General features: G+C 39.2%; 1 long non-coding RNA gene across 1 annotated transcript; it reads left to right on the top strand.

Annotated features, from left to right (window-relative positions):
* Positions 1 to 16,534: 16,534 nt before the first annotated feature.
* Positions 16,535 to 53,257, top strand: LOC147001097 (uncharacterized). The gene is made up of 4 exons (XR_015045101.1): positions 16,535 to 16,719; positions 18,115 to 18,198; positions 50,264 to 50,314; positions 53,173 to 53,257. It is a non-coding gene; the product is annotated as an uncharacterized LOC147001097 (long non-coding RNA).
* The last annotated feature ends 18,832 nt before the right edge of the window (positions 53,258 to 72,089 follow it).

Raw genomic sequence — 72,089 nt, 5'->3', positions numbered from 1 at the left:
ATCAGTAATTGTGGCTTCATAGAATGAATTGGGTAGAGGACCTTCTGTTTCTATTTTATGGAATAGTTTTTGAAAAACTGGAATTAGACCTTCTTTGAAGGTCTGATAGACTCTGCACTAAACCCATCTGGTCCTGGGCTTTTTTTGGTTGGGAGACTATTAATGAGTGCTTCTATTTCTATAGGGGATATAGGACTGTTTAGATTATTAATCTGATCCTGATTTGACTTTGGTACCTGATATCTGTCTAGAAATTTGTCCATTTCATCCAGGTTTTTCATTCTTGTTGAGTATAGCCTTTTGTAGAAGGATCTGATGGTGTTTTGGATTTCTTCAGGATCTGTTGTTATGTCTCCCTTTTCATTTCTATTTTGTTAATTAGGATGCTGTCCCTGTGCCCTCTAGTGAGTCTGGCTAAGGGTTTATCTATCTTGTTGATTTTCTCAAGGAACCATTTCCTCATTTGGTTGATTCTTTGAATAGTTCTTCTTGTTTCCACTTGGTTGATTTTGCCCCGGAGTTTGAATATTTTCTGCTGTCTACTCCTCTTGGGTGAATTTGCTTCCTTTTGTTCTAGAGCTTTTAGGTGTGTTGTCAAGCTGCTAATGTGTGCTCTCTCTAGTTTCCTTTTGGAGGCACTCAGAGCTATGAGTTTTCCTCTTAGAAATCCTTTCATTGTGTCCCATAAGTTTGGGCATGTTGTGGCTTCATTTTTATTAAACTCTAAAAAGTCTTTAATTTCTTTCTTTATTCCTTCCTTGAGCAAGGTATCATTTTGAAGAGTGTTGTTCAGTTTCCAAGTGAATGTTGGCTTTCTATTATTTATGTTGTCATTGAAGATCAGCCTTAGTCCATGGTGATTTGATAGGATGCATGGTACAATTTCAATATTTTTGTATCTGTTGAGGCCTGTTTTGTGACCAATTATATGGTCAATTTTGGAGAAGGTACCATGAGGTGCTGAGAAGAAGGTATATCCTTTTGTTTTAGGATAAAATGTAGATATCTGTTAAATCTATTTGTTTCATAACTTCTGTTAGTTTCACTGTGTCCCTGTTTAGTTTCTGTTTCCACAATCTGTCCATTGATGAGAGTGGTGTGTTGAAGTCTCCCACTATTATTATGTGAGGTGCAATGTGTGCTTTGAGCTTTAATAAAGTTTCTTTAATGAATGTGGGTGCCCTTCCATTCAGAATTGAGAGTTACTCTTGGAAGATTTTACCTTTGATGAGTATGAAGTGCACCTCCTCTTCTTTTTTGATAACTTTGGGTTGGAAGTCGATTTTATTCAGTATTAGAATGGCTACTCCAGCTTGTTTCTTCAGACCATTTGCTTGGAAAATTGTTTTCCAGCCTTTCACTCTGAGATAATGTCTGTCTTTTCCCCTGAGATGCGTTTCCTGTAAGCATCAAAATGTTGGGTCCTGTTTGTGTAGCCATTCTGTTAGTGTATGTCTTTTTATTGGGGAATTGAGTCCATTGATATTAAGAGATATTAAGGAAAAGTAATTGTTGCTTCCTATTATTTTTGTTGTGAGAGTTGGCATTCTGTTCTTGTGGCTGTCTTCTTTTAGGTTTGTTGAAGGATTACTTTCTTTCTTTTTCTAGGGCATAGTTTCCGTCCTTGTATTTTTTTTTTCTGTTATTATCCTTTGAAGGGCTGGATTCGAGGAGAGATATTGTGTGAATTTGGTTTTGTCATGGAATACTTTGGTTTCTCCATCTATGGTAATTGAAAGTTTGGCCCGGTATAGTAGCCTGGGCTGGCATTTGTGTTCTCTTAGTGTCTGTATAACATTTTTCCAGGCTCTTCTGGCTTTCATAGTCTCTGGTGAAAAGTCTGGTGTAATTCTGATAGGCCTGCCTTTATATGTTACTTGACCTTTTTCCCTTACCGCTGTTAATATTCTATGTTTATTTAGTGTATTTGTTGTTCTGATTATTATGTGTCATGTGTCCTGGATTTCCTGGATGTTTTGAGTTAGAATCTTTTGCATTTTGCATTTTCTTTGATTGTTGTGCCGATGTTCTCTATGGAATCTTCTGCACCTGAGATTCTCTCTTCCATCTCTCGTATTCTGTTGCTGATGCTCGCATCTATTGTTCCTGATTTCTTTCCTAGGTTTTCTATCTCCAGCGTTGCCTCACTTTGGGTTGTCTTTATTGTGTCTACTTCCCTTTTTAGGTCTTGTATGGGTTTGTTCAATTCCATCACCTCTTTGGTTGTGTTTTCCTGTTTTTCTTTAAGGATTTCTTCTTGTTTGGTTGTGTTTTCCTGTTTTTCTTTAAGGACTTGTACCTCTTTAGCAGTGTTCTCCTGTATTTCTTTCAGTGAGTTATTAAAGTCCTTCTTGATGTCCTCTACCATCTTCATGAGATATGCTTTTAAATCCCGGTCTAGCTTTTCCGGTGTGTGGCGGTATCCAGGACCAGCTGAGGTGGGAGTGCTGGGTTCTGATGATGGTGAGTGGTCTTGGTTTCTGTTAGTAAGATTCTTATTTTTGCCTTTAGCCATCTGGTAATTTCTGGAGTTAGTTGTTATAGTTGTCTCTGCCTAGAGCTTGTTCCTCTCATGATTCTGTTAGCCTTTATCAGCAGACCTGGGAGACTAGTTCACTCCTGAGTTTCAGTGGTCAGAGCACTCTCTTCAGGCAAGCTCTCCTCTTGCAGGGAAGGTGCACAGATATCTTGCGTTCAGACCTGCCTCCTGGCAGAAGATGAAGGCCCGAAACAAGGCTTGTCTCAGAAGCTGTGTTGCTTCTGTAGTTGGCACTCTCACCTATACAGTCTAGTCTCTGAGAGATCCCGGGCCAGGGATGGCTCCCCCAGGTGCTCTGGCAAAGCCCTCCCAGGTGGGCTGGACACTTCTCCTCTGAAAGGGAAGGTCCCTGTATATCTGGAGTCTGAAATGGTGTCTGCCCCAGAAGGTGTGTGGCTTATGCCTGTCCCAGAAGCTGTGAATTTCTGTAGTTCACAATCTTACCTGCGCAGACTAGTCTCTGAGGGATCTGGGAACCAAGATGGCTCCCCCAGGTGCTCCAGCAAAGCCCTCCCAGGCGGGTCGGACACCTCTCCTCTGGCAGGGAAGGTGCCCGGATGTCTCATGGCATGACTCTTAAAGGGGTAGCTAACTGCTTTCTGATTGTATTGGACAGGAAAAAACATATAGCTGGTACTTTATATGTTGTCCAGTTGTTCCTTTGGTCATTGTCCACTTTTACAACTTGAGAATCAATTCTTCTACAGTGTTTGGACTCTTGTCTATTCTCAGCATTGAGTGTGCATCATGTGCTATTAAAAAAAGCACCCTGCTTGTCTAGTACAGTTTTTTTGTGTTCTTGTCTGAATTCATTTGTCAGAGATCACAAGGACTGCTGAGGGGTAGTCAGAGGTATATCTTTGGTATCACACCTATGCTTCTTTTACTACACCAGCAAAATTTGGTTGGTTATAAAAACCAGTGTGAATTTGTATGGTTCTGTCACAGAACAGCAAGAGCACTGGACTTAGTAGGCAGATTCTCAGCTTTACTGTGGTATGTTTCATTTATCAATGAACTAGTGCTTATTTCTAATGTGCCTTTCATGTGTGATGCATCTTTGTTAACATGGTCTGCTATTTCCATCTCTGTAGGAATTAGATGATATCTCAGAGAATGATGAAGAAGGTAGATCTTATAGAAAAGATACCAATATCCCATGGCTTACTAATGGTCACTTCAAACAATGTTCAAAGTAGTTCCTACCCAAGACAGTCAGTTGCTGTTCAGTCTCTTGAAGATGCAGATGGGGTGAGTATCTGAAGCACCTTAGTTTTGAAACAGCCAGCAACTCCTTTCTTAGAACCTACTGGTAATGGAGGCTGAACTCCAGTGAAGCTTCTCTTTGTGTAAAATGAGCATATGAATAAATATACAGAGATATTTACAACCTCCAGAGAATTAGGTATGCTTTATGATGCAAAACTGTTTTCTATGCAGAACTCAAAGACAGCATTAAGGGGAAAAGCATCTGCCTGCTATGGATGCTTTAACATCTTAAACTTAGGTAAAGTCACACACTAAAAAGAGTCCACTATTTGAGGCAAAAATATTTTGTTTTAAATTGCAATTCACATGTGTTCACTATTTAACCTTGTTCCTGTGGATAGCTTAACCTAAAGGTGTAGTACAGGAAAGATAATTACTATCTCTACCATCATAGAATTGCTGTGAAAGCAAATAGAAAATGAGTGTAAAATATTGTGCTCCAGGAAATTGTTTATGTACATATAAAAGAGCATAATTTAATGAGTAACAGTTTGTTTATATGAGCTCAGCAAATAAATATGTCATGGGATACAACCGAATACCTTTTTCATCATCAGTCATTGCTAAGGTTGTAATCAGTCTACAAACTGTTAGCTTTGCTTGTATATATAAATGTATATCAAGTGACTATTAAGTGCTAGGTAGACAAATACTGTCCCATTAAAATGCTAGACACATAAATGCTGAAACAGTAGAAAGTTCACAGAGTCTCAAACTTTATATTTGGGACAACTGTGTCCTGCTCAGTATCAATGTTAGTTGGTTAGTGCTCATTAAATCAACCACAGAGACTGACTGGATTATTTGCTTAAGTATCATTTTTGTTAATATTTTTGTCTCATCTTCATAAAACCCTTATGAGAAAAGTCTGCTATATCCAGAGGAAAGCGACCTTGTTATTTCTCAAGTTCAGAGGAGTCCAGGCAATATCTAAGAACATGACCTTGCTAAGTCCCTATCACTATTAGACCAGATATTGTTTTGGTTGCTGGGCATTTGGATTAGATTCAAACACCCACCATATACCTTTCCTGTAGCTCAAAAAGACATTAGGAAACAGAAATTGAGAAGAGAATTGAGTTTTCAATTTGTTTAACTGGAATACGAACAACTCTAAGCTTCCTTTGCCTTCCCTACAGCAGTGCTATATAGATTCATAGACAAGAAGATAAAAGACAGGAAATCTTTATATGTTAATTTAAACCCTGGGAACAGTGTGAATCTCTTTCTGTGAGGAGGAACCAAGGCAACCTCTTCCTCTAATCGGCACAAGGTTTTAACATTTCTCGGGCTGGTGAGATGGCTCAGTGGGTAAGAGCACCCGACTGCTCTTCCGAAGGTCCAGAGTTCAAATCCCAGCAACCACATGGTGGCTCACAACCATCCGTAACGAGATCTGGCGCCCTCTTCTGGAGTGTCTGAAGACAGCTACAGTGTACTTACATATAATAAATAAATAAATCTTAAAAAAAAAAAAAAAAAAACATTTCTCTTCCATAGCATGGGCATGTTGGAGGAAATTTTAGTTCTTTGGGTCATCGTCTGGATAGTCTGATAGCTCAGATGGCCACTAGTGCCTCTGGCTACCTTGGGTACACTTGTGTTTTAAAAGCAACTCCTTTACCAACTGTCTTAGTTTCTTTTCTTGTTACTGTGATAAAGTACCCTGACAAAGGCATTTCAGAAGGAATTGTTTATTTTAGCTCACAGTTAGAGGTGGGGAAGTCAAGGAAAGAAGAGCTTGAAGTAGCTGGTCATATCATATCCATGATCAGGACACAGGGAAGGATGAATAGCATGCTTGCTTGCATGTTGCTCCATGTCTTACCTTCACTTGCACCAATGGTCCTCAACCATCCTAATTCCGTGACTCTTTAAAACAGTTTGTCATGTTGTGGTGACCCAAGACCATAAAATTATTTTCATTGCTACCTTATAACTGTAATTTTGCTACTTCTACAAATTACAATGTAGTTTTGGAGACAGAAATTTGCCAAAGGGGTCTTGACCAACTGGTTGAGAATTGCTGACCTACATGATCCAGTATTCCAGCCAGGGTATAGTTCCTTCCACAGTGAGTAGATCTTCCCCTCTCAATTAAGAGAACCAAGATAAACTCCTATGGGCATGCTAAGAGAGACATATCCATAGAGTTCATATCATCAAGTTCACAATTAAAGCTACCACACCAAATTCACTACAAAAAATACACAGGCTCTCTGTTTGTTTGTTATGCAATCTTAAACACTAGAGTATGATAGTATCATGTTAGTCTGATTTTGTGATAGATTCTTTAATCATGAGCTCATGTAGTCCAATGAGTGTGGAAGGAAACATTTTCCCTTTCCATCCATCTATGGGGTAATCTAACTCCCGAATCCAATCACAGAGCTTTGATTACACCAGCTTTACAAACTATCTTTTCCTATCTTTTTTTAAAATTTTTAATATTTTTATTACATATTTTCCTCAATTACATTTCCAATGCTATCCCAAAAGTCCCCCATAGCGCCCCCCACTTCCCAACCCACCCATTCCCATTCTTTTGGCCCTGGCATTCCCCTATATTGGGGCATATAAAGTTTGCAAGTCCAATGGGCCTCTCTTTCCAGTGATGGCCAACTAGGCCATCTTTCGATACATATGCAGCTAGAGACAAGAGCTCCGGGGTTCTGGTTAGTACATCATGTTGTTCCAACAATAGGGTTGCAGATCCCTTTAGCTCCTTGGGTACTTTCTCTAGCTTCTCCATTGGAAGCCCTGTGATACATCCAATAGCTGACTGTGAACATCCACTCCTGTGTTTGCTAGGCCCCGGCATCGTCTCACAAGAGACAGCTATATTTGGGTCCTTTCAGCAAAATCTTGCTAGTGTATGCAATGGTGTCAGCGTTTAGAAGCTGATTATGGGATGGATCCCTGGATACGGCAGTCTCTAAATGGTCCATCCTTTCATCACAGCTACGAACTTTGTCTCTGTAACTCCTTCCCTGGGTGTTTTTTTCCCAATTCTAAGAAGGGGCACAGTGTCCACACTTTGGTCTTCATTCTTCTTGAGTTTCATGCGTTTAGCAAATTGTATCTTATATCTTGGGTATCCTAAGTTTTGGGCTAATATCCACTTATCAGTGAATACATATTGTGTGAGTTCTTTTGTGATTGTGTTACTTCACTCAAGATGATGCCCTCCAGGTCAATCCATTTGGATAGGAATTTCATAAATTCATTCTTTTTAATAGCTGAGTAGTACTCCATTGTGTAAATGTACCATAATTTCTGTATCCATTCCTCTGTTGAGGGACATCTGGGTTCTTTCCAGCTTCTGGCTATTATAAATAGGGCTGCTATGAACATAGTGGAGCATGTGTCCTTTTTACCGGTTGGGACATCTTCTGGATATATGCCCAGGAGAGGTATTGCTGGATCCTCCAGTAGTACTATGTCCAATTTTCTGAGGAACCGCCAGAATGATTTCCAGAGTGGTTGTACAAGCTTGCAATCCCACCAACAATGGAGGAGTGTTCCTCTTTCTCCACATCCTCACCAGCATCTGCTGTCACCTGAATTTTTGATCTTAGCCATTCTGACTGGTGTGAGGTGGAATCTCAGGGTTGTTTTGATTTGCAATTCCCTGATGATTAAGGATGTTGAACATTTTTTCAGGTGCTTCTCTGCCATTCGGTATTCCTCAGGTGAGAATTCTTTGTTCAGCTCTGAGCCCCATTTTTAATGGGGTTATTTGACTTTCTGGAGTCCACCTTCTTGAGTTCTTTATATATATTGGATATTAGTCCCTTATCTGATTTAGGATAGGTGAAGATCCTTTCCCAATCTGTTGGTGGTTTTTTTTGTCTTATTGATGGTGTCTTTAGCCTTGCAGAAGCTTTGCAGTTTCATGAGGTCCCACTTGTCAATTCTCGATCTTACAGCACAAGCCATTACTGTTCTATTCAGGAATTTTTCCCCTGTGCCCATATCTTCAAGGCTTTTTTCCACTTTCTCCTCTATAAGTTTCAGTGTCTCTGGTTTTATGTGTAGTTCCTTGATCCACTTAGACTTGACCTTAGTACAAGGAGATAGGAATGGATCGATTCACATTCTTCTACATGTTAACAACCAGTTGTGCCAGCACCATTTGTTGAAAATGCTGTCTTTCTTCCACTGGATGTTTTTAGCTCCCTTGTCGAAGATCAAGTGACTGTAGTTGTGTGGGTTCATTTCTGGGTCTTCAATTCTATTCCATTGGTCTATTTGTCTGTCACTATACCAGTACCATGCAGTTTTTATCACAATTGCTCTGTAGTAAAGCTTTAGGTCCGGCATGGTGATTCCACCAGAGGTTCTTTTATCCTTGAGAAGAGTTTTTGCTATCCTAGGTTTTTTGTTATTCCAGATGAATTTGCAGATTGCACTTTCTAATTCGTTGAAGAATTGATTTGGAATTTTGATGGGGATTGCATTGAATCTGTAGATTGCTTTTGGCAAGATAGCCATTTTTACAATGTTGATCCTGCCAATCCATGAGTATGGGAGATCTTTCCATCTTCTGAGATCTTCTATAATTTCTTTCTTCAGAGACTTGAAGTTTTTATTATACAGATCTTTCACTTCCTTAGTTAGAGTCACGCCAAGATATTTTATATTATTTGTGACTATTGAGAAGGTTGTTGTTTCTCTAATTTCTTTCTCAGCCTGTTTATTCTTTGTGTAGAGAAAGGCCATTGATTTGTTTGAGTTAATTTTATATCCAGCTATTTCACCGAAGCTGTTTATCAGGCTTAGGAGTTCTCTGGTGGAATTTTTAGGGTCACTTATATATACTATCATATCATCTGCAAAAAGTGATATTTTGACTTCATCTTTTCCAATTTGTATCCCTTTGATCTCCTTTTGTTGTCGAATTGTTCTGGCTAGGACTTCAAGTACAATGTTGAATAGGTATGGAGAAAGTGGACAGCCTTGTCTAGTCCCTGATTTTAGAGGGATTGCTTCAAGCTTCTCACCATTTACTTTGATGTTGGCTACTGGTTTGCTGTAGATTGCTTTTATCATGTTTAGGTATGGGCCTTGAATTCCTGATCTTTCTAAGAATTTTATTATGAATGGGTGTTAGATCTTGTCAAATGCTTTTTCCGCATCTAACGAGATGACCATGTGGTTTTTGTCTTTGAGTTTGTTTATATACTGGATTACATTGATGGATTTCCGTATATTGAACCATCCCTGCATCCCTGGGATGAAACCTACTTGGTCAGGATGGATGATTGTTTTGATGTGTTCTTGGATTCGGTTAGCAAGAACTTTATTGAGGATTTTTGCATCAATATTCATAAGGGATATTTGTCTGAAGTTTTCTATCTTTGTTGGGTCTTTTTGAGGTTTAGGTATCAGAGTAATTGTGGCTTCATAGAATGAGTTGGGTAGAGTACCTTCTGTTTCTATTTTGTGGAATAGTTTGTGAAGAACTGGGATTGGATCTTCTTTGAAGGTCTGATAGAACTCTGCACTAAACCCATCTGGTCCTGGGCTTTTTTTAGTTGGGAGACTATTAATGACTGCTTCTATTTCTTTGGGGGATATAGGGCTGTTTAGATCATTAACCTGATCTTGATTCAACTTTGGTACCTGGTATCTGTCTAGGAACTTCTCCATTTCATCCAGGTTCTCCAGTTTTGTTGAGTATAGCCTTTGGTAGAAGGATCTGATGGTGTTTTGGATGTCTTCAGGATCTGTTGTTATGTCTCCTTTTTCATTTCTGATTTTGTTAATTAGGATGCTTTCCCTGTGCCCTCTAGTGAATCTGGCTAAGGGTTTATCTATCTTGTTGATTTTCTCAAACAACCAGCTCCTTGATTGGTTGATTCTTTGAATAGTTCTTCTTGTTTCCACTTGGTTGATTTCGCCCCTGAGTTTGATTATTTCCTGCCATCTACTCCTCTTGGGTGAATTTGCTTCCTTTTGTTCTAGTGCTTTTAGGTATGTTGTCAAGCTGCTAATGTGTGCTCTCTCTAGTTTCCTTTTGGAGGCACTCAGAGCTATGAGTTTTTCTCTTAGAAATGCTTTCATTGCATCCCATAAGTTTGGGTATGTTGTGGCTTCATTTTCATTGAACTCTAAAAAGTCCTTAATTTCTTTCTTTATTCCTTCCTTGACCAAGGTATCATTGAGAAGAGTGTTGTTCAGTTTCCACGTGAATGTTGGCTTTCTATTATTTATTTTGTTATGGAAGATCAGCCTTAGTCCATGGTGATCTGATAGGATGCATGGGACAATTTCAATATTTTTGTATCTGTTGAGGCCTGTTTTGTCACCAATTATGTGGTCAATTTTGGAGAAGGTACCATGAGGTGCTGAGAAGAAGGTATATCCTTTTGTTTTAGGATAGAATGTTCTGTAGATATCTGCCAGATCCATTTGATTCATAATTTCTGTTAGTTTCACTGTGTCCCTGTTTAGTTTCTGTTTCCATGATCTGTCCATTGGTGAAAGTGGTGTGTTGAAGTCTCCCACTATTATTGTATGAGGTGCAATGTGTGCTTTGAGATTTACTAAAGTTTCTTTAATGAATGTGGCTGCCTTTGTATTTGGAGCATAGATATTCAGGATTGATAGTTCCTCTTGGAGGATTTTACCTTTGATGAGTATGAAGTGTCCCTCCCTGTCTTTTTTAATGACTTTGGGTTGGAAGTCAATCTTATCAGATATTAGAATGGCTACTCCAGCTTGTTTCTTCATACCATTTGCTTGGAAAATTGTTTTCCAGCCTTTCATTCTGAGGTAGTGTCTATCTTTTTCTCTGCGATGAGTTTCCTGTAAGCAGCAAAATGTTGGGTCTTGTTTGTGTAGCCAGTTTGTTAGTCTATGTCTTTTTATTGGGGAGTTGAGTCCATTTATATTAAGAGATATTAAGGAAAAGTAATTGTTGTTTCCTGTTATTTTTGTTGTTAAAGTTGGCATTCTGCTCTTGTGGCTGTCTTCTTTTAGGTTTGTTGAGGGATTACCTTCTTGTTGTTTCTAGGGCGTGGTTCCTGTCCTTGTATTGGTTTTTTTCTGTTATTATCCTTTGAAGGGCTGGATTCGTGGAGAGATAATGTGTGAATTTGGTTTTGTCATGGAATACTTTGGTTTCTCCATCTATGTTAATTGAGAGTTTGGCTGGGTATAGTAGCCTGGGCTGGAGTTTGTGTTCTTTTAGTGTCTGTATAACATCCGTCCAGGATCTTCTGGCTTTCATAGTTTCTGGTGAGAAATCTGGTGTAATTCTGATAGGCTTGCCTTTATATGTTACTTGGCCTTTTTCTCTTACTGCTTTTAGTATTCTGTCTTTATTTAGAGCATTTGTTGTTCTGATTATTATGTGTCGGGAGGTATTTCTTTTCTGGTCCAGTCTATTTGGAGTTCTGTAGGCTTCTTGTATGTTCATGGGCATCTCTTTCTTTTGATTTGGGAAGTTTTCTTCTATAATTTTGTTGAAGATGTTTGCTGGTCCTTTGAGTTGAAAATCTTCATTCTCATCCACTCCTATTATCCGTAGGTTTGGTCTTCTCATTGTGTCCTGTATTTCTTGGATGTTTTGAGTTAGGATCTTTTTGCATTTTCCAATTTCCTTGATTGTTGTGCTGATGTTCTCTATGGAATCTTCTGCACCTGAGATTCTCTCTTCCATCTCTTGTATTCTGTTGCTGATGCTCGTATCTATAGTTCCAGATTTCTTTCCTAGGATTTCTATCTCCAGTGTTGCCTCATTTTGGGTTTTCTTTATTGTGTCTACTTCCCTTTTTAGGTCTAGTATGGTTTTGTTCATTTCCATCATCTGTTTGGATGTGTTTTCCTGTTTTTCTGTAAGGACTTCTACCCGTTTGATTATGTTATCCTGTTTTTTTTTAAGGATTTGTAACTCTTTAGCAGTGTTCTCCTGCAATTCTTTAAGGGATTTTTGTGCTTCCTCTTTACTGTCTTCTACCTGTTTACCAGTGTTCCTTTGTATTTCTTTAAGTGTGTTATTAAAGTCCTTTTTGAAGTCCTCTACCATCATCATGAGATATTCTTTTAGATCCGTGTCTAGCTTTTCCGGTGTGTTGGGGTGCCCTTGACTGGGCAAAGTGGGAGTGCTGTGTTCTGATGATGGTGAGTGGTCTTGGTTTCTGTTAGTAAGATTATTACGTTTACCTTTCGCCATCTGGTAATCTCTGGGGTTAGTTGTTGTCGTTGTCACTGTTTAAAGATTGGAGCAGAAGCTGTGTTCCACTCACCAGAAGTCTTAAGATCCTGTGGCGGGTGTTGTGGGTAGTTGGTGAGTGTCAGCCGACCCTGTGCCCTAGCTACCCCGGTGCTTCTGACCGGAAGAGGCTTGTGGCCCTAAGTAGGCCGGATTTCTGCCTCCCCAACCAAAGCAGTCTCAGGTCCCGCGTGATTGGACTGAAGCAGAAGCTGTGTTCCACTCACCAGCAGTCTCAAAATCCTGTGGCGGGGGTCGTGGGTAGCTGGCGGGTGTCAGCTGACCCTGCGCTCTAGCTACTCAGGTACTGGTCCGGCCGGATGAGGCCTGTGGCCCTACTCAGGCAGGTTTCTGCTTCCCTAACTAATGCAGTCTCAGGTCCCGCGCACAATTGGTTTGGAGCAGAAGCTGTGTTCCACTCACCAGAAGTCCTAAGATCCTGTGGCGGGTGTTGTGGGTAGCTGGTGAGTGTCAGCCGACCCTGCGCCCTAGCTACCCCGGTGCTTTTCTGACCGGAAGAGGCTTGTGGCCCTACGTAGGCCGGATTTCTGCCTCCCCAACCAAAGCAGTCTCAGGTCCCGCGTGATTGGACTGGAGCAGAAGCTGTGTTCCACTCACCAGCAGTCTCAAAATCCTGTGGCGGGGGTCATGGGTAGCTGGCGGGTGTCCGCCGACCCTGCACTCTAGTAACCCTGGTGCTGGTCCCTACAAACTTTTACTATCAACTTTTTAGTCCTCACAGCTTAACAAGGCTTTTAAAAGGAAGTCAAATTTAGCATCCTTACTCCCCTCAAACATCCACACACTTAGCAAAGTATGAGTCTCAAATGAAGAAAAAATGCTGAGAATTGCACTGAGTATTTGAAATGGTGTCCAATACATTCACCTGTAGGGTTTGAATTGAAAAACTCCATGTGAGCGGGAAAGCCAATGCATTATGGTTCCAGCTATAGGGATTTCGTTGCAAGAAGTGAGGACCTTTAACAGTCAAGTACTTCAGACTGAGAAGAAAACACAAAAGAAATCTTAGATGTGTTCCTGGGTCAGCAAACATTGTGATTAAAATTGCTACTGTCAAATGGGAGGTTCTTAATGAAAGCATCCTGTCTCCCAGCTCTTCTGATCAAAATCCTTTCATCTTGATGTATTTTCACTGCCACTCTGTCTGTCCCTTGCTCAAGTCTAATAAATACACTCGTCTACCATCACAGTTGCAATCAGCTTCTTTTGTGACAAATGGAGGAGTATCAATCAGAGACTGGCATAGCTTCAAATTCCCCTTCTTAAAAAGTTTCCATTCATGAGCCTTCTTTCTGTACCTCTCAACTATTCACCCACCTGGTAATTAAATCCCTCATCATTTATTGACTCATTAAGAGTATAGTAAATGAAACTAGGTCTGGCTGTGAGCACCTGTAATCCCAGCTTTTGAAAGAGAAGTGGGAGGCAAAGTGAAGGTGGCATTGTTGGGAAGCTGGATGACACAGAGTAGGAGTGATAAAGACACTCCCAGAGTGAAAGACTTCTGGGATCATGACAGAGCTAGGAGAATATTCCAGAGGCAAGAGGGAGCAAGTAAGACCTGGATGGTGAATGAGAAGTGAGGAGGGGATTATTTTACATCACAAAGAGGCAATGTTCTGATGCTGGAAGCTGACATTAGCAAGGGACCCAGGAATAGGTGATGGGAAATGAACAAAAAGCAAGCTAATGAAAAGTGGGAACAAAGGCTTAGTAGCTGGACCTTTGAGATTCTGAAAATACAAGACAAATGGGGCTTGCTGACAGAAGGGCTGTGGTCAAGAAGGAGAAAGAATTGGTAAATATTATTTTCCAGCATTGTTGTTTAAGTGCCAATGAAATTTTAATATTAATGATATCATTTTAAGTGATCATGAGAGAAAGAATTCAGAGCAGATGAGAAGCAGCTCAATCTAATAGAGCTCTTAACAGACAGTAGTATATCAGCCACCTCAAAATATGAGAGGGAAGAACCCAAGCCTTTATAGCGGACAAAAGTCAAAGCATGAAATTGGTGTCTTGTCTCAAAAATCATTGGCAAGATCCATGATGTTTAGGTGCCCATGAAGGTTCTAAAAATTTTGTACTTTCACATCATGTGTAAGACATTAATCCATTTGGAGTATGTATGTGTTTGTATGTGCCTGTGCATGTGAATTGATATAGGAAACATTTTATTCGTTTGCTTATCTATACTCAGGTTTTCCAATGCTGTTTGTCAAAAGACCATCTTTTCCCAGTTGTGAATTCTTCCCACTTTGATAATAATCATATAACAGTAGGTGCTAGAATTTATTCCTTAGATCTCTGATTTGATTATTGGTCTGTCTGTCTTTATGCCAATCTGGTGTACTGTAACATTCACTATATATTTGTGATAGTTTTGCTTAGTTAGGTTCATTTGTGATTCTGTACATATTTTAGGTTTTAGGTTTATCTTTTTCCTTTTAAATTTTCATCATTTTATATAAGTTTCAAAGTAGTAAATTATAATTTTATTTTTTTCTTCATTTTTGTTGGTTATTTTATTTATTTACACTTCAAATGTTATCCCCCTTCCCAGTTTCCCCTTTACAAACTTACATCCTCCCCTTCACTCTGCCTCTATGAGGGTGCTTCCCCACCCACTCATGCATTTATGCCTCAGCACCCTAGCATTCCCCTACTCTCAGTCATCGAGCCTCCACATGACCAAGAGGACTCCTCTCTCAGTGATGCCCAATAAGGGAATCATCTACTACATATCCAGCTGGAACTATGGGTCCCTTCATGTATGCTCTTTGGTTGGTGGCTTATTCCCTAGGAGCTTTGGGGGTTTGGAGCTTTGGTTGATATTGTTGTTCTTCCTATGAGATGGCAAATCCCTTCAGATCCTACTGTGCTTGCCCTAACTTCTCCACTGGGGTCCCTGTGCTTAGTCCAATGTTTGACTGCATACATCCGCATTTGTATTGGTCAGGCTCTGGCAGAGCCTCTCGGGGGACAGCTATACCAGGCTCCTGTCATTAAACACTTCTTGACACCAGCAATAGTGTCTGGGTTTGTTATCTGCAGCAGATGGGATAGATCCCTAGGTGGGGCAGTCTCTGGATGGCCTTTCCTCCCTGCATTTCCTTTTGACAGTAGCAATTCTGGATTAATATTTTTAGATGGGTGGGTGGCCCCAGTGCTCAATAAGGGACCATGCCTACCCACTGGATATGGTCTCTACAGGTTCTGACTCCCCTTTATTGGGTATTTTGGCTAATGTCCTCACTTTTGGGTTCTGGCAACCTCTTGGGTCCCTGGAATCTGGGACATTCTAGTGGCTACCTCCAGATCCCCTCCTCCACTGCTACACACCTCCTTTCAAATTCCTGACCCTTTGAACTTCTTCCCCATCTCCTCCTGTATCTGAACTGGATCCCCTCCCCTTTTACCTCCTACTCCTCTCTTCTTATATCCCCTCCCTCTACTTCATAGAGGCTATTTTCTTCCCCTTTCTGAGTAGGAATGTAGCATCCACATTTTGGTGTGATCTTCTTTCTTCTTGAGTTTAATATGACCTGTGAGTTGTATTGTTCGTATTCCAGCTCCTTATTGGCTAATAACTACTTATCAGTGAGTACATGCCATGTATGTTCTTTTGTGACTGTTCTTTACCTCACTTAGGATGATATTTTCAAGTGCCATTCATTTTCCTGTGAATTTCATGAAGTCACGGTTTTGAATAGCTGAGTATACTCCATTATATAAATGTACCTCGTTTTCTGTATCTTTTCCTCTATTGAGGGACATCTGGATTATTTCCAGCTTCTGGCTACTACAAATAAGGCTACTATGAACATAGTAGAACATGTGTCCTGGTTACACGTTGTGGCATCTTTTAGGTATATGCCTAGGAGAAATATAGCTGGGTTCTCAGGTAGTACTATTTCCAATTTTCTGAGGAATTGTCAGACTGATTTCCAGAGTGGTTGTACCTGCTTGCAATTCCACCAGTAGTGGAGGAGTGTTCTTTCTCCATATCCCCATTGGCATCTGCTGTCACCTGAGTTTTTGATCTTAGCCATTCTGACTGGTATGAGGTGGAATCTCAGGGTTGTTTTGATTTGCATTTCCCTGATGACTAAGGATGTTGAACATTTCTTTAGATGCTTCTTGGCCATTTGAGTTTCCTCAGTTGAGGATTTTCTGTTTAGCTCTGTTCCCCAATTTTCAATAGGGATATTTGGTTCTCTGGAGTCTAACTTCTTGAGTTCTTTCTTTATTTAGGATGTTAACCCTCTATCAAACATAAGATTGGTAAAAATCTTTACCTAATCGGTTGGTTGCTGTTTTGTCCTATTGACAGTATCCTTCACCTTACAGAAGCACTTCAATTTTATGAGGTCCCATTTGTCAATTCTTGAACTTAGAGCATAAGCCATTGGTGTTCTGTTCAAAAATTTTTCTCCTATGCCAATAAGTTCAAGGTTCTTTCCCACTTTCTCTTCCTTTAGATTCAGCATATCTGGTTTTATGCAGAGATCCTTGATCCACTTGCACTTGAGCTTTGTACTGGGAGATAATGGGATAACTTGCATTGTTCTACATTCGGACTGCCACTTAAGCAAGCACCATTTGTTGAAAATGCTGTCATTTTCCCCACTGGATGGTTTTGGATCTTGTGTTAAAGGTAAAGTGACCAAAGGTATGGGTTCATTTCTGAGTCTTCAATTCTACTTCATTAATCTACCTGCCATCTCTGTGCCAATACCAGGCAGTTTTTAACACTATTGCTCTGTAGTATAGCTTGAGGCCAGGGATAATTATTTCCCCCAGAAGTTCTTATATTATTGAAAATGTATTTTGTGCAAATCAAAACAGCCCTGAGATTCCACCTCACTCCAGTCAGAATGGCTAAGATCAAAAATTCAGGTGACAGCAGATGCTGGCAAGGATGTGGAGAAAGAGGAACACTCCTCCATTGTTGGTGGGATTGCAAGCTTGTACAACCACTCTGGAAATCAGTCTGGCGGTTCCTCAGAAAATTGGACATAGTACTACCAGAGGATCCAGCAATACCTCTCCTGGGCATATATCCAGAAGATGTCCCAACCGGTCAGAAGGACACATGCTCCACTATGTTCATAGCAGCCTTATTTATAATAGCCAGAAGCTGGAAAGAACCCAGATGCCCCTCAACAGAGGAATGGATAGAGAAAATGTGGTACATTTACACAATGGAGTACTACTCAGCTATTAAAAAAATGAATTTATGAAATTCCTAGGCAAATGGATGGACCTGGAGGGCATCATCCTGAGTGAGGTAACCCAATCACAAAGGAACTCGCACAATATGTACTCACTGATAAGTGGATATTAACCCAGAAACTTAGGATACCCAAGATATAATATACAATTTGCTAAACACATGAAATTCAAGAAGAACGAAGACCAAAATGTGGACACTTTGCCCCTTCTTAGAAATGGGAACAAAACACCCATGGAAGGAGTTACAGAGACAAAATTTGGAGCTGTGACGAAAGGATGGACCATCTAGTGATTGCCATATGCAGGGATCCATCCCATAATCAGCTTCCAAACGCTGACACCATTGCATACACTAGCAAGATTTTGCTGAAAGGACCCAGATATAGCTGTCTCTTGTGAGACTATGCCGGGGCCTAGCAAACACAGAAGTGGATGATCACAGTCAGCTATTGGATGGATCACACGGCCCCCAATGGAGGAGCTAGAGAAATTACCCAAGGAGCTAAAGGGAACTGCAACCCTATAGGTGGAACAACAATATGAACTAACCAGTACCCCGGAGGTCTTGTCTCTAGCTGCATATGTATCAAAAGATGGCCTAGTTGGCCATCACTGCAAAGAGAGGCCCATTGGACTTGCAAACTTTATATGCCCCAGTACAGGGGAACCCCAGGGCCAAAAAGGGGGAGTGGGTGGGTAGGGGATTGGGGGTGGGTGGGTATGGGGGACTTTTGGGATAGCATTGAAAATGTAAATGAGGAAAATACCTAATAAAAAATAAATTAAAAAAAAGAAAATGTATTTCGATATCCTGTGTTTTTTGTTATTCCAGAAAAATTTGAGAATTGATCTATCTCTGTGAAGAACTGAGTTGGAGTTTTGATGGAGACTGCATTGAATCTGCAGATTGCTTTTGGTAAGACGGCCATTTTTATTATTTTAATCCTGCCAGTCCATGAGCATGTGAGATCTTTCCATCTTCTGAGATCTTCTTCAATTTCTTTCTTCAGAGACTTGAAGTTCTTGTCATACAGATCTTTCACTTGTTTGGTTAGTATCACATCAAGTTATTTCATATTATCTGTGCCTATTGTAAAGGGTGTCATTTCCCTAATTTCTTTATCAGCCCATTTATTCTTTGTGTAGACGAAAGCTACTGATTTGGGTTAATTTTGTATCCACCCACTTTGCTGAAGTTGTTTATCAGCTATAGAAGTGCTCTTGTAGATTGTTTTTTTGTCACTTATGATTCTATCATATCATCCACAAATAGTGATATTTTGACTTTCTCCTTTCCAAGTTGTATCCCTTTGATCTCCATTTGTTGCCTAATAACCCTGGCAAGAACTTCAAGTACTATATTGAATAGGCTGGGGGATAGTGGGCAGCCTTGTCTTGTCACTGATTTTAGTGGGATTGTATCAAGTTTCTCTCCATTAGGTTTGCTGTTGGCTATTGGCTTGATGTCTATTGCTTTTATTATATTTAGATATGGACCTTGAATTTGTGGTCACTCAAATACCTTTAGCATAAAGGGGTGTTGTATTTTGTCAGAGGCTTTTTCAGCATTTAATGAGATGCTCATGTTGGTTTTTTTTTTTTCTTTAGGTTTTTTTATATAGTGGATTACGTTGATGGATTTCCTTATATTGAACCATCTTTGTATCCCTGGGATGAATCCTACTTGATCATGGTGAATGATCATTTTAATGTGTTCTTGGATTCGGTTTGCAACAATTTTATTGAGCATTTTGCATCAATATTCATGAGGAAAATTGGTCTAAAGTTCTCTTTCTTCGTTGGGTCTTTGTGTGGTTTATGTATCAGTGTAACTGTGGCTTCATAGAATGTATTGGCTTCTATTTCTATTTTATGAAATAGTGTGAGAAGTATTAGCATTAGGTCTTTTTTGAAGGTCTGGTAGAATTCTGCATTAAAATCATCTGGTCCAGGGGATTTTTTGGTTGGGATATTTTTAATGGATTGCTTCTGTTAACTTAAGGGTTATGGAACTGTTTAGATGGTTTATCTGATCTTGATTTAGATTTGGTACCTGGTATATGTCTAGAAAGTCATCGATTTCATGTAAATGTTCCAGTTCTGTTGAGTATAAGCCTTTGTAGTAGGATCTGATAATTTTTTGAGTTTCTTCAGTTTCTGTTGTTATGTCTCCATTTTCCTTTCTAATTTTGTTAATTTGGATATTGTCTCTGTGCCCTCTGGTTAGTCTGGCTAAAGGTTTATCTATCTTATTGATCTTCTCAAAGAACCAGCTCCTGGGTTTGTTGATTCTTTTTGTTTCTACTTGGTGGATGCCAGGCCTACAGTTACTTCCTGCTGTCTACTCCACTTGGGTGTATTTGTTTCTTTTTGTTCTAGAGCATTCAGATGTTCTGTCAAGGTGCTAGTGTATGCTATCTCTAGTTTCCTTATGCAAGCACTCAGTGCTATGAGTTTTCCTCTTAGCATTACTTTCATGTGTCCCATAAGTTTGAGTATGTTGTGCCTTCATTTTCATTAAATTATAAAAAGTTTTTAATTTCTTTTTTTGTTCCCTGATCAAGTTATCATTGAGTACATAGTTGTTCAGCTTCCATTTTTATGTGGGCTTACTGTTGTGTTTGTTGTTATTAAAGACCAGATTTAGTCCATGGTAATCTGATATGATCCATAGGATTATTTCAATCTTCTTGTATTGGTTGAGGCTTCTTTTGTGTCCAATTATATGGTCAATTTTGGAGAATGTATCATGAGGTGCTAAGCAGAAGGTATATTCCTTTGTTTTAGAATAAAATATTCTATAGATATCTGTTTAATTCATTTGGGTCATAACTTATGTTAGTTTCACTGTGTCTCTGTTTAGTTTCTGTTTCCATGATCTGTTCATTAGTGAGAGTGGGGTTTTAAGGTCTCCTACCATTATTGTGTGAGATTCATTATGTGCTTTGAGCTTCAGTAATGTTTCTTTTATGAATGTGGGTGCCCTTGCGTTTGGGGGCATGCTCAGAACTGAGAGTTCCTCCTGGTGGATTTTTCCTCTGATGATTATGTAGTGTCCTTCCCTATCTTCTTTTGATATCTTTTGGTTGAAACTCGATTTTATTTGATATTAGAATGGCTACTCCAGCTTGTTTTTTGAGACTATTTGCTTGGAAAAAAGTTTTCTAGCCTTTTACTCTGAGGTAGTGTTTGTTTTTGTCACTGATGTATGTTTCCCGCATACAGCAAAATTCTGGGTCGTGTTTATGTATACAGCCTGTTAGTCTATGTCTTTTTATTGGGGAATGGAGTCCATCGATTTTCAGAGGTATTAAGGACAAATGATAGTTGCTTCCTGTTATATTTGTTGTTAGAGGTGGAATTACACTTGTGTGGTTCTCTTCTTTTGGGTTTGTTGTGGGATTAGTCTCTTGCTTTTTCTTGTGTTTAATTTTCCTCCTTGTGTTGGAGTTTTCCATCTATTATCTTTTGTAGGGCTGGATTCGTGGAAAGATATTGTTTAAATTTGGTTTTGTCACAGAGTATCTTGGTTTCTCCATCTATGGTAATTGAGGGTTTTGCTGGTTATAGTAGCCTGGGCTGGCATTTTTATTCTCTTAGGTTCTGTGTGACATCTTCCCAAGATCTTGTGGCTTTTAGAATCTCTGTTGAGAAGTTTGGTGTAATTCTGATGGGTCTCCCTTTATATGTTACTTGATCTTTTCAGTTACTGATTTCAATAGTCTTTCTTAGTTTTGTGCATTTGGTGTTTTATTATTATGTGACAGGAGGAATTTCTTCTCTGGTCCCATCTGTTTGGTGTTTTGTAGGCTTCTTGAATGTTCATGGGCATCTCTTTCTTTAGGTTAGGGAAGTTTTCTTCTATAATTTTGTTGAAGATGTTTGCTGCCTTTGAGTTGGGAATCCTCACTCTCTTCTATACCTATTTTTCTCAGGTTTGGTCTTTTCATTGTGTTCTGGATTTCTTGATGTTTTGAGTTAGGAGCTTTTTGCTTTTTGTATTTTGACTATTGTGTCAATGTCTTCTATGCCTGAGATTCTCTCTTTTACCTCTTGTATTCTGTTGGTAATGCTTGCATCTGTGACTCCTGATCTCTTTCCTAGGTTTTCCATCTCCAGGGTTGTCTCATTTTGTGTTTTCTTTAATGGTTCTATTTCTAGATCCTAGACTGTTTTTTTCAACTCCTTTACCTGTTTGATTGTATTTTCCTATACATTTCTTTTTTTTTTCATTTCATATTTTCCTTTTATTGGATTTTGTCTTTATTTACATTTCAATTGTTATCCTTTTTTCCAGGTATCCCCTCCAGAAACCCCCTATCCCACCCACCCTCCCCCTGCCTCTATAATGGTTCGACCCCACCCACCCACTCCCACCCTTGCGTTCCCTTACATTGAGGCATCGAAGCCCTCAGGCCCAAGGGCCGTTTTTCTCACTGATGTCCAACAAGGGCATCCTCGGCCACATATGTGGCTGCCATCTTGGATCCCTCTATGTGTACTCTTTGGTTGGTGGTCAAGTCTGTGGGAGCTCTGGGGGGTCTGGCCTGTTGACACTGTTGCTCCCCCAATGGGGCTGCAAACCCCCTCAGCTCCTTCAATCTCTTCTCCAACTCATCATTAGGGACTCTATGCTCAGTCCAATGGTTGGCTGCCAGCATCTGCCTCTGTATTTGTCAGGATCTGGCAGAGGTTCTCAGGAGACAGCCATATTAGGCTTTCGTCAGCAAGCACTTCCCAGCATTCACAATATTATCTGGTTTTGGATACTGTATATGGGATGGATCCCCTGGTGGGGCAGTCTCTGGATGGCCTTTGCCTCAGTCTCTGCTCCACACTTTGTCTCCATATTTCCTCCTGTGAGTATTTTGTTCACCTTCTAAGAGGCACTGAAGCATCCATACTTTGGTCTTCCTTCTTCTTGGCTTCATATGGTCTGTGAATTGTATCTAAGTATTCTGAACTTTTGGGTTAATATGCTCCACTGTGTTTATAGCAGTCATATTTATAATAGAAGCTGGAAACAAACCAGATGTCCCTCAACAGAGGAATGGATACAGAAAATATGGTATATTTACACAAGGAATACTACTCATTATTAAAAACAATGACTTCATGAAATTCACAGGCAAATAGATGGAAGTTGAAAACATCCTGAGTGATGTAACCCAGTCACAAAAGAACACACTCGTAAATGCACTCACTCGTAAATGGATATTAGCCCCAAAGTTTGGAATTTCCTGTATTTCTTTAAGTGATTTTTGTGTTTCCATTTTAAGGGCTTCTACCTATTTACTTGTGTTCCCCAGTATTTCTTTAAGGGAGTTATTTATGTCTTTCTTACAGTCCTCTATTAAATTCATGAGATAAGATTATAGACATGAATCTTGCTTTTCAGGTATGTTGGGGTATCCAGGCCTTGGTGTCATGGGAGAACTGGGTTCTGATGTTTTCAAGTAGCACTGATTTCCGTTGCTTATGGTCTTGACATTGCTTCTTGCCATCTGGTTATCTCTAGTGCTAATTGCCTTTGCTGTCTCAGACTAGAGTCTGTCCCTTCTGTGATACTGGTCATGTTAGAACTCCTTCGACTCTAGCTTTCTCTGTGATACTGTGGCTTTGTGATCCTGAGATCTTGGGTGTGTCAGTGCTCCTGGGAATTAAGCTGCCTCTGGGATCCTGAGATCCTGGTATGTCAGAGCTCCTGGAAGTCAAGCTTTCTCTGGACATTGTAGGAGTGGGTGCCAAGCCATCTGGGGTCTGCTCCAGGCAGAGGTTCAAACTGGAAGACTTATCTTGTTTTTTATTTGAGTCTGGTTCTTACTCTGTAGCCAAGGTTGACCTGGAACCTACTATGTAGCTCAATCTTGTCTCAAATTTGTGTCTACCTTCTTGCCTCAGCCTCCTGAATGTTGAGATTACAGGTGTGGAGCTTTATATTTGGCATAGTTAAATAAAAAAAATATCTCTTCATAAAAATGTCATTAGGATTTTGATAAAGATTTCATATGTTTTTCTATCACCTATGTATATATGTATGTATATATGTATGTATGTATGTATGTATGTATGTATGTATGTATGTATCTATCTATCTATCTATCTATCATCTTTGGGTAGTTTGCAATTTTTAACATATAAAGTCTTCCAATCCATCACCCCAAAATGTCTCTTGGCTTGTTTTTGTCTTAACTTCTTTCAGCATTTTAAAAAATAGTTTTCAATATATATATATATATATTTTATTTCTGTGGCTAAGCTCAGCCATAATATTTTATTCTTCTGGGTATATTTGTAAGTAAGATTGTTTTCTTAATTGATTGTTCCAATTGCTTTTTTGTTAGTGTAGAGAAAATGACTTATTTTCCTAATAATCATCTGGATATGCCTTGAATGTGAACCAATACGTGGGACCATATCAAATTAAGATGTCTCAGAATAGCAAAGAAAAATATTGATAGGATGAAAACCTACTGACCAGTAGAAAATATTTTAAGCCCTTTATCTGATAGGGGAGTAATAGACAAATTGTAGAAGAAAATTCCACAACTCCATAAAAATTCAAACAAATACACACAGCCTGAAGAATGTCTAGACGTAGATATGGTATATTCTATATGGGGTTCCAGGCTGGGTCTCAGGTCACCAGGCTTGGTCACAAACACGTTTACCCACTGTAAACTGACTTTCTTATGTGGCTTTTAAGAATCTGAATATAATAGATTTTTCTATATATATCCAGATATCAAGTCGCAAGATGCTATCACAATGCCATGATACTGTTCCAGCTGCTCCAGAAGATGGCTTTACTGATATTTATATAATAAAGCACCACTGAGCATTTACTTCAAATTCCCATTTTCTGCAAAAAAAAATTGTGACACAGACATTTATCCAGGATCTTTATGTGCACCTCCAGACATCAAGATATCAACATAGGAAATAATCCTGTTCACTATGGCACCCCGCTCTGATGTGTGGAATGGATCCTTACCCCCTGATGACAAGTGAAATTTGTACCCACCTTGCTATAACCAGACCTAAGTTGTTTACATATAAGATGCATGATCTTCTGAGAAGATAGTTAACCCCAGTTTTTCATTAAATTAAAATGTAAAAAATTCTAGATACCTGATCACCTTGAGTCTCTAAACAAACTTCCTTTACATTTTTCACTTGTTCCACTTATGGAGTCTTCTGCTAAGCTTTATGAAGTGTCTCTCTGTACCCTCGATAGGATGTTGTTTTAATCATGAATTGCCAACAAAATCCAAAGACATATTTGTTGAAAATTGTTCCTTGGAGAAGTACCATAAATTCCCACCTTAATGCACTGAATGCCTACAACCATCACATTTTGTCTGATATAAAATTTTACTACACTGAAATGGAACTTTCCACATGTCTTGGGCTAATCTGGATTTGAACAACAACAACAACAACAACAACAACAACAAAATCTTGCCTTGGTCTTCTAATTAATGAGATTAAAGGCACATGTCAAACTTGATCATATTTCTCACGGGTCCATTGTCTAGACATTTTTCTGGCCCTGCTTCTGATCAACAGTATGTTCTTTCTTTAGGGCACTGTCACAGAGTTCACCTTTACTCACATCTTTGTTTTGATGGAAATGACAATTATCTCTTTGCTAGTTCCATAAAAGCTGAATAGAAGATCATTCACACGAAGAGAGGATTAAGTATAAATGCTCAATAGTGCTACAATACCCTTATGGGCAGTGATTTGCTCTAACTTTAGTATAGCTTTCTTGTTACCAAGACCCTGAATTGTTAGAAACTGTGAATTTTTGGAAAGCAGATCAAACAGATTTGGCTTCTATTTCTCCTCCTTAGCTGCTTTCATTATACTGGGCTCTATCAGCTATTTCTACTATAGTAAGAATAAAAAAAGTCACATACAAATTTCTTTAAATGTGTATTTTTTTCCTACTGGAACTAGCTCACCAATGGGCATATATGAACTATACTGCTCTTCATAATATGTTGTTTGGACCAGAGACACACAGCTTAGTCAGTAAGGAAGGATCTGGGTTTAATCTCCAGAACAATGTCACTAAAACTCTGGTCATGGTGGCATGAAATTGTCATCCCAGCTCTTGGGAGGTAGAAATAGATAGACCCTTAGATTTGGTGGCCCCTCAGCTCAGCCAAATAAGTGAGCACCAGATCAATGAGTGATTCAGTTTCAATAAACAAAGTTTATGGCTTCTGAGAAATCACAGCTAAGAATTTCCATCCTCCACTCTGATGTGTTCACATCTTTACACACATAAAAAACACACAATAGCTTATCTTCATCTCACTACACTTTGTTGCTTCTAAAATTCAGATTTTTCTGTTTTTTTTTTTCTAAAAGTGCAATTTCAATGTATATTTATTTCCTTTTCATCACAGGGTCTTCATATTTGCTGAAGGAGAAAAAGTAAAATCAATTTTCTATTTAAAAACTCTGTTTCTTATTGCTAAGTTACTTAGTAAAATCATCATTTGCAATATGTCTAATCAGTAGTTAATGTTTTATGTGTCTGGAATAACAGACGATAAACGCTGTCAGATTGTGACTTTATTTTGGTCAAAGCCTATTATGACAGTTCTTCAGTCTCTAAAGGGGAGAATGACTCTTGGAGACACAGGGCAGATGATGTATCAGTTTAATATTAAGTGGGAATTTCTAGATTACTCCATCAATATGTTACACAGCAACTAAAGTAGGTTCAGAAACATAGTGTGAAGTAGCCAATCTTACTCTGAGAACAATTCACATTTTAAAGCAGGTATTAAGTTGTGTTATGTGTGATCTTTAACTATAAACCAACTAGGATTATACTCAAGAAATAGAGGCTAGAGGGATGTCTTAGCAGTTAAAAATGTACTGTTCTTACAGAGAACCTAAGCTTGGTTCTAAGCACCTAAAACAGGCAGCTCACAATCACCTATAGCTCCAGTTCCAGGGGATCTATCTGATGCCCTTTTAAGCTCCTACAGGCACATCTAATAAACAAGAACAGGCAGGCACAGACACAGATACACCATGAAGGAAAAGCAGCAAATTAAAAAAAAATACAGTGTGAATAAAACAAATAGGCATTAATTAATTTATTTGAAAACACATAACATGTCAGAAATTAGAGTTAAGATCATGGGTTTTGAACTCAAATATAGCCCAATTTAAAAACTCAGGTGCCAGGGGGCATGCCTAGCCTTAGGGGAAAAAGCTGAAGTGGGACAGAATGCCTAGCTGTAGGGGAACAGGCTGAAGTGGGACAGAATGTCACACACACGTCAAAAGATGATGGCCTTCATCCTTGTTGGAAAGTTAACTTTTTTCTGGGGTAAAAACGTAATTCTCTTACTGTTCTGAGCTTCACTATGCATTGGGGAAACAACTCTTTGTCTCTCTTATTATTTTCTTTATAACTATCTGTGCTTGAGTAAGTGCTGGAAAAATTAACTCTTACTTTGTAAACGGACTTTATAATTATTTGGCAATATTAATATATGTAGTATATATAGCAGTAGGGAATTCAGTAGAGGATTTATTGCTAAGGCTCCTTTCTCTCTCACCTGGAAGTCCCATCTCTCACTGTCCAGGTGAGAGGGAGGTTTAGAGGAATTAACTTTTAGTGAACCAGGAATAGATCATGCTTGCAGAAAGAAAAGCTTTTACACAAGCAAATATTCATAGAAACACACATTTTCATAAATATATGTACATATAGACATATCAAGACTGACCACCTGTTTTATCAACTCCACAAGTATTCACTCATACTTACATATTTACACCCATGAGCAGGATTCATTGAGCAAGCACCAGCACAGGAAGAACTCACTCATTCTGCAATAAAATAAGCTCCAACTGTTACTGCTAAGAGAAAGAAAATGTTTCCGCTTTGCTATTGAATGAAAGAAACCCAAGTCTGTAAGAAAAAAGCCCTATCCTTGTCAGAAAGAAGAAGCTCTGCTATTAAAGAACTGTCTCATGGCAAGAAAAGCCTGCCTGGTGTTGTTTTCTGCTCTGCTCTCTGATTCTGCTCTGTCATGTTATTGTCATTGTTCCTAGTTCTCTTCCTTTTTCAGGATACATGATCATGTGGTATTCCTAGCACCTTTTTTTTTTTTTTAAGGTTCACAAGTGCAAACATAAGTCAAATTATGAATTGAATTGAATAAAAAGTTACAGAAATAATGTTTACATGTGTTTCCACTAACACTAGTTATCCATCCCTTATCCATCACTAGCTTCACATGTTCATTAACCTCGGCAGGGCTGGGTCTATGATCTTGGGGCTTACAGAACACAGGGAGCTGGATATAGGCAGTGATCAGTCTCCATCAGAGTTGTGCTTGAGGCCTCCTGGAAGACCCTTGACATGGGAACCAGGCACCAGTGGGTCAAGTTCAGGGACCAATCAAGAGGGGTGGGCAGTGGCTTCGTAGCCATGAGGAGTCTTCACTCTGAAACTGGAGAGACTTGTGCTCACACAGCTGGTGGTACCATATGGGCTAGTGCTTGGGGTTATGTTTAACCATAAGTACAATCAGGAGATGAGTTTGGATGGACAGTTTCAGCAAATGGCACAGGGCCTCACCTGGAGAGTTCAGGCTGCTGTGTGTGTGTAGCCTGCTCTCAGAATTTCTTATTTTGTAAAAACTGACTACATTTAATAATAGGTACACATGGAAATTCAATATATTTTTTAAAGTATTGTAAAATATCTGATGTTCTAGCAAACTGTAGTGACCCCAGCTATGAAGTATTTCTTTTGTATTACAGTCCTTGGATTACCAGAGCTTTGAACCTTTTAACATGAGAATGTGGTCTGTGACCATCTTGCATTAAGATGGTAGGGAGGAGGGTATCCCAGCATGAAGCCTCACTGGTAAGGAATTGTGGGCAACAGATTAACCACTGTATCTACAAATCCTTTAATTAAAACATTTCCACAAACTGCAAAAAAATAAAAATAATAAAAAAAAGGAGTTTAAAACCAAAATTCGTATGTCTAAGTTAGCACAGTTTTGTCGAGAGGCAAATTGTCTGCCTTGAATCCCATTAGTATTGAAGTTTTGTATAGATAAACCAGACAGTATTTTATTTTCTGTCCTTGCACCTACAATAATTGTCCATACCAGTATTATGGGCTTTAGTTATCACATAATGGTTTCACAGCCATCCCAGAAAGAATTTCCCTGATTATAAATCTGTTTCACACCTGCTTTCTATCTTAGTACAATTAGCCCATGACACATGAAGATTTACAAAGCCCTAATTGCAGCCTTTATATTATAAAGGGCTCAAAATTTATTTGTATAAATTTATGAATTATATAGAATCACTATTAGGAATTACAAAATCATCAATTTGTCTACACGGCATCACTACAAGACAGTACATCTTTGTTGGTCTGCAGAAAATCTTTCCAATAAAGTGGGAAAATGCCCAGAAATTATTAGAACATTTAATAATAACAGGAAAGGCATATCAGCTGCAGGAATAAATCCTGAGATGAGATTCTAAAGGGCTTGCAATTCAGCATTTACCCATTACAGACTATGCAAAAATAGTAGGCCATCTCCAGGAAAGTCACTTGCTAGACTTTATCTCTCCTAGATGGCTCCTGACACTCAAGTGCCAACTTTCTATTGTTTAGGATTGACATTTGGAAACATGTCATACTGAGTCTTTATTGTTTCCTCATTTGCACAATGGGGTAATAACAGGATATATCTTCATATGTTGAGAAGATGAACAAAATTGACAAACCCTTGACCCAACTAACCAAAAACAAAAAGAGAACCCAAGCCAATCGAATCTGAAATGAACAAGAAACTTTACAACAGGCACCCTAAGAAAGTCAGAATGTTATTAGAGAATATTTTAAAATTGTTTATTCTATGAAGCTGGAAAGCATAAAATAAACAAATTAATTTCTGGATTCAACAAAAATTCTAAAATTAAGTCAAGAAGTCATCAGCAACCTAAACAGATGCATAACGAACAAGAAGATTAAAATAGTAATAAAATCCTCCCAGGTAAAATGAAGAACAAGACCAGAAATATTCATAACAGAATTCTACAAGTAATCCAGTGATGATCTACAGCCATGCATTCTTTAACTCGAAGGAAGGAAGGAGGGAAAGAATGAAAGAAGGAATGAAAGAAGGAAGGAAGGAAAGAAGGAAGGAAGGAAAGAAAGAAGGTAGGAAGGAAAGAAGGAAGGAAGGAAGAAAAGAAGGAAGGAAGAATGGAAGGAAGGAGAAAGAAAAAGAAAGAAAGAGAGAGAGAGAAAGAAAGAGAGAGGAAGAAAAGCAAAAAGAGAAAAAAACAGATGGCGCACTTCCAATTTTTTTTTTCTATAAAGCAAGTATCACTCTAATACTAAATCAGGTAAAGACAGAACAGAAAGAGAAATGTACAGGCTAACATCCCTGATAGACTCAGAAATATTCAACAAAATACTTGCAAACAGGATATAGATATACACCAAAGATATACACTATATTCAAGTTAATTTTATCTCTGAAATGAAGGGATGCTCCAACATATGCAAGTCAATACCAGTAATAAACCACAGAAAATAATTTAAAGACAAAAGTTTCATGATCATCATAATAGGTACAAACAAACAAACAGGCAGACAGCCATCATGCTTTGACAAAAATCCAGCATTCCTTCATGGTAAAAACTCTTAGAATGTAGAGCTAGAGGGAGCTAACAACCAATCTTAGATGGAGAAAAGCTTGAAACAATACTACTGAAGGCTGGGATGAGACAAGGCCATCCATTATCCCCAGTACATATCAATTTTGTGCTAGAAATAGTGGCTGGAACAATAGGGCAAGAGAAGGAAATTAAATGGGTGCAAATAGAGAAAGAAGTAAAACTATCTCCATTTGCAGATGATATGATGCTACACTTTTTTTTTTGTTTTTTTGTTTTTTTTGTTTTTGTTTTGATTTTTTTTTGGAGATCCAATATATTGCACCTGAAAACTTCTAGAAACAATTAAGTCAGTGAAGAGAATGAGAGTGTTCTTTGCAGGCTATCCATCTGACAGAGGATTAATATTCAGAATATACAAATACTTCAAAAAACAAAGGTTCAAAAAAATCCAAAACACAACAACAAACAACAACAAAACAAAAACAAATAACCCATTCAAACTGAGCCTGGAATGTGAACTGGGAGTTCCCAAATTAAAAAAAAAAAATGGCTAAGAATTATCTAAACAATATTCATCATCCCTAGCAATTAGGGAAATGAAATCAGGATGACTTTTGAGATTTCATCTTACTCCAATCATAGTGGCAGTGGTCAGTGGCACAACAAAAAGCAAATGCTGGAGGGGATGTGGCAAAAAGGTAACCCTTATTCACTGTTGGTGAGATTGCAAACTGGAGCAGCTACTATAGAAATCATTGTGGAGAATTCTATGTTGTTCTTTTTAATTTTTTTTAAAATTGGTTACTTTATTTACATTTCTTTTTTTGTTTTTATTTTATTTTTTATTGCACATTTTCTTAATTTACATTCCAAATGCTATCCCCTTTCCCAGTTTCTCCCACCAGAACCCCCCATTCCATCTCCCCTTCTCCTGCTTCTCTGAGGGTGTTTGTTCCCCCACCCACCTACCCACTCCCACCTCCCTGCCCATGCATTGCCCTACACTGGGGCATCAAGCCTTCATAGGACCAAGGGCCTCTTTTCCCATTGGTGCCCCACAGGCCATCCTCTGCTAAATATGCAGCTGGAGCCATGGGTCCCTCTCTTTGGTTGGTGGTTTAGTCCCTGGAAACTTTGGGGAGTCTGCTTGGTTGATATTGTTTTTCTTCCTATGGGGTTGCAAATCCTTCAGTTCCTTCAATCCTTCCCCTAACTCCTCCATAGGGGTCCCTCATGCTTAATCTGATGGTTGACTTTAAGCATCAGAATCTGTATTGGTCAGGCTCTGGCAGAACCTCTCAGGGGACAGCCACACCAGGCTCCTGTCAGCAAGTGCTTCCAGTCATCAGCAATAGTGTCTGGGTTTGATGTCTGCAGATGGGATGGATCCCTAGGTGGGGCAATCTCTGGATGGCTTTTCCTTCAGTCTCTGCTCCACTCTTTGTTCCTGTATTTCCTTTCAACAGGAACAATTCTGGGTTAATATTTTTCAGATGGTTGTGTGGTCCCATCCCTCAACCTGGGCCTTGCCTAACCACTGGATATGGTCTCTCCCCTTTGTTGGGTATTTCAGTTAATGCCATCCCTGTTGGGTCCTGAGAGCCTCTTGCATTCTTGGCATCTGGGACTTTCTAGTGGCTACCCCCAGCTCCCCATCCCCCATTGCTACAAACCTCTGTTCAATTTCCTGACCCTCTCTGTACTGCTTCCCCTGTTTCGCCCACACCTGATCCTGTCCCCCTTCTTCCCACCCCTCCCTCCCAGATCTCTCCTTCCCTCAACCACCATTGATTATTTGGTTCCATCTTCTATAAACTGAATTCTTAAAAAAAAAAAAAAAAGCTACCCTCTGATCCATATTCACAATAGCAAGAAAATGGAACAAATTCCTACAAGCAATGAATAGATAATGAAAATGTGGTACACATACACTTTGGAGTACTATTCAATTGTAAAGAAAAATGAAACCATGAACTTTGCAGCTAAATGCATGGCTCTAGAAAAGATCATATTGAGCCAGGTAATCCATAACCATAAAGGCATACATCACATGCTAAATTTTGGTGGAGGCTCCTAGTTCCAGATCTTTAGATGTGATTGCACATCTTGAAGTATCTACAGAAAACAGAAATATATAATAGGACCAATGACAGAATTGGAGAGTTGCAGTTCAATAGAGTGGAGTAAGGCACAAGTGATTTTTAATCAGCAAAATGATAAATGGGGCCCTTTAGGGAGAGGAAGCAGGTAATTTAGAAGGAGGGTAAAAGAGCAATATGAATGTATTAAAAAGGCACAAGGTACAGAAAGGCCATTGACTTGTTTGGTTAATTTTATATCCAGCTACTTCATTATCAGGCTTAGGAGTTCTCTGGTGGAATTTTTAGGGTCACTTATATATACTATCATATCATCTGCAAAAAGTGATATTTTGACTTCTTCCTTTCCAATTTGTATCCCCTTGATCTCCTTTTGTTGTCGAATTGCTCTGGCTAGGACTTCAAGTACAATGTTGAATAGGTAGGGAGAAAGTGGGTAGCCTTGTCTAGTCCCTGATTTTAGTGGGATTGCTTCCAGCTTGTGCTGTAAGATCGAGAATGAACAAATGGGACCTCATACAATTGCAAAGCTTCTGCAAGGCAAAGATACCGTCAATAAGACAAAAAGGCCACCAACAGATTGGGAAAGGATCTTTACCTATCCTAAATCAGATAGGGGACTAATATCCAATATATATATAAAGAACTCAAGAAGGTGGACTCCAGAAAATCAAATAACCCCATTACAAATGGGGCTCAAAGCTAAACAAAGAATTCTCACCTGAGGAATACCAAATGGCTGAGAAGCACCTGAAAAAATGTTCAACATCCTTAATCATCAGGGAAATGCAAATCAAAACAACCCTGAGATTCCACCTCACACCAGTCAGAATGGCTAAGATCAAAAATTCAGGTGACAGCAGATGCTGGCGAGGATGTGGAGAAAGAGGAACACTCCTCCATTGTTGGTGGGATTGCAAGCTTGTACAACCACTCTGGAAATCCGTTTGGCGGTTCCTCAGAAAATTGGACATAATACTACCAGAGGATCTAGCAATACCTCTCCCGGGCATATATCTGGAAGATATTCCAACCTGTAAGAAGGACACATGCTCCAGAAGATGTTCTAACTGGTAAGAAGGACACATGCTCCACTATGTTCATAGCAGCCTTATTTATAATGGCCAGAAGTTGGAAAGAACCCAGATGTCCCTCAACAGAGGAATGAATACAGAAAATGTGGTACATTTACACAATGGAGTTCTACTCAGCTATTAAAAAGAATGAATTTATGAAATTCCTAAGCAAATGGATGGACCTGGAGGGCATCATCCTGAGTGAGGTAACCCAATCACAAAAGAACTCACACAATATATTCTCACTGATAAGTGGATATTAGCCCAGAAACTTAGAATACCCAAGATATAAGATACAATATGCTAAACACATGAAACTCAAGAAGAAAGAAGACCAAAGTGTGGACACTTTGCCCCTTCTTAGAATTGGGAACAAGGGGCTGGCGAGATGGCTCAGTGGTTAAGAGCGCTCATTGCTCTTCTGAAGGTCCCGAGTTCAAATCCCAGCAACGACATGGTGGCTCACAACCATCCATAACGAAATCTAATGCCCTCTTCTGGAGTATCTGAGGACAGCTACAGTGTACTTACATATAATAAATAAATAAATCTTAAAAAAAAAAAAAAGAATTGGGAACAAAACATCCATGGAAGGAGTTACAGAGACACAGTTTGGAGCTGAGACGAAAGGATGGACCATCTAGAGATTACTATATCCGGGGATCCATCCCATAATCAGCCTCATCAACCTCCAAACACTGACACCATTGCATACACTAGCAAGATTTTGCTGAAAGGACCCTGATATAGCTGTCTCTTGTGAGGCTATTCTGGGGCCTAGCAAACACAGAAGTGGATGCTACAGTCAGCTATTGGATGGATCACAGAGCCCCCAATGGAGGAGCTAGAGAAAGTAACCAAGGAGCTAAAGGGATCTGCAACTCTATAGATGGAACAACAACATGAACTACCCAGCATTCCCCCAGAGCTCGTGTCTCTAGCTGCATATGTATCAGAAGATGGCGTAGTTGGCCATCAGTGGAAAGAGAGGCCCATTGGTCATGCTACTTTATCTGCCTCAGTACAAGGGAATGCCAGGGCCAAGAAGTGGGAGTGGGTGGTTGGGGGATTGGGTGGGGGAGCTGGTGGGGGACTTTTGAGATAGCATTGGAAATGTAAATGAAATAAATATCTAATTAAAAAAAAGAGAAATAAAGACAGATTGAACATTAAAAAAAGGCACAAGGAATCATAGTACTACTCATAATTCTGGAATAAATATTCATATGTTGTTTTAATGAAATTTTAAAATCTGAGCTAATGGTGCTCCCTCTGCTCAAAGCCCACCTAACAAAAACACTAATACCAGACATGAGAACCCCTTTTAAAGATGTTGACCAGGCTATCCAAGAGACTTTCAAACGTATTGCCTATTGCTGTTGCCCTCAGTTGTTTCCCAGAGGTGAGAGGTTAGTCCCTATTGCAGGAGTCAGTAGGAACTTCAAAACAGGACCCAGAGACCCTTGAGCTTCCTCCCTGAGAACTAGCTTTCATGGTACAAAAGGCACCAGAAAAGCTTCCAAGGGAGGGAAGCAAGCAACAGTCCTCAGTCTGAAACCTATGAACCACAGCAATAGTAGGACATCTCTAAGTGTGCAGTACTAGCATGCAATGGTAGGACATCTCTAAGAGTGCAGTAGTAGCATGCATATCTTGGTGGTAACCAATAGCTATCAAATTGAAATTAGATGCTCTCAACAAGAGAGAAACTATGCCTGGTATCAGAAGCCTAATTAACCAAGCTTAATTAGCCTCACCCCTCATCAAGTAAACTTCTTTTTGCAATAGACAGACCACTACAGAAAACTGCAACCAATAAACTTCAAAGTGGTGGAGCCTAGTCTAAATAGATACATTTAAAATACACTCCCACAACTAAGGCTCAGGGAACACTGAAGAAGAGGAAGTTGAAAGTCTGTATGATTGAGAGGAGCAGAGAGTTTTACATTGTTTAGTAATGTCAGAAGCTTCACTCATAAAGTCTCACCAGTAACTGCCTAAATAGGAGCTGAACAGGGATTACATCAGCACACATGCCAATATGGATGGGAAAATCCCATGAGGCTTCAACCCTAAACAAAGAACTATAGGCAGCTTAGGGTAGTGCATGAAGTGGTCTTTAGGGAAGATCATGCCAATTGATCTTCTTCTGCCAAATTATCAGTCCTGAAAACATATCTACAAATAGCATTATGTAGAATGAGTAGGTTATATTTAGGAAGAAACATATGTGCATGTGTAACAATTAGCTTAAAAAAGAGACCATTAAGTTGAAAGAAAGCAGGGATGGGTATATAAAAAGGTTTCAAGAGAAGAAAGGGAAGGGAGAAATATTAGTACATCATAAACCAAAGGAGGATGTTTGGGAAGAGAAAGGGGGCTAGTGGGATTGCGAAAGAACTAGAAAGAACCCTTGGGGATGAATATGATCAAATGAATTATATACAAGTATGAAACTGTAATGATAAAATACATTATTATGTATAAGCATAAGGTGTACTATAAAGCTATTAGTATATAATTAGTATCCTAATTAAAGCAGCATAGCACCAACTTAAGGTGATAGACCAAATGAATAGAATTGAATTCCTTCAAGTAACCTCATGTCTTTATACCTAATTGATTCTTGACAAAAAGAAACAGAATGATGAATTAGAGAAATGCAATTCTTTAATAAATGGTGTTGGGTAAAATGAATATTCAAATGACTGAAATTGGAATGATCTCTCTCTCTCTTTCTTTCTTATTTCTTTTTTCCTTCCTTCCTTCTTTCTTTCTTAGAAAATAAATAAAAAAGGTTTTTTTTGAGTATATGATTTTATTGCTTACACACACCACAATTCATTATTGACTCATGAAAATATCTTGGCAATACATTTTTAAAGGTATTAATGGTAGATTAATAGCTGAAAACAAAATCCTATTTTAATTAAACATTTATATTTATGCAGTGTCATCCAGATTAACAGACTTGAATTGTATTAAAATTCTTTTCACAATACCACTAATTTTTTGTAGAATGAGTAGTGACTTTTAAAGTATATTTTATTAATTTTATTTTATTTTTAATTTATTTTTCCCACTCTATATTCCATTCCCCACCCCACCCCCATCTACCCTCCAACTGCTCCATATCTCACACCTCCTCCCCACCCCACTCCATCTCCTCAAGGATGCCCCCACCCCCTACCCCACCTGATATCTAAACCCCCTGGGGCCTCCAGTCTCTTGAGGGTTAGGTGCATCATCTTTGAGTGAACACAGACCTGGAAGTCTTCTACTGTATGTGTGTTGTGGGCCTCATATCAGCTGGTATATACTGTCTACTTGGTGGTCCAGTGCTTAAGAGATCTCAGGTGCCCAGATTGAGACTGCTGGTCGTCCTACAGGATCACCCTTCTCCTCAGGTTCTTTCAGCCTTCCCTAATTCAACAACAGAGGTCAGCTACTTCTGTCCATTGGTTGGTTGCACATACTTGCATTTGACTCTTTCAGCTGTTTGTTGGATTTCTTTGGAGGGCAGTCCCTTTTTGTGAGTGCTCCATAGCCTCGGTAATAGGGTCAGGCCTTGGGACTTCCCCTTTAGCTGGATCCCACTTTGGGCCTGTCACTGAACTTTCTTGTCCTCAGGCTTCTCTCCATTTCCATCCTTGTAATTATTTCAGACAGGAACAATTATGGGTCAGAGATCTGACTGTGGGATGGCAACCCCATCCCTCACTTGATGCCCTATCTTCTTGCTGGAGGTGGGCTCCATAAGTTCCCTCTCCCTACTTTTGGGTGTTTAATCTAAGGTCCCTCCTTTTGAGTCTTGGGAGTCTCTCACCTCTCAGGTCTCTGGTCTTCTGGAAGGTCCCCCAAATGCCCTATTTCCTGAGGTTGCCTGTTTCATTCGTTCTCCTGGCCCTCAGGGTTTCAGTCCTTTTCCCTCACCCAATACAAAATCAGACATCATGCACTCACTTATATGAATAGAATGATAGGGGGAGCAATAAAAAACAACTGTTGTAAAATTGTCTTTACATCGACTTTACAATTCATCCTTATATCAGAGACCCAGCCTCTGGCCCTTCTATGGCATGTGGTAGTGATACAGCAGTGTGGAAGAGGAAAGATGCTCAGGTAAGCTGGATTACAATATAAAGCTGATACAAGGAGAATGCCCTGAGAGGGTCTCCTTTGTGCTTACATCTATAATACTCTCTCCATTCTCCCCAATCTCATCCCCTTTCCCTTCCCATCCCTCCCTCCCTCCCCACTGTGATTGGTTTCTTCTTTCGACCTAGTGGGACTGAGGTGTTCTTACTTGGGCACTTCAGCTTGTTGACCTTTTTGAGTTCTGCAAATAGTGTTTTTACTATATGTGACTGTTTGCCACGCACTCTGGTCAAGTCAGCTTGACAGGCCGAGAGGCCTAAAATCTACTCATCAGGCAGAGTTTCACGGAAACTCACCTCCTGGAGTCTGGTGTCCTCTCTAACCCATACATTAATATTCCATTCCCGCGTTAGTCTGGTGTATGGATCCACGTGCTCTCTTTCAGTATTATACTATTATAAGTGCCTTTTAAGATTGAATTCTGACATAGCCAAGCCTTCACCAGTGTTCCAATGTCCTAGAAAGTCCTTGAGCTGACCATGGGCTTAGAATTCAGTAAGAATGTTCCTATTCAGTGACATTCAGAATTGCCTCTGATATTACACTATCACTATAGTGTAATATCTATAGATAGCTGAGTTACACCCATACACACAGATTTACAATGGCCTAAGGGAAAGGTGGACTATACAATAGACTAAAATTGGAACTATGGCAAGGGCACAGAGCCCTTGACCCTGGCTTCTAAGATTAAGTGAATCTTAGGTGGAGCTCGTGTTGATCCCAGTTGTTAACAATGAATTCTATCCCAGGTGGTTCCTGTTAGACCTTCTGTGTTTGCATTCCTCTGTTTTATGTAAGAATCCAGTAACCTCTTTGTACCTTGCTGGTGTGTCACCCAACTTCCTTATTTTCTTCTGTATAAAAAGTTTGATGCTCGATTTGACAAATTACATTCAGATTCCCACAACCTCTGTGGGAAGCCATTCCGGACTCCCTGGCCAGCCGGACAGAAATCCATGCCAGGCAGTAAACAAGCCCATATTTGATGGATGGCTTGCCCTTAATCCCTGATTGGCTGAGCAAGCCTGCCTGGTGAGGTGATGTGACCTGTGGTGATTGGTTGAGGCGTGGTTGTGGCTTGAGTGGATAAAAATGCTTGTACTCACGAGGCGCGTGGGATTTGAAGAGAGAAGCTGCCTGAGTAAACTGTTTTAAGAAGAACCGGTGGTTGCGTTTTCCTTGCTGGCTGAGTTGGACACAACAAGTGGTGCCGAAGAAATCCGGGAACTGACTCTCCCACTGAAGAGGTTCAAAACTTTCTGCAGTTAGGGTCTGTCAACAGGATAAGTACAGTAAGTAACTCACCATCCCAGGGTTGGAATTAGGCTCTCAGTAAAGAGACAGTTAAGCTCTCAGTAAAGAGACAATTAGGCTCTCGGTAAGAGACAATAAGGCTCTCTGACTCTGGAGATGAGAAAGTGAAAGTAAAAGTAAGAGGGTAGTGAAAGTAAGAGGGTAATAGGGACAGTCTATGGATTACTTTCTTTTTCTAGCCATTTGTATAATTTTTCTTACTGCCTTTTGGTTTAAGGACTGGCCAAAAGGATGGCCTATTCAGGAGTCAGAACAAATATTACAAGGCCTGGGCTATGCAAAGAGCCTAGACATAAGTGCCAGGATGCTCCCTTGGAAAGATAAGGAAGGACATGATGGAATGTTTCAACCATATGTGCTTGAGCTGCCCATTACCTTATGGGGTAGGGATTTGTTGAAGAATCTACAATTAAGACTTACTAATGAATATTCTGATGCCTCCCAGAAGATGATGAAAGACATGGGATGGCACCCATCCTTCGGGTTGGGAAAAGGGTTGCAAGGAAGGAAGTCCCCGATTCTCTCAATTAAAAGAAAGCCTTGGGAAGGAATGGGTTTTTCCTAGGGGCCGCTAGGGGATGCATTCCCATAACCTGGAAAACTGAGGAGCCGGTGTGGGTGCCTCAGTGGCCATTATCCTCAGAAAAATTACAAGCTGCTAAGGAATTAGTTGAAGAACAATATTTTCAGAAATTGTTAGGCGATATCAATTGGATTCGGCCCTATTTGAAGATCCCAAATGTTAAATTAAAACCTCTGTTTCAAATTTTAGAAGGAGACTCAGAGTTAAGTTCCAAAAGGGAATTAACACTGGGGCTAGAAAGGCCCTTACCCTAGTGGAAGAAGAATTGATTAAAGCCCAGCTTCAGCGTTGTAGAGAAGGGTTATCCATCATTTTGATAATATTATCTACTGAGATGCAACCCACAGGATTATTGTTGCAAGAAGGCCCATTGTTATGGATCCATTCCAAAATATCCACTGGGAGGACATTAGATCATTACCCTACAACAGTGGCTTCTTTAGCCTTGTTGGGAATTCAGCATTGTTTACAATTTTTTGGTATAAAACCCAGCTCTATTGTAATCCCTTATGATGGGTATCAGAAAAAGTTCCTAACAGCAAATATTGATGAGTGGGCTATTTTAGCCTGTATTAATGAGGGCCCATTAATCATTATCCCAAACATACGTTAATGACCTTTTTTAAGGAACATCCAGTCATTTTTCCTCAAGTGGTGAGGAAAACACCCATTAAGAATGCAGTTAACGTGTTTACTGATGGATCAAAAACCGGATGTGGAGTATATATGGTAGAGGGGAAAGATCCTGTGGTCAGGCAGTATTATCCCTGTACTCCGCAGATGGTGGAATTACAAATAGTTATTGAGGTTATTAAAGATTGTGATTTTCCTTTTAATCTAATTTCAGATTCACAATATGTAGTTAATTTAGTTTTATCCCTTGAAGAGGCTGGCCTGGCCAAATAAAAGCTCGTAGTACCATCCAAGCCTTGGCCTTACAATTGCAGAAGTTGCTGTGGGAAAGACGCCAACCACTACATATTAGACATGTCCGTGCCCATAGTGGGCTTCCAGGACCCTTAAGTAGGGAAAATGATATTGTGGATAATTGTACTCATATGGAGTTCATATTTTTGGCATCCCCTATGGAGTTAGCCTCACAATTTCATTCTAAATTTCATGTTAATGCTAAAACTCTGCAGAGAAAATTTGGAATCTCTAGAGCACAAGCTCGGGATATAGTCATTACCTGTGGACGTTGCCTTGAGTTTCAACACCCACCTTCTTATGGAGTGAATCCTAGAGGATTGCTCCCTCTACAGGTATGGCAGATGGATGTGACACATTTTTCAGAATTTGGCAAATTGAAATACGTTCATGTATTCATTGACACATGTTCAGGAATAGTTTATGCATCTCCCATGGCAGGGGAAAAGGCCTCCCACATTATACAGCATTGTTTGGAGGCCTGGGCCGCTTGGGGTAAACCCCAACAACTTAAAACAGATAATGGCCCTGCATATACTGCCAAAACCCTGGTGTCTTTTTGTCAACAGATGGAAGTACAAGTTAAACACGGCCTGCCATATAATCCTCAAGGCCAAGGAATCATTGAACAAGCACATAGAACCTTAAAAGAATTATTAATAAAACAAAAAGGGGGAATAGGCTATGGCCATACCCCAAAGATAAGACTCTCCTTAGCTCTTTTTACCTTAAATCTTTTGCAATTGCATAAGGAAGGTCGCTCTGCTGCTGAACGACATGCTAATACCAGCCCCAGTAAACTGGGGTATGCTAAATGGAAGGATGTGCTTACAGGATAATGGAATGGTCCAGATCCCGTGTTGGTTGGGGGAGAGGGTCTGTTTGCATGTTTCTACAGAATCACGCAGAGTCAGTGTGGGTTCCTGAGCAGCTAGTGTGATGCTGTCAAAATGAAGAAGCTGATCTTGCTGGTGATGAGCATGTGTCTGTCCCTGATGGGTGCAGAACCCAGATGGGGGATATTGTCAGTGTTTAAATTGGACTGCAAATTTTGATGGCAAGATGAATGAGCTTCGCTCGGCAATTGTCACTGTGAATTCTACCCGAGTGGATTCTGGCTTAGCATGGGCTGGGATAGATGCCCTCGCTGTGGCCCTTGTTTTGGCATGCATGGTGTGTGTGTGTGGTGTATGTGTCAGTTGCGGAATGCCCAGGTCCGCACTGCCACCATGGTGGTGCAAGCTTTTGCCACAGTGGAAGCAGGGCAGTCAACTCTTGGCTTGTTGCCATGAACAATGAACAATGAAGCCATTGCTCCACAGGGTTGTAAGGCTAAGCACTACACAGAGGTTAGTCTGGAAGCTGTTTGACCATCTCTGGGAGGTATGTCTGATTGCATGAGGGTTGAGTGTCCTAGTGTCCTTCCCCCAGGAAAAACGGCATGGGAGCAGGTCAGGGTTGCTCTGGGTAAAAACCTGTGAGCCTAAGAGTCAATCCTGTACATGGCCCCTATTTCTGCACACTGGGGATCAGACCTCTATCTTCACCCATGGAGCTTGCTTCAAAAGAATATAAAAGGGGGGAATTGTGGGAAGCCATTCCAGACTCCCTGGCCAGCCGGACAGAAATCTATGCCAGGTTGTAAACAAGCCTATATTTGGTGGATGGCTCGCCCTTAATCCCTGATTGGCTGAGCAAGCCTGCCTGGTGAGGTGATGTGACCTGTGGTGATTGGTTGAGGCATGGTTGTGGTTTGAGTGGATAAAAACGCTTGTACTCCCTAGGCGCGTGGGATTTGAAGAGAGAAGCTGCCTGAGTAAACTGTTTTAAGAAGAACCGGTGGTTGCATTTTCCTTGCTGGTCGAGTTGGACACAACAAACCTCTCCTGTGTGCATCTGTCTGTCATCTCATCCAACGCTTTGCCCACCTGCGACTAGAGACCAGTTCCATGCAGACAAAGTGGCCCAGAAGGTCTGCAGCAACTGTTAACTCTACGAAGTCTCAGGTGCTGAAATATATGAATCTGTTGAAACAATGCCATGTTGCTCCCTCAGATTGTTTAACATTTTGGATATCTATGGCCTCTTGTACAGTCTGTAATCTGTTGGATATGTGATATTGGCAGATTACATTTGCTACTCCATAGTTATGCAGTCATTTTTAAAATAAGAAAAGCACAAACAGAAAACATTTAATGTGATGATTAGAAATCCTCTGTAATACAAATCTGAGCAAAAAATTCACATTTTTGAGAATTTATTTTCTTTCCTCTTTAAAATATTACAACAGTTGGTTTTTATTGCTCCACCTATCATTACTATTCATATAAGTGAGTGCTCTCTGTGTCATTCATTTTCAGGGACCCTCACATTGATGTGCATGGCATGAAGTGGAATGCTCTGTGGTGGCATATGGTGGGTAGTCAACCTCAATGTAGACCAGTTACTGATGCAACAAGTGCAGATGTAAATGCAGAATGTAACCACAGGATAATACCTCTCAGGTCGCATTCAGAATGGCAGAGTTCTTCATCCCCATCAATTGCATATCAACTACTATAAACTGCTAAGTCTTAAAATAGCTTAGACATTCTCAAGATGTGCATGGCCATGTATGCCATTAATCTCTATCCTTTATCTTCCAATGCTTCATTTATCCTTAGTAAATGACTTGCATATTATTACAAAAGCTCAGAACCAGACAGGAAAACCACAGGTCTCCTTCACAAAGTCTCAGCTGATGAACAGTGAGTGTTCCTTAGCTATAGGAGGCTCCAAATGTGTCTGTGTGGGGAAAGAGTTTTAAGACATAGGCAACAGGAAAAAATTTTGGATGACTTGGTCTCAAAAACATAAGTAAGAGAAGTAAATAAAAATAAGTAGAAAAATCTAACCATGAAACGTTTTCTGTGCAGCAATGTATGGACAGACTGAAAAGACACTGGGCAGGATGGGAGAATGTGACTGTAGGGTTTGATGAAAAACTGATAGCCAGAGTGTGTCAGGAATTAAAAAGTTCAATACTACAAAAAGAATGCAAACAAAATATCCCAGTTTAGAAGCTAGAAAATTATATAAATAGACACATCTGAAAATAACTCAAATGGTGAGCACATTAATGGGGTGGGGGAAAGCCATAATCAAAACCACAATGAGACAATCAAAACCACAATAAGATTGCCCAGTATGATTAAGACACTACAGAAGAGTCTACAGCTGCTGTTATTTCCAACATCTTAATGCTTTTCATACATTTCTGATACCTCTCCCATTTAACTGCTAGCCAGGACCAACCATGATTAGCTTCCAAAAACAGACAAGATAGGGTGTGTTCAAGATATTCTGGCTGTAGACATTTCTGATACTTCTATTTCCAACCAACCACAAAGCTTAGAGCCATAATATTTCATGCAGGTTATTAATTAATCCTGTTATTAAACAGCCCATTTATTTCTTTCCTGAGTGATAGAGTTAGGAGTAAGAGCTTGGTCACCTGTGCCAAATGATGACTGGTGCAGAGGCTCTGATAACTTTGTAAGGCAATTTCACTAACCAGAGGTAGATCTGAGTGACAGTCCCTGGTTTGACAGGAATTGTAATTGAGATCCGAGAAAAAATATGGACACATCATCTTGTCAAGCTATTATTTATAGACTTTACAATTCATCCTTATATCAGAGACCCAGCCTCTGGTCCTTCTGTGGCATGTGGTAGTGATACAGCAGTGTGGAAGAGGAAAGATGCTCAGGGAAGCTGGATTACAATATTTAGCTGATACACGGAGAATGCCCAGAGAGGGTCTCCTTTGTGCTTACATCTATAATACTCATATAAACTGATTTTCTTTTAAAGTCATGAAAATAGATAAGCCCTGTATCTTCTCTAACAGAACTAGGATTGTTAACCTACATAGGGAGGAATAAATTTTTATCAGGATATCACTGACCTGACACCATTTGACATGTGTTTGCAGTAACATAATATCCCAGTATCTCCTAAGTATGTCAGTTCCTACTGAATCTCTCTCATCTGCTTCTATTTCCTGGCACATCCTTTCCCAATATTGTTGACGAATCTAATTCATATGAATGAAATTCCAAGAGCTTGAAATTTAACTTAGAGTCAGATCCTGCATCAAGGTTGTCAGTTTTGGATGAAAACACTTGCAAAGCACACTAGACTAGTAGCTCAGGCTTACATCCTCACTGCACTGTGCAGGGGTGAACGAAAGGGGATGGACTCTCCAGGGTCACTCAGCACACATTTCTTAACTTTATTTATTCTCTTGTTTATCAACATTAACTCACTTTTCTTAGATATATAGCCATATGCCCATGCCTTTTCTTTTTTACTTAAATTATTTTGAATATGAATTTAAATATTATTGAACATTATTTTAAGTCTATGGTAACTACACTAAGGGGATAGCTCCCTTCACCAAGGGATGGGAAGGCCCTTCCTTTTGTATTAAAGAAACTTTGGCATACATATCCTTTTGACAGACCTCTGTTTATCTCTGTCCTCTGGCATTTTTATTTATCTGTGTATGACTCAAAAATGCTCATACCTTTATGTAAAAAAGTGCCATATAGTAATGGAGAACCAAAAAAGATACTATCTCCTGTTGGATCTGGAAAGAGGAGTAATTTTTACTGGAATTTATTTCTCTTTGTATTGTGATGTTTAATCCAGTTATAGAGATGGGAGACAAGAGATTGTGGTTTTTTTTGGCGGGAGGGAATTCATTTTCTTCAAGTTTTTATGAGGAATAAGCATTTTGTTAATGAGACGGAAAAGTGAGCAGAAGGGCCTGGCAGAGGCTGAGTCATTCTGTAAGGCCAGAGAATTTATTGCAGTATTCAAGACTCTGGTGAAGGTCAATAAGCTGAGGAAAGCTCCTTGGACTTTGAAGGGTTCCCTGCCTTTAGGGACACTTTCAAGTTACCTTCCACAATTTGGGGGAGCTTATTAGCATGAGATGGCGCTGACAGAGAAGGGCATGCTGGGAAATATATAGATTGAAGGTAGCTTCCATTAAGCTCAATGTCTAAACTATGCCCATTACAAAATTCTATTTGTACTGAGTCTCTGTCCACAACTTAGCCTGTTTTTGACCTATTTTTATTATTAATCATATAAAGTACTTTAGGGAATTACTGTACCTGGTTCAAGTTAGATGTATAACTGTCTTGTTAAACCATTAATAGATCCTCAAGTCCAGTTTATGAATCTAATATAGAGCTGGGTGTGGTGAGTCATGCCAGCAATCTTGGCACTCAGCAGTCTGAGACAGGAGAATTAATAGGAGTTCAAGTCCAATCTTGGCTGCATAGTGAAGCCTCTTCAAAATAAAAATGTAGCAAAGTCCTTCACCACCCTTTCATCTTATTACATTTTCATCTGCCTTTCCTCTTAGGCTCACTCAAACTCAATTGCTCATTATAGTCTGTAAAGCAATATTTATCCTGTTTCTGCTTTTACTGCTTATGTTTTTCCCTCTCACAACCTTTCCTTGAGCTTCTCTGTGGTATAGGAATCACCATCAACTGCCATTTATTTATTTATTTATTTATTTATTTATTTATTTATTTCAGACACGTTTGTCATTTTAATACCTTTCCCAATTAATTCCTATCAGCCCATGGAGCTCTCTATACATGACTGAATGCTTCTTTTGGATGGAGTATTCAGTTTGCATAGCACATACCATCTCTCGGCTGACACTTGTATTAACTACATACTGACTTGGTAACTGGGGCGGATACAGATTTCTGAGTTCAAGGCCAGTGTGGTCTACAGAGTGAGTTCCAGGACAGCCAGGGCTATACAGAGAAATTCTACCTTGAAAAACCAAAAAATAAAAAAATTAAAAAAAAGAATGCTTGTCAACTGCCTTTTAATATTTAAATCTCCATTCAAAGTAGTTTTCAGTAACCTTGCTTGACTCTGTTAACTTGCAAGATAAGATGGCTTCCAACTTTCTGCTCTTGAAACCTGTGTTCAGTTGGTGAAACTGCTTGGGAGGAAATAGATGTGGCCTTATTGAAGGAGTTATGTCACTGGGAGTGGGATTTTAGGTTTCAAAAGAATTTTGTCATTCCCAGTTAGCTATCTCTGCTTTCTAGTTGTGAGCAAGTTATGAGCTCTCAGATGTTCATGTCACCATGCCTTTGCTCCATCTTCATAGACTCCAATCCTCTGAAACTATAAGCCCAAATTAAACACTTTCTTTTGTAAGTTGCTTTTTTGTCTTTTCACAGCAATAGAAAAACAACTAAAATACTCATCTCAAACAGTGGTGAGGGGATACTTACAGGAGTGTGTGAAACTTTCCTGTGGCTATACCACCAAAAAAATTGGACCTAACTTTTAATTTTCAGCAAAAGATAAGAGAGAAATATTCAAGAAAACAACGTATCAATATATACTCAGACATGGCATAAATTGTTTTGTGATATGAAGATAGGAAGATTACATATTTTTAATGGTGCTATGACTTTTTTCTTCTGGACAGATGACTGGAGGATAATTTTATTTGTGGTGTCAATGGGTGTATCTTAAAGTTGGATTCCATATAAGTATTATAGCAGGGAACAAAATGGATAGCTTAAAATTCTCAAACATCTAATAGAACTATCATAACAAATTTCAAAAGAAAGAGTAAACAAGCTTAAAAAGTAAATGTTTGGTTTAGTATGATGGTTCTGCGTGTAATATACTTTCTACCAAACCTGATGATTTGAGCTCAATTCCCTGAGTCTCATGTAGTAGAAAGAAAGAACTGACTCTAGCAAGTTCTCCTCCAATTTTCATACCTGTACTGTACTATACTGTGTGGTGGTGGTGGTAGTACGTATGTGTGTGTGTGTGTGTGTAGTAACTATAAAAAAAACCAGCACTATGTTTCCTTAAACATAACTAATTATTCCTTGCCCAATTGTCTCATGGAAGGTAGGGAGAATCTTGCTTGATCCTGGATGATTGGCAGTGTGAGACTTTTTTTTAGTTCCTTCAGGGTTCATGTAATTTTAGGTGGAAGAAAAACTATCTTATCCCATTAGTGAATGCCAATATATACATTAAGGCTTTTGTGACTCCTATCAATATTAGTCATGCCACTAAAGTCTACTCTTAAGCTATTGTTTGTCCAACAGAAATGGAGCTTTTCTCTCCAAACCTACACAAAGTCAAGTTAACTCATGGAACTTCCATATTGTTAGACATCTAGAGTAAGTAATCCAACCCTGTATTATTGATATTAGAATTGTGTCCTCAAATACTGGCCCAACAACATTTCTGAGTCTCCCTTTCTCATCTCTACCTGGCCCACATATCTGAGCGAAACAGTTTGTCCACTGAATATGGCTGTGCAAAGAAATGTAACTTTCTTTTGACTGACTCCTGGTTGATGATCACAATGAAAGTGTTGAAAAGATTTAAATTTACATATCTATATACATCTGTAGAAATCTGTGTAGACATATAAATATTCATGTACTCACACTGCTCCCACATATATATTTGAAAGTTCTTGAATACTGTTGGTCATGTTGAAACTTTCTTCAGTTGGTGTGGTTGATTGTGCAGTAACCAGAAGATATAGCAATCAGGAAAAGAAAAACCAGATAAGATAGTTAGGCTATTTATGAGAAACAAGATTTATTAAAGCCTGGATTGTTTTTTTAGTTGATTTTTAATTTTTTATTTATTTCTATTTCATGAACTTGGTATCTTGCCTCCAGATACATCTGTCTGTGAGTGTCAGATCGCCTAGAACTAGTTATTAGACAGTTGTGAGCTGCCATGTGGGCACTGGAAATTGAATCCAGGTCCTCTGGAAGAACATTCAGTGTTCTTAACCACTGAGACATCTTTCTAGCCCCAAGCCTTGTTTCATTTACTCCTGACTCTTCTAAACAAAATTTCTGATTATGAGCAAGGAATGGATGTGCACATATCTTACAGATACAGCTACTAGAACGAGGCATGGCAATTTTGTGGGAATCGAGAAACACCAACAGCCTTCATTGGTTGTGAGGGAATCCCTCACACTTTTAGAGATGAAGAAGGGAGCCACATTAATAACGTTTCCGTCCTTCAGAATTATTACTAGAGTTCCTTTTAAGTGTTTATGTCTCAAATTGTTGTAAGAGCCTTAACTTTCACTAGCTGCTAGACTTGGCATTCCTGCCAGATGTGGTCTAAGGAGTCTACTGAAAAACTCAGCTGAAATTGTAATAGAGGCTCAGTGCTCTGGCACATTCCACTCCAGTTCCACCAGCATTTCTCTTTGCCTTTTCTGCCTCATTGTCAGTTAATCCATGGATAGTTATTCAAGACAGACTGGGCCCACAGCTGTCCTCAAGATCACCTCAGCAAGAAATGCTTCTTTCTATTAAACTTAGAACCTAACTCCAGCCAGCTGCAAAGCTCAGCAGGAGGTCACATCAAGCTACACTCTAGATATAGAAGACCTCTAACATTTTTCTATGGTGATACCAGGCCCACCCTTGAAATGGTGAGGTGGTACTTCAGGACTGGAAGTCAGGAAATGCTAAAACATAAAATAATAGATTTTTAGAGATCAAGACTAACATAAATCATCAATAATGCATTCAAACCTTATGTAATTTTAGAGATCTCTAATTACTTGAATAGAACTCGTCAGTAAATAACCAATTCATACTTGCATATGATGCAAAATGGGTATATTTTCTTGCAGTGGAAATGACCCACTAGAACACTTGATATGAAATTTGTCCTTGTCTTTAGGTGAATTATATAGAAGAGAAATTTTGAGCTAGATTTCTACCTTGCATATTCAAGCAGACTGTTATTAATACAGTCTTCATTGATACCCAGATCAAGAAGAAATACCAATATGGAAAGCAAAACTTAAAAAATAGACTACAATAGTCTAAATTCTAGACTCAGGAAAGAGGATGAAGAAATTAGGTTAATTGACTTTGTCTTGATGATTGAAGTATTCATAGTAGTCTTTGTTGAATGTTGTATGAGGTAAGTTGGTTATAGCACCTATCAGCTAGATTATTTGGGGTGACTAGTGGTGAATGAAGTCAGGCACAAATCAAGGTACTTAAAATGGAGAGAGGAAGACCTTGTTGAAACATAATTCTCTATGGGTCCTCTGCTTTTTGGCTTATCTTTTAAATGATGATACTGGTAATGTTTGTTTTAAACCACATTTTCCATCTTGTTTGTAAATCAAGTATATCTCATAGTGGATCAAATGTCAATTAAGTTTATGTAGAAATTATTTGAAGGGGTGGGCATTTCCTAGGCTCAAAATGTACATAATGCAACAGTACCAAACGTAAACAAACACCACCAGGAGATTTCAAAAGAAATCTATGAAGTCAAAAGAAAGTAATGGCATCCTGTATTCTGGAACTTCCTGAGTTAAACGCTGTATTTTGTATCTGACCCAGTGGTCTCATGGCTTCTATATCATTCCAAAACTGTAACAAGATAGCCTGACAACTTTTAAGTGTGAAATTTTTAGCTCTTTATACTTATTTTAAAGATTAATAATCTTTTAATATCCACAGTTTTTGATGGAAAAAATAGTTTAGAAAACATGTTTGAAAACTTTGCCTTACTAATAAAATTGAAATATTTCAGACCCAAGATTTGAAAGGGGAAAGAAATAGTATGGGACACATTTTTCTTTGTGACAGTTTATGTTTTATCTTTAATTCAACACCCTAAGAGAAAAACTAAAACACAATTAAGATTAATTCTCTTCAATCTGGTAGAACATTCCTCCTCTTCCTTTTCCTTCCCCTCCTCTTTTTTCTTATATGAGAATTTTCCTCATTCATGCAAATCACTGATTATGTTGGTTTTGATGGTGGCTGGGGTTATGGAACTGCTTTGGCTATAGATTTAGGAATCTGATTTGGGCAAAGCTGCTATGTAACCCTTGGGTCTCAGGGCTAACAAGAATAGAGCCTGCATCAGTTAAAATCCAGTCTTTGAAATTTCCCTTACATCTCTCTCAAGACTGCTTTTCTCTCGATTAATAGTTTCTTTCTTTAGGAAAATGTTTTGGAGTTAATTTTGTATCCCCTTTTGCCTTTCATGAAGTAAGTTTGTCCATATCACATGCAGGTATGACAGTAGACAAGAAGGAAAGTTTCAAGTCAAATAATTTACATCCAGGTAAGTAAGCAATGTGCTATAGTGAATAAACATAGTAAATGTTCCTAAATGAATGCAATGGAATTTTATGCAATGTTGATGATATTGTCAAAGAATCTTGCCAGTATGGCAAATCAGGTCACAGAGGATGAGAAGTGTTTGGTCTATTATATGTGAAAAGAAATCCAAAGAATAGAACATGTTTCTGCAGACTTCCGATGATTCTGTCTCAGAATACCATCATCCTTACTTAGTAACATTCTTGGCCTTCAGTGCTGGCAACTGAGAACATAGATCCAGCATTCTTACTGATTTATTAATATGTCTTCAAATGAAACATCCTTCCAGTGGGGCAGGATCCTCTGGGGATCCAAGGAAACAAGACCATCCAGATACCTTCTAGAACAGTGGTTCTCAACCTATAATTTGTAATCCTTTTGGAGTTACATATCAGATATTTAAATTCCATTCAGAACAGCAGGAAAATTACAGTTATGAAGTAGCAACAAAATAATTTTATCATTGGGGGGGGTCACCACACATTAGGAATTGTGTTAAAGAGTTGCAACAGTAGGAAGGTTGAGAACCAGTGGCCTGAGGTGTTCCAGATATTAAAAGGCATGTTGCTTTGGGCATTACCTCTGCAAAATGTATTAATTACTATCCACCTATGTTTACTTATTATGATAGGATGGAGCTGCTACATAGTCCCATTTTTTTATTACCATTTTGTGGCTGTTGTTGATGTTGCCATTACTGAGGATGTTCAGGAGTATGTGTCTAAGCGCAGGGGTACACAGGTATGCCCGTTTATTGGAAAGACTCTGTAAAGTTTGAACTAATGTTGGCCTGTTTTGTAGCTAAGAACAATCATAATGCCTTTAATCCCAGCACTTGGGAGGCAGAGGCAGGCGGATTTCTGAGTTCGAGGCCAGCCTGGTTTACAAAGTGAGTTCCAGGACAGCCAGGGCTATACAGAGAAGCCCTGTCTCGAACTCTCACCCCCACCCCCCAAAAAAGAGGCACACGTTTGTATGTGTTTTACATACAGTGCATTTACTTACATCAATATGTTGACTTTCTGTAATGAAAGATGAGAAAAATCAATACAGTTTCACATTTCCTTAACTTCATTGTTAGGAACATTAATGTCTGACTCAGTATTAGTCTCCGTGTACATTTCTTCCTTCAGAGGAGTGACATAAAAATTCTGATCTCTTCTGTATGTTGATTTAAAAGTTTGATGGCTTCAGTGGGTCATTTTCAATGTTCTGAGTCTGTATGAGGTTTCTGGCAACACAGTATGTTCTTTCCAGGTTATGCACAGATTTTCTATACTATAGACAAATGTTCTTTCATTATATATTTAAATTTATTTTTGCTTCATTTATTCTATTTTCTATGTTAAAAAAAACAGTCAATTCAGAGTTTGCAATCTTTTATCTTCATGGCATAGATATTATTTTTCCTCTAATAATTGTGATCTCCTTGTGGTTTTCTAACCAGTTCTGTATATTTATTCTCCTTAAGTCAAGCTTTTTCTATTTTGTTCTGTATCTGTTTGATTTATCTTCCTTTGATGCTTTCTTCCTCCCTGTTGATTTTTTATATTAATTTTATTTTGTTCTCTTATGTATAAATTGGAACTGAACCATTTTCTTGAAAATTTAAATTCAGGAGCTAGAGAAATGATTTAATAGATTGGAGTTGTGACTTACTGAACCAACAGAAAATGTTGGAAGAGGAATTCAAGAGATGGTTAAGAGCTTATAGCTTTCCGGGAAGACCTAAGTTCAGTTTCCAGAACCCATGTTGGGCAGTTCACAGTCACCCTGTAACTCTGGTTCCAGTAGATCCAACACTCTCTTCTGGCCTCTAAGAGTGCTTGCTCTCATGTGTACATACCCACACATACTCCTATTCAATACCTTTAAATAAAATATAAAAATTTATCAAAAATATTGAATAAGGTATATAATTATAGCATGCCTGTGGTGAGATGGAAAGTGGAGACAGGAGACTTCCTGGAAGCTCATGGGCCAGCTATCCCGGTACGCACAGCATTGCCTAAGAGATCCCACCTCAAACAAGATGAAAGAAAAGGACCAGAACTCAAGGTGTTCTCTAATTCTCCACATACACACCCTCACATTTCACACTCACACACACATCATACATAATAACACATGGAATAAATATCTTCTGCATGCATTAGAATTTTGATCTTTTTAACAAGGCACAAGTGGTGATTATAATTTGAATTAAAGGGAGACAGGATGTGTTGTTATCAATATAGGAAAGTCTGCATTCTTGCCTTGTTTCTGATACTAAGGGAAATATTTATCATGTTTTGTTACTTAAAATGCTGCATATTATCTTTTAAAATTACATAAGCCCTAACAAACTGTGGAATGTTTCTATGCTTATCTTATTGAGTTTTTGTTGTTGTTGTTGTTATTGTTGTTGTTGGTCTGTTTTAACCAGTAGTTAGTTGGGTTTGTTAAAGTCTACAAACTGAATCCAATGAAAAATCATTGTTTTCTCTTTCAATATGTTCACGTAATACAAGATAGATATAGATTTTTACCTATTAATTAAATTCTAAGAGAAATTCAGCTTGGTGTACTTTTTAAAAATTTTTTTTTATTTTTATTTTTTTATTACGTATTTTCCTCAATTACATTTCCAATGCTATCCCAAAAGGCCCCCATACCCCCCTTCCACTTCCCTACCCACCCATTCCCATTGGTGTACTTTTATATCTGACTTTTAAATATTTGGTTCTGAGTTTTCATGTATAGATAATCAGTCATTGTAATTTTCTTTTTATTTCTGGTCATCATCAGGTTTGAAACCATTTTCTTCCCTATACTTTCTAGATCAGCGATTTTGCCCCAGAGGATATTTGGAAGTGTGCAGATGCCTTTCAGAATCCTCACAATTCAAGCACAGATGATACTGCACCTAGTAAGCAAAATCATGGATATGAAATGTTTATAAAATATGTAGATATGCATTGTCCGAAGTCACGAGGAGTAAGATCAGAATGCCCAGATACTTAAAGCTGGGTAAAATTTGCCTGTAAAATAGCCTAGTGTTGGTTATATCAGCTTATGAAATAATTATATATTTCTAATTGTTCACTGTCCATGGGCATATATGGAGGTGGTCATAATATACACTTAATATTGCTGTTGGGTGCTTTCCATGTGTCTGCTCACCTGTTCACTCATCATATAATATGCTTTTCATGTATCATATGTACACATAGGGCTCTAAAGTAATAAGAAGATGCATGCTTGATGCAAGCTCACTTCTCCATGATTGCTAATGTGCAGATATATAATATTACCTGAAGCAGAAACTAAAACTATCAAAGGGAAACATAAATATGAGAGAGGGAGAGAGAGAGAGAGAGAGAGAGAGAGAGAGAGAGAGAGAGAGAGAGAGAGAGAGAGGAGAAGAGAGAAGAGAGAGAGACAGAGAGAAGAGAGAAGAGAGAAGAGAGAAGAGGAGAGAGAGAGAGAGAGAGAGAGAGAGAGAGAGAGAGAGAGAGAGAGAGAGAGAGAAAGAGAGAGAGAGAGATGAATGGAAATGGGAGAGCAAGAGAGATAAAGTGAGATAAAGAACAGGAGGTTGAGTTTTCACAACCTGGTTAGGACATTAAATGAGACACCTGATAAAGCATATTATATAAGTAGCTCCAGGATATAGACCCTTTTAGAAACTGGTGAGTCATTTGGAGATGGTGTAAGAAAGAGACCTCAGGCAATCACACTGTAAAGAGAAATGAAGCTTAATGGGGAGGAGCCTCGAATCACAAGCTAAACATTTAGATTTCATTCCATGGACAATGCAACAGAGAATCCCTGAGGGGATCTGTATAGTGGAACATATGAGCTGTGCCTGTAAAACCTGTTCCGGAAGCCCCTGTGATTTGTGCAGGGATAGATCGGGCATCCCCTCTTCCTACCACACTGTGCTTTAGCCTTGGGTTTCAAACCTGGAGTAAGGCTTAGATTCTAATCTACTGCTTTAGTGACAGTTTGTGTTTAATGATTACAATTTGCTCATGCCCATCTGATACTCTCCTAATCTCTCGCCTGCAACTGAAATTGATGTTTGATCCTGTTTCGCAACGCATTCTACATGCCAGTGGGGTTGCCTGCTGTTGCCCAGTCCATGTGGACAGACTAGAAATTGGATTTTACTACCGTAAATCTGGGCAGACAGCTGCTGACCCCCAGGGGATAGCACAGCCTGCCACTATTCCTGTTCCCTAGAATTTTTAGCACAATCAAGACAAGGTTTTTGGGTTTTTGTTCTGGGTGAGCTCAGCTAGGCCTGAAATTCAGCAGTGTTCTTGGATGAATCTGATCAGCATGACCAAACTCACACAAGATGGAGAGATCAAAAGAGAATGCATAATTTTATCAATAATTCTAAGCAGAGTAAAATAGATAAATTCTTTCAAGGTTACTTCAATTAAACAGCTTCTCTTCCCTGCCTTTATCAGAAGGATGACTCACCAGCAATCATGCATATCAGTTTGTCTACCAGGGAGGAAGAAATGACAGATACAGTGAGAAACTGCAAAATCCATTTCCTTTTGATAAACCCACAGCGTTTTAACCAACCCAGCTTATGTAAGAACACATTGAAAAGCATGAGCTTTCTTGTTTCCAAAGAGAAGGGAGATGAACTACCTAGCATTCGTATGGCAGTCCACAGGAGCATATGTACACACACAGGTGTGTGTTCAATATGCACATATATACGTATGCAATCTACATAATTCTATTTCAAAATAGTGCAATTAAAAACTCATATGCATAATTTTGAATTCACCTATATCCATAAAAATAGATTAATTAAAATTGTGTAACCACAGTAACTCTAAAGACATTAATAATCAGATTGGTATAATAAGATTTGTTAATATCACGTGAAGAAGAATTTGAAGCAATTCCTTGAGTTAATTTTGGCTAATGAAGTCATATGTTAGAGAGTATGTGGAATTACTATGATACTGTTTTATTCTTACAATTCATTCTGCCAATATGAAATGAGGGACTCATAAAAATGGTGAAGAAAAAGAAGGTGCAGGTTGGTGACAGTATGAGACAGGGATTCGGCAAACTCAATCGTATAGAAGGATTCTTCCAACACTTTATAAAATATTAAAGTTGCTAGCAGTAATGAAGAGTATACCAACAACAATGGTTTTACCTGTCATCTTGCAACTTCCATTCTGATGAATAAATGTCAGAGAGTGATATACCTTGACAGAATTTTCCCTGTTAAAAGTAGTTGCCAACTTCTCCAGTGTAGTCTCTAGTCATAAACATTTTTCAGACTTTGCATAGTGTGTAGAAAGTGGGGGTAGTGAATGTGAATGGCAACAATGATCTTGGCCATATGGTACATCTGCTGTAATTCAGGGAGCTCTCATGCATAATCTCATGACACTGTTCAGATTTAATTTCTATGCTAAAGGAGAATTCTTATTTAAACAGAATTCAGTATAAATGCTTAACATTTCAAGTTGGACACTCTCCCGAACACTCTTTGGACTTTTAAGGCAATACGCAAATATAGTTTATTAATTTTATAATAGTAATCTGAATAATGGATATCCTTTACCCATTTTAAAACAATTGACCCTCCCTTAGAACACCCAGCAGAACGATCTATAGGATTACACTGAGGACATTTGGATCTGCTGAAGTTGTGTTTACAACATGGTGTGCTGTTGCCAAAACCAGGTCTATTTGGAATTTCCCAGTTTCCTGTATTAAGCACAGATACAACAGTAGCACCTAATTTCTGACTTATCCTCATGATTCCCTGCTCTCCATGTGTTCTGAGTAATCCCAGGCTTTTGCTCGGACAAAAGTGCATTGAACAGTAACCCATCCGAAAATCTATTGACATAGAATTTATATTTGTGAAAAACTCTGTATGAGAATCAGTCTAAGACATTTTCTAATCTTAAATCTTAAATGATACAAAGACAAGGAAAAAGGTTTATTTGTGTGCTGTAGAATCCTCCTTAAAATTCCTATTATAATTCCTATTATTCTCAAGAACCACAATGATAAAGGGGAGAGAGTAGGGGTTTGATCACGTCTAACAATCACTCTATAGGAGAAAGCAAGGAGATTAATATAATACTACAACCTTCAGAGGACAAATGTCCTAGAGGAGAGATGTAACATCACACAATGAAGAGCAGAAACCATCAAGTGGGAGATACCCACAAGAGCAGAGGAACCTGCTTGATCAGACATGTGTTCTACGAGAAGGGGAAACCAAAAATGTCTTAGGTAATGTATCTTCTTGATATCCTGGAGACAAAAAAGGGAGTTTTAGGCAGGTTGCAGAAAGCTTCTAAAGACTAAAGGGGAAGGTGAGATTAATTATAGAAAGAGAGAGGCACATAGATTCTAGACTTTTCATAAGAAAGCAAGGAAGGCATAAGCTTATTTCAATACAAATTTGGAAGTCTATAGAAAACAGCACTGGTTGATTTGTTGCACTTGAGCATCAGTTAGGTTCTCCTATGTTTATTTTCCTGTATTACAATAAGTAACATTCATAGTAGCTCCATGAGAACATATGCCACCAATCTCACAATGCATGGTGTTAAGAACATGGTGTATGACCTGTGTTACTAGCTCAAAGTCACACATCAAGGTTTTATTTGCAGATACTGATGACTGGCTCAGCTTGGATTCAAAACGAAACCAAACAAATGAATAATCAGAGCTATTTAAGATTTTCTTAGTCAAAATCTTTGTGATGAATCATTGGCAATCTTAACATTTTATTGTAATAGGACCTACGAATAATTAAACACCAAATTAATTTTCATCCTAGCCTCTCTATGAGTATCCCTGGAAAATGGGTCCTTCTGCCTGGTGCTGTTTTCAAGGCCATTTCTCTAAAAACTGCTGGTGCAACCTAAATTACTTTGATAAATTCTACTTCCAAATAGCTGATGGCTAATTTGTCTGTAGATTGTAGATCTGACAGAATCTCATGAGCTAAAACTCTGTGAAAATATAATTAATAGACACCTTGCAACTTTTGGTTCTTAATGATGTCTTGAAGGCAGGGAGTTTTTTTCTTTAAGTGAAGAACAAGAATGAAAATGAAAACAAATTGCCTTTCATTGGATGCAAAAAAAAAAAAAAAAATCCAAACCAAACAAAACACCCACCAGTATCCTGAAGTGGAAATTTTTAGCAATACCTGTAAGATGATTAAAAGATGTACAGATAACAATGACCTTTAAACTCATCAGTCTCAGGCAACCCATCCTAGTGATTCAGCAACTTCCCAGGGTTCCAGCGATTCTCCCTTGCCAAAGTGAGAAAGCCCAACCTATAGCACTTCTTCATGTTTTGGACTCTGCACTTCTTCACAGCTCAAAAGCTTTGGAGATCTGCAGAACCTTCCTTCTGTACTTTATCTGGACACATTTTAAACTGAAGGAAAAATATTTATTAAAAATTTTAATAGCACTACATGCTAATTAATCAAGGGGATATACTTAGCGATAATAACTTTCTATTTCCAAATCAATAAATATTTAGTAGACACAGTGGCATGGGGTTTACAAGTAGTTTTAGTATCTGATAGTCACAATCAGCTGGATTATCTCAGGAAAATTCAGCTTTTTAAGGCATGCTTTTATAGATGAATTATATAAAGAAAATACACTCTCTTGTGATAAAAACTGCATGTTATTGGTGCAGTGACAAGCAGGTAGATCAGTGGAATAGAATTAAAGACCCAGAAATGAACCCACACACCTATGGTCACTTGATCACTGTCGAAGGAGCTAAAACCATCTAGTGGAAAAAAGACAGCATTTTCAACAACTGGTGCTGGCTCAACTTGTAGTAGACTCTTAGCATGTAGAAGAATGCAAATCGATCCATTCTTAATCTACTTGTACAAAGTTCAAGACACAACAATCTTGTATACAACTAAAATGGAAGAAAGCCTCACCAGGTGCTCACTGAATGGTCAATATTTTCCGTCTACTATACATGAATGCAAGAATGAGTCCTTAACCAATGGTGTGCTCGTAGAATCATGAAAGTGGTTTGGGGCTCTCCCCCACTTTCTCATCTATTAGTTTCAGTGTATCTCGTTTTATGTGGAGGTCCTTGATCCACCTAGACTTTGCATTGAATCTGTAGATTGCTTTCAGCAAGATAGCCATTTTTACTATATTAATCCTGCAATCCATGAACATGGGAGATCTTTCCATCTTCTGAGATCTTCTTCAATTTCTTTCTTCAGAGACTTGAAGTTCTTAATCATACAGGTCTTTCACTTCCTTAGTTAGAGTCACACCAAGGTATTTTATATTATTTGTGACAATTGTGAAGGGTGTTGTTTCCTTAATTTCTTTCTCAGTCTGTTTATCCTTTGTGTAGAGGAAAGCCACAGATTTGTTTGAGTTAATTTTATATCCAGCTACTTTGTTGAAGTTGTTTATCAGGTTTAGGAGTTTTCTGGTAGAATTTTGGGGGTCACTTGAGCACATGGGCATAGGGGAAAATTTTCTGAACAGAACACCAATAGCCTATGCTCTTAGATCAAGAATTGACAAATGGGACCTCATAAAATTTAAAAGCTTCTGTAAGACAAAGGACACTGTCAATAGGACAAAAATGGCAACCAACAGATTGGAAAAGATCTTTACCAATTCTATCTCCTATAGAGGGCTAGTATCTAATATATACAAAGAACTAAAGAAGATAAACTCCAGAGAAACAAAAAAGCATATTAAAAATGGGGTACAGAGCTAAACAAAGAATTCTCAACTGAGAAATACCAAATGGCTGAGAAGAATCTAAAGAAATGTTCAACATGCTTAGTCATCAGGGAAATGCAAATCAAAACAACTCTGAAATTTCACATCATAACAGTAAGAATGGCTAAGATCAAATCTCAGGTGACAGCAGATGCTGTTGGGGATGTGGAGAAAGAGGAACACTCCTCCATTGCTGGTGAGATTGCAAGCTGGTACCACTACTCTGGAAATTATTATGGCGGTTCCTCAGAAAACTGGACATAGTACTACCAGAAGATCCAGAAATACCAATCCTGAGCATATACCCAGAACATGTTCCAACATGTAATAAGAACACATGCTGCACTATGTTAATAGAAGCCTTATTTATAATAGCCAGAAGCTGGAAAGAACCCAGATGTCCCTCAACAGAGGAATAGATACAGATAATGCAGATAATGTAGTACATATACACAATGGAGTACTACTCAGCTATTAAAAACAATCACTTCATGAAATTCTTACGCAAATGGATGGAACTAGAAAATATCAAAGTGAGTGAGGTAACCAAATCACAAAAGAACACACATGATATGCATTCACTAATAAGTGAATATTAGCCCAGAAGCTCAGCATATCCAAGATACAGTTCACAAACCCATGAAATTCAAGAAGGAAGACGAAAGTGTGGATACTTTGATTCTTCTTAGAAGGGGGAACAAAATACCCATGGAAGGAGTTACAGAGACAAAGTGTAGAACAGAGACTGAAAGAATGAACATCCAGAGACTACCCCACCTGGGGATCCATCCCATATAAATTCACCAAACACAGACCCTATTGTGCTTGCTGACAGGAGCCTGATACAGCTATCTCCTGAGAGGCACTGCCAGTGCCTGTCAAATACAGAGGTGAATCCTTGCAGCCTACAGTGGGACTGAGCACAGGGTCCCCAATGAAGGAGGTAGAGAAAGGATACAAAGAGCTGAGGGGTTTAGCAACCCCATAGGAGGAACAACAATATGAACTAACCAGTACTCCCAGAGCTCCCAGGGACTAAACCACCAACCAAAAGATTACACATGGTGGGACTCCTGTCTCTAGCTCCATATGTAACAGAGGATGGCAGTGGGTTAGTGACCAGGGAGAGGGGGATGTGATAGGGGGGTTTTCAGAGGGGAAACGAAGAAAGGGGATAAAATTTGAAATGTGAATAAAGAAAATATGTAATAAAAATATCTGTAGTGCTGTATTGGCAGATTCTGACCTCCATGTAATCTTACAAAAATTGATCAGATTTTAACTGCAAGGGTCTTATCTCTAACTCAGCTCATACTGTGATCCACTAAGAGTTAAGATTTCAACCTACAGATTTTAGAAAGACAGAATTGAATCCTACAAAATGGCCCTCACATTTGACCTCTATACCAGGTGCTGTTAGAAATGTCAAAGTTCAGTTTCAACTCTAAGATCTATCTTAGTTCCCAGTAGGAAATGATAAGCCTACCTATGGCTTCTTTGTGGGAGCATGATGGCAATACAAACATGCCGGTTGTGTCAACATTGTTCTTACTGATTGCACTCGTCTAGAATGGCACTGATTACAAGGAGGCTTTGCATTCCTACTCTTTCTTGGGTTCCTTGCTATGTGAAAAAGGTTGAGTTGAGATTGTATGGCTTATTTTCTAATATTTTTTTTAGCTTGTCCGATCTATATAGTCACAGAAATGTAAATATTCTGTCTGCCTTATGTTTCGGCAAATAAGATTTACATTCTTTGTTTTTGCATATGCATGTGGTAGGCATGTGTAGGTACACTTGCATATGAGTGCATGTGTTTGAATTGCCAGTCTTCTGATTTTTCTCACATCATGCCTGCTACATCCACTCCAGTAGTGACAAGCACGACAGGCCCCGAAAATCTGGGCGCTGTTCCGAGGCGAAAAGTTCATGGAAACTTAGTCTCCTGGAATCGTGGCATCCTGTATAAAGAATGCTCCATCTTACCAGTTGGAACATCTTCTGGATATATGCCCAGGAGAGGTATTGCAGGATCCTCCAGTAGTGCTATGTCCAATTTTCTGAGGAACCGCCAGACTGATTTCCAGAGTGTGTACAAGCTTGCAATCCCACCAACAATGGAGGAGTGTTCCTCTTTCTCCACATCCTCACCAGCATCTGCTGTCACCTGAATTTTTGATCTTAGCCATTCTGACTGGTGTGAGGTGGAATCTCAGGGTTGTTTTGATTTGCATTTCCCTGATGAATAAGGGTGTTGAACATTTTTTCAGGTACTTCTCAGCCATTTGGTATTCCCCAGGTGAGAATTCTTTGTTTAGCTCTGAGCCCCATTTTTTAATGGGGTTATTTGATTTTCTGGAGTCCACCTTCTTGAGTTCTTTATATATATTGGATATTAGTCCCCTATCTGATTTAGGATTGGTAAAGATCCTTTCCCAATCTGTTGGTGGCTTTTTTGTCTTATTGACGGTGTCTTTTGCCTTGCAGAAGCTTTGCAATTTTTTTTGTTTGGTTTTTTGGTTTTTTGAGACAGGGTTTCTCTGTGTAGCCCTGGCTGTCCTGGAACTCACTCTGTAGACCAGGCTGGCCTTGAACTCAGAAATCTGCCTGTCTCTGCCTCCCGAGTGCTGGGATTAAAGGTGTGCGCCACCACTCCCGGCAGCTTTGCAATTTTATGAGGTCCCATTTGTTGATTCTCGATCTTACAGCACAAGCCATTGCTGTTCTATTCAGGAATTTTTCCGCTGTACCCATATTTTCGAGGCTTTTCCCTACTTTCTCCTCTATAAGTTTCAGTGTCCCTGGTTTTATGTGGAGTTCCTTAATCCACTTAGATTTGACCTTAGTACAAGGAGATAGGAATGGATCAATTCGCATTCTTCTACATGATAACTGCCAGTTGTGCTGAAAGACTCCTAGAGGAGCCCCTCACTCTGGACTCAGGACAATAGAAGACACCCAAGAACTCACAATAGACCAAGCTTGATGCAAACCACATGAGGCTTTATTTGGGGAAAGCCAGAGCTCTGGGGATGACTCATATCCCACGAAGGGGTAGAGGAGTCGAACTCAAGATGAAAGAAATCCCAGTTTTTATAGGCCCTCAGGGGAGAAAGGAGAAGGGGTGGAGTAGGGGATTTCCAGATCTAAACAATGTCTATTCTCAAGAAATCGGTATGGGAGGGGTACAAGGAAAGAGTCTGGTGCAGGTGTAGCAACTCAGGATTGGCTGGGCTGTGGTTGCTGGGGAGATTTTCTGACTCTTTCTCAACAAACAATATCACAAACACCTGGCAATGGGCTTCATCAGTGGGCACACACATGGGTTCAAGGAATGGTCAAAACATTGGCAGACACACAGGTTCAAGGAGTGGCCAGAGCATTGTGTACCTCTATTTTTCTAAATCAGTGAAACTAGTTCTGCTAACACTGACATCTATCTTGCCAATTTCAGGGCTTCTGTGTCCTTTTACATTCTGTCAGGATCTTTCAGTGCCAGCACCATTTGTTGAAAATGCTGTCTTTTTTCCACTGGATGGTTTTTGCTCCCTTGTCAAAGGTCAAGTGACCATAGGTGTGTGGGTTCATTTCTGGGTCTCCAATTCTATTCCACTGATCTACTGGTCTGTAGCTATACCAGTACCATGCAGTTTTTATCAAAATTGCTCTGTAGTACAGCTTTAGGTCAGGCATGGTGATTCTACTGGAGGTTTTTTTATCCTTGAGCAGAGTTTTTGCTATCCTAGGTTTTTTGTTATTCCAGATGAATTTGTAGATTGCCCTTTCTAATTCGTTGAAGAATTGAGTTGGAATTTTGATGAGGATTGCATTGAATCTGTAGATTGCTTTTGGCAAGATAGCCATTTTTACCCTATTGATCATGCCAATCCATGATCATGGGAGATCTTTCCATCTTCTGAGATCTTCTTTAATTTCTTTCTTCAGAGACTTGAGGTTCTTAATCATACAGATCTTTCACTTCCTTAGTTAGAGTCATGCCAAAGTATTTTATATTATTTGTGACTATTGAGAAGGGTGTTGTTTCCCTAATTTCTTTCTCAGCCTGTTTATCCTTTGTGTAGAGAAAGGCCAGTGATTTGTTTGAGTTAATTTTATATCCAGCTACTTCATTGAAGCTTTTTATCAGGTTTAGGAGTTCTCTGGTGGAATTTTTAGGGTCACTTATATATACCATCATATCATCTGCAAAAAGTGATATTTTGACTTCTTCCTTTCCAATTTGTATCCCCTTGATTTCCTTTTGTTGTCAAATTGCTCTGGCTAGGACTTCAAGTACAATGTTGAGTAGGTAGGGAGAAAGTGGGCAGCCTTGTCTAGTCCCTCATTTTAGTGGGATTGCTTCCAGCCTCTCACCATTTACTTTGATGTTGGCTACTGGTTAGTTCATAGCAGCCTTATTTATAATAGCCAGAAGCTGGAAAGAACCCAGATGTACCTCAACAGAGGAATGGATACAGAAAATGTGGTACATTTACACAATGGAGTACTACTCAGCTATTAAAAAGAATGAATTTATGAAATTGCTAGGCAAATGGTTGGACCTTGAGGGCATCATCCTGAGTGAGGTAACCCAATCACAAAAGAACTCACACAATATATACTCACCGATAAGTGGATATTAGTCCAGAAACTTAGAATACCCAAGATATAAGATACAATTTTCAAAACACAGGAAACTCAAGAAGAACGAAGACCAAAGTGTGGACAATTTGCCCCTTCTTAGAATTGGGAACCAAACACCCATAGAAGGAGTTACAGAGACAAAGTTTGGAGCTGAGACAAAAGAATGGACCATCTAGAAACTGCCATATCCGGGGATCCATCCCATAATCAGCTGACACCATTGCATACACTAGCAAGATTTTGCTGAAAGGACTCAGATAGAGCTGTCTCTTGTGAGACTATGCCGGGACCTAGCAAACACAGAAGTAGATGCTCACAGTCAGCTATTGGATGAATCACAGGGCCCCCAATGGAGGAGCTAGAGAAGGTACCCAAGGAGCTAAAGGGATCTGCAACCCTAAAGGTGAAACAACAATATGAACTAACCAGTACCCCCTGGAGCTCGTTTCTCTAGCTGCATATGTATCAGAAGATGGCCTAGTCAGCCATCAGTGGAAAGAGAGGCCCATTGGTCATGCAAACTTTATATTCCTCAGTACGGGGGAATGCCAGGGCCAAGAAGTGGGAGTGGGTGGGGGGAAGTGGGTGGGGGAGCGTGTGGGGGACTTTTGGGATAGCATTGGAACTTTAAATGAAATAAATACCTAATTAAAAAAAAAAGAATGCTCCAATGTCCTTGCTTTAGTTGGTAAACAGATCTGTGTGCTTTCCCTTAATATTGCTTTATTACAAGTGCTCCTAAGGATTGATATTTTGACATATAGCTAAGTTAGATTCTAGGCAGTCCTGATCTGACCTTGGGCATGGATAGCTAAGTCACTGCCCTACACAGAAATTAACCATTATCTAGGAAGAAGGAAGTTTGTTACCTAAAGAGGAAGTAGATACTTAGACCTATAGGTAGCTGAGTTACACCCATACACAAACAAGTATTTACAATGGCCTAGGGGGAAGGTGGACTACACAATAGACTAGAGTAGGATCTATGGCAAGGGCATGAAGCCCTTGTCCCTGGCTTCTAAGATTGAGTGGACCTTAGGTGGAGCTGTTTTTGATCCCAGTTGTTAACACTGAGTTTTACTCCAGTTGGTTCCTGCCAGTTCTTCCATATTTGTCTTCCTTTGTCTTGTGTAAGAATCCAGTAACCTCTTTGTACCTTGCAGGTGTGTCACCAAACTTCCCTATTTTCTTCTGTATAAAAATTTTGATGCTCGATTTGACAAATTACATTCAGATCCACACTTCCTTGTGTCGAGTCTGTCTGTCAGTTCCCGCCGACTCCTTGCCCACTTGCACCAGAGACTCATTCCACGCAGACAAGGGACCCAGAGGGTCTGAGGCACATGCCAAAGCATCTCTTCTTGGAATGAACAAATGGTGCAGTGATTAAAACCACTTTCTGTCCTTTGCAAAGGACCTGAGTTCCTTTGCCAGAACCTACACGGTAGTTCATATCTCCTTGTATTTCTAGTTACAGTAGAACTGAAGCTGTCTTCTGGCCTCTGTGTGTAACAGGTATGTACACGATGCCCATACACATATGTAGACACTCACATATACATGTCACAATGTGCTCATACACATATGCAGACACTTACATATACACATCATAATTAAATAACTAGATAAATAATTAGATTTAAAAAGTCTTCAAAGGCTGGGCAGTGGTGGTGCATGCCTTTAATTCTAGTATTTGGGAGGCAGAGGCAGGCGGATTTCTGAGTATAAAGCCAGCCTGGTCTACAGAATAGTTTCAGGACAGCCAGAGCTACACAGAGAAACCCTGTCTCGAAGCACCCTCACCCCCCCCCCCCAATCTTCAAAATGAACTTTACATTTGATATTTACATTTCTATTATCAAGATCAGGTGAGAGTTGGGTTGTATGCATTACCTCCATTGTCTGGTACTAGCTTGCTCTGTCATCATGAGAAGCCTTGGGGGACCCCAAGATCATCCTGCTTCCCTGGGGAGGCCTGCAGGGTGCCCAAGAACAAGCTTGGAACACTGTGCTACCTACCAGTCCCTTGGCAGTTGGGTCCATCTGAAATGTAGCCAGAAGATTTGGGTCTCCTCACCACCACTGTCTGGCCCAGGGTTAACCCTACCTTCCCATTAAGTCATGGTAGCATCAGGATAATCAGTCAACACAGGGAACAGCAGATGGCTAAAGGACAGCATAAGAACACAACCAACAAGAGCCAGGGCAGTATGACAACACTAGAGCCCAGTTATCCTTCTACAGCAAGTTCTAAATAGCACAAAAACATTGGAAGCAGAAGAAGATTATCTGAAATCCAATTTTATAAAGATGATACATGCTTTTAAGAAATAAATGAATACATCCCTTAAAGAAATACAGAAAAATACATCCAAACAGGTGAAAGATATGAATAAAACTGTCCAAGAACTGAAATAAAATAATAATAGAAGAAACAAAGAAAACACAAACTGAGGCAATGAAAATAATAATTTAAAACACTAAGAAAGATAACAGAAACTACAGACACAAGCATCATCAACAGAATACAAGAAACAGAAGAAAGAATTTCAAGCAAAGAAGATAAGATGGAATGAATCAATACATCAGTCAGAGAAAATGCAAAATCTAAAACCTCTTTAACATAAAACATCCAGGAAAATTTGGACACCATGGAAAGGCCAAACCTAAAACAGTAAGAAAGAAGAAGAAGATCCCCAGCTCAAAGGCCTAGAAATTATCTTCAAGAGAATCATAGATGATTTTCCTAACCTAAATAAAGAGATATAAACAAACAAGAAACTTACAGAATGACAAATAGAATGAACCAGAAGAAGATCCTCCTGCCACATAATAATCAAAACACGAAATATACATAACAAAGGAAATATTAGAATCTGCAAGTGAAAAAGGCCAAGTAACATATAAAGGCATACTTAGCAGAATAATAGCCAACTTCTCAATAAAGACTCTAAAAGCTAGAAGAGCCTAGGTAGATGTCTTGCAGACCTTAAGAGACCACAGATGTCATATAAGAATACTATAATGAGCAAAACTGTGGATCAGATGGAGATAACAAGATATTCTATGACAAAACCAAGATTAAACAATATCTTTTCACTAACCCAGCTCTACAGTAGATAATAGAAGGAAAACTCCAAGCACCCCTTCAGATACATGCTGCCACCACCACCATCAAATTAACAGGAATTAACAATCTTTGGTCATGAATATCTCTCAACATCAATGGCCTGAATTACCCAATAAAAAGACACAGGCTAACAGAATGGATGAATAAACAGATTCCATCATTCTGCCGAATAACAATTTAGAAAATACATCTCAGTCACAAAGATAGATATTATCTCAGAGGAAAGAGCAGAAAAAGCTTTTTCAAGCAAATGGACCCAAGTAATAAGGTAGAGCAATAAGACTACTAAAGGAGATCAAGGGGATACAAATTGGAAATGAAAAAGTCAAAAGTATCACTATTCCTAGATGATATGATTGTATACATAGGGACTCTCAAAATTCTACCAGAGAACTCCTACAGCTGATAAACTCCTTCAGCAAAGTGGCTGGATACGAAGTTAACTAAAGAAACAAAACAAAACAAAACAGAACAAAACAAAACAAAACAAAACAAAGCAAAACACCCCAAACTGTTAGTAGCCCTACTTTATATGAATGATAAATGGGCTGAGAAAGAAGTTAGGGAGAGAACACCCTTCACAATAGCCACAAATAAAATATCTTAGTGTAACTCTAACAAAGCAAGTGAAAGGCCTGTATGACAAGAACTTCAAGTCTCTGAAGAAAGAAATTGATGAATACATCAGAAGATGGAAAAATCTTTCATGCTCATGGATCAGTCAGATTAGCATCGTGAAAACAGCTATCTTACCAAAAGCATTCTACAAAATCAATGTAATTCCCATTAAAATTACAACACAATTCTTTATAGATCTTGAAAACAATTCTCAACTTTATATGTAAAAACCAAAACTCCAGAATAGCTAAAACAATTTTGAACAATAAAAGAACTTCTGGAGGTATCACCATCCCCTGATTTCAAGCCATACTACAGAGCAATAGTAATAAAACTAAATGTATTGGTAGAGAAACAGATAAGTTGATCAATGGAATCAAATAAAAGACATGGAAATAAGCTCATACACCCACAGACACTTGAGTTTTGACAAACCATATTATGGAAAAGGGAGAGCATCTTCAGCAAATGCTGCTGGTTTAATTGGATGTCTGCATGGAAAAGGAGGCAATGGATCCATATTTATCACCCTGCACAAACCCCAAGTCCATGTGGATCAAAGACCAACATAAAACAATATACACTAAATATAATAGAACAGAAGTTCGGGAGTAGCCTTGAACTCAGTACAGGACACAATTTCCTGTACTAACTAACTCTATCTAGATCCTTATGTGTTTTGCCCAGCAAAGCTTTCCTTAACCTTGGATAGGTACCCTTCACTAGGAATCACAGTGCCAACTGCACTCTGTTAACAGTGGAGTTACAGTCTGCATACATCCTGCAAGGCACAGTGATGAGCCATCTGTTCTTCTGCAACACTGATAATTTTTTGAGCTTCTTTATATGAATTTCAGGGTTTCATATAGTGGATAATGTTAGTAACAACTGTAAGTAGGTAAGTCATACAGAAATACCTTTAGATTGAAAGTTGAGGGAGTTATCTATTCTTGAAGTTTCTAGGGTAGCATAAATATCTTTGTGGGAAAGTGAGATTCATCCTTGAATGCTAAATTTGAATCAGCAGAAAAAAATACAAACACACACACATATGTACATATACATACACATACATATGTGTATATATACACACATATATGTATACACATATAGCATATGTGTGTGTGTGTGTGTAACATATGCACATCCAGTGGGCTTGTTTTTTTTAGAACACAGTTAGGGGTTTTCCTATCATCAGGTGGTTCTGCTGGCTAAAGCCTCTAAATTCTTGTTACCAGAAAACATCCTGTATAACCATTTCCAGTCTGAGCACAGAGCACAGCTTGTATATGCCAACATTTTCTAAGAAGATAGAGGAGTCCCTGGGAGGGATAAATAGGCATTAATGTACACTGGAGAACAATATGCCAGAAAGACAGTGACTCTGTATATCAGGACTCATTATATGTGTGCATGCATGTGTGTACATATGTATGTATGCATGTGTGCATGTCTGCATATATGCATGAATATATGTATATATATGTCTAAATATATATGTATATTTGTACATATGTATAATTGTATGTACATATAATTTTTCTTTTAGTTTTCTGGTACAGGGTCATGCTTTGTAGCCCTGGCTATCCTGGAACTCTCTACATAGCAAAGGCTGGCATTAAACTCAAAACAATTTTTTCGACTCATTCTCCCAAGTGTTAGCATTACAGTTATAAACCACTATTTCTGGCTGAAAAAAAGTTAAAGGAGGACTATATAAGAAAAGTTATAGAAAAAAAGAACCTGAAAGGTTTTTGGCAACAATGAAAACACATTGCATAAATTGAAAGTTCAGAGAATGATAGGGGAGGGGTTTGGGAAGGAATGCTGCTGGGCTGACAGGACAACTGGTTGGTGCTGGTTTTGCATGAACTGGGACAAAGAAGAGGGACTTTGATTATGAGAGTGAAATCTTAAGTTATAAGCCAGGATTGAATTGACTAGAGCATAATAGAAGCTGAAAAGGCACAAAGCATGCATGCCTGTTGGTCCCCAACTATAAATTTGTAAGGAGGCTGAAGCCATGCTTGCCTTCGTTCTCCTTAAGGAGGGTACTCTGGAAATTGGAGGCAATAGGAGACTGACTCACTCCAATTACACTTTGGAAAATGAAAAGAGCAGAGGAAGTAAGCCTACTTAAGAGCTCTGGGAAATTGTGAAGTGCCTGTCAGATTGCTGTAATTGTATGGCAGCATTTTGTGAGCCCTGATGGAGGACAGGCTAGGTAAGAAATAAAACCAGCAGGGTAAAATGTTACCTTCACTTAGTGGCTTCTGGAAACAGACTGTGAACAAGATAGGTAATGCACTTCCGGTGAGTTTCCATGGAGGAAGGAATATCCTGCTGAGAAGAAACTTTGAGATTTCTGGCTGTCGAATACAACTTGGCTCTGTTCAACCACCTTCTTTCCAGATGCCTCCAGACCTCATCTCCCATGCTTCTCCAGCACCTGGGAGCCTAATGCAAGACCAAGCCCCCTAATTACCCTGGAGGAGGGTGTTTATTTTCTGCCCTAGGGGAAAAAGACCATTGAGGGCTGACAGGATGAACATAATTCTCTGACTTCAAGGCAGGAAGCAAGTTATTAATTTCACTACAAAACTCAAGCTTCTATTGGAGAATGAGACTCAGGCATGCTATCATCTCTCATGAACTATGGACCAAAAAGGCAGGGCCCAGATTCCTGAAATTGGATTTTGGACACTATAAAATTGATATCTCAGAGAAGGATGAATAGGTACTGTTAGAAGTTGGGTATGTAGTGTTTCCACCACACAAGTAGTGGAGCTTCTTAGTCATAATCGTTCTTCCCTAGAGTAAGAGGAGTGGATATAATAACGTATGCTGGGGAGGTTAGACATGAGACCCATTAAAAGTGTGAGTCATTGCAATCACCTTTGGAAACGATTGTGCTTTCTGGTTAGCTGGAGGAGCCACCTCAACAGCTGCAGGAGTCAATTCCAAGCTCTTGTGGAACTCACGGACCTTGATTGATAACAAAAGAGGCAAGGAGGGTACAGAGAAGTGAATGTAATCTGTACTATATACTTCCAGGACTTTCATAAAATGTGTGACAATAGTAAAGTAAGCACTTGATAGAGATGCACAAAGACAGATTTTGAAAAGACATTTCATGTCCGGTTGTGTCCAGGAAGTCTCTGTATAAATATGGGGTACTACTCCATTGTGTAAATGTACCATGTCTTCTGTATCCATTCCTATGTTGAGGGACATCTGGGTTCTTTCCAGCTTCTGGCTATTATAAATAGGGCTGCTATGAACATAGTGGAGCATGTGTCCTTATTACCAGTTGGAACATCTTCTGGGTATATGCCCAAGAGAGGAATTGCTGGATCTACCAGTAGTACTATGTCCAGTTTTCTGAGGAACCGCCAGACTGATTTCCAGAGTGGTTGTATAAGCTTGCAATCCCACCAGCAATGGAGGAGTGTTTCTCTTTCTCCACATTCCCAACAGCATCTGCTGTCACATGAATTTTTGATCCTAGCCATTCTGACTGGTGTGAGGTGGAATCTTAGGGTTGTTTTGATTTGCATTTCCCTGATGATTATGGAAGTTTAACATTTTTTCAAGTGCTTCTCAGCCCTTTGATATTCCTCATTTGAGAATTCTTTGTTTAGCACTGTACCCCATTTTTAATGGGGTTATTTGAACTTCTGGGGTTCAGCTTCTTGAGTTCTTTGTATACATTGGATATTAGTCCCCTATCAGATTAAGGATTTGTAAAACTTCTTTCCCAATCTGTAAGTGGCCTTTTTATCTTGTTGACAGTATATTTTGCCCTACAGAAATTCTTGGGCAAATGAATGTATCTGGAGGATATCATCCTAAGTGAGGTAACCCAATCACAAAAGAAGTCACTTGATATACACTCACTGATAAGTGGATATTAGCCCAGAAACCTTGAATACCCAAGATACAACTTCCAAAACACAAGAAAATCAAGAAGGAAGACCAATGTGTGGATACTTCATTCCTCCCTAGAATAGGAAATAAAATATCTATGTAAGGAGTTGCAGAGACAAAGTTTGCAGCTAAGACGAAAGGATGGACCATCCAGAGAATGCACCACCTGGGGGTCCATCCCATAATCAACCACCAAATGCACACTATTGCATATGTCAGCAAAATTTTGCTGAAGGGACCCTTATATAGCTGTCTCCTGTGAGGCTTTGCCGGTGCCTGGCAAATACAGAGTGGATGCCCACAGTCATCTATAGGATGGAACACAGGACCCCCAATGTAGGAGCTAGGGAAAGTACCTAAGAGCTGAAGGGGACTGCAACCTTATAGGTGGAACAACAATATGAACTAATCCATACCCCCAGAGCTCATTTCTCTAGCTGCATATGTATCAGAAGATGGCCTAGTTGGCCATCATTGGGAAGAGAGACCCCTTGATCTAGCAAACTTTATAAGCCCCAGTATAGGGGAATGCCAGGGCCAAGAAGTGGGAGTGAGTGGTTAATGGAGCAGGGTGGGAGGAGGGTAGAGGGGACTTTTGGGATAGCATTTGAAATGTAAATGAAGAAAATATCTAATAAAAAATGTGG

Source organism: Mus caroli, unplaced genomic scaffold (assembly GCF_978045245.1).
Source record: "Mus caroli unplaced genomic scaffold, Mus_caroli_1 scaffold_14, whole genome shotgun sequence".
Classification (NCBI taxonomy): domain Eukaryota; kingdom Metazoa; phylum Chordata; class Mammalia; order Rodentia; family Muridae; genus Mus; species Mus caroli.
This window is presented reverse-complemented; position numbering and strand designations above follow the sequence as displayed.